The sequence below is a fragment of the Oncorhynchus tshawytscha genome, linkage group LG08 (genome assembly GCF_018296145.1).
Source record: "Oncorhynchus tshawytscha isolate Ot180627B linkage group LG08, Otsh_v2.0, whole genome shotgun sequence".
Lineage (NCBI taxonomy): Eukaryota > Metazoa > Chordata > Actinopteri > Salmoniformes > Salmonidae > Oncorhynchus > Oncorhynchus tshawytscha.
This window is the reverse complement of record NC_056436.1, coordinates 61,968,239-62,040,327: the sequence shown is the minus strand read 5'-3', so window position 1 is coordinate 62,040,327 and position 72,089 is coordinate 61,968,239. Positions and strand designations below refer to the sequence as shown.

General features: G+C 42.0%; 2 protein-coding genes across 5 annotated transcripts; both read left to right on the top strand.

The window, feature by feature from the left end:
* The first annotated feature begins 14,573 nt into the window (after positions 1–14,573).
* LOC112256158 lies at positions 14,574–40,687 on the top strand. Of its 3 annotated transcripts, none has more exons than XM_024429185.2 (6): positions 14,574–14,662; positions 24,654–24,737; positions 24,863–24,971; positions 25,059–25,106; positions 25,224–25,311; positions 33,651–40,687. In XM_024429185.2, the coding sequence occupies exons 2-6, from the start codon at positions 24,662–24,664 to the stop codon at positions 40,287–40,289; spliced, it is 6,960 nt and encodes a 2,319-aa protein (XP_024284953.1). In that variant the 5' UTR covers positions 14,574–14,662; positions 24,654–24,661; the 3' UTR covers positions 40,290–40,687. The 3 variants fall into 3 exon arrangements, with proteins under 3 accessions (XP_024284953.1, XP_024284954.1, XP_024284952.1); XM_024429186.2 differs by lacking the exon at positions 14,574–14,662 and having other exon boundaries at positions 24,432–24,737; positions 33,651–40,306; positions 40,397–40,687; XM_024429184.2 differs by lacking the exon at positions 14,574–14,662 and having other exon boundaries at positions 24,433–24,737.
* Positions 40,688–47,305: 6,618 nt separating this feature from the next.
* LOC112256159 (MID1 interacting protein 1, like) lies at positions 47,306–49,825 on the top strand. 2 transcript variants are annotated; one of them, XM_024429188.2, is made up of 2 exons: positions 47,306–47,463; positions 48,466–49,825. In XM_024429188.2, the coding sequence occupies exon 2, from the start codon at positions 48,559–48,561 to the stop codon at positions 49,051–49,053; it is 495 nt and encodes a 164-aa protein (XP_024284956.1). In that variant the 5' UTR covers positions 47,306–47,463; positions 48,466–48,558; the 3' UTR covers positions 49,054–49,825. The 2 variants fall into 2 exon arrangements, with proteins under 2 accessions (XP_024284956.1, XP_024284955.1); XM_024429187.2 differs by lacking the exon at positions 47,306–47,463 and adding an exon at positions 47,534–48,328.
* Positions 49,826–72,089: the final 22,264 nt, after the last annotated feature.

Sequence of the window (72,089 nt, the reverse complement as noted above, 5' to 3'; positions counted from 1 at the left end):
AGATGGTAGGACGGCCGGGGTGTTAAGCATATCCCAGTTTAGGTCACCTTAACAGTACAAACTCTGAAGATAAATGGGAAGGCAATTAATTCACATATGGTGTCCAGGGCACAGCTGGGGGCTGAGGGGGGTCTGTAACAAGCGGCAACAGGGAGAGACTTATTTCTGGAAAGGTGGATTTTTAAAAGTAGAAGCTTGAACTGTTTGGGCACAGACCTAGATAGTATGACAGAACTCTGCAGGCTGCCTCTGCAGTAGATTGCAACTCCAGCCCCTTTGGCAGTTTTATCTTGGCAGAAAATGTTGTAGTTGGGGATGGAAATTTCAGAATTTTTGGTGGCCTTCCTAAGTCAGGATTCAGACATCATAGGTAGTACATCAGGGTTGGTTGGAGTGTGCTAAAGCAGTGAAAAAAAATAATTTAGGGAGGAGGCTTCTGATGTTAACGTGCATGAAACCAAGGATTTTACTGTTACAGTTGTCAACTGAAGGTTGACTTCAGTTCTAGCACAAAAATTCCTGGCCTCAGCCCCTCCCAATCACGAAAATAAAGGCAAATCGGACTGTATCTTGATCACAAGGCTGGGACTCCATGGCCCTTCTCCACAAAGTCCAAACTACCTTTACCCAGCCACTCTTACCTGGATTTAGTGTAATCTGAAACAACTTTTAAAGCTAGAATCCTTAATTGAAACAAACAATAACTCTGTTTATTATTTAGCTGAGGGATGGGGCTGGAGAAATGTAACCACTCTCAAATTCATAGACAGTTATGGAAGCAAGGACTGGCCATCCATGGTAGCAAAATTATTGTTTTAACCATGTTTTAAAAACAGGAAGAATAAGATTGACAAGCATCAGTTTGGTAAAAGAAAAACATATTTACCCTGTCATGTGTATATTGATTAATTATTACTGGGTGTTTACATTGTCTACAAACTTTGGAGTAAAACATGCTTATATTTTGGGGTTTGATGGGGTACGAAATGTCAAGGCTCAGGAGAAGACCCAGATGCGGACAGTAGTAACAAAAGTTTATTACAAAAACAGGGGCAGGCAAACAACAGTAGTCCAGATCAGAGTCCAAAAGGTACAGAGTGGCAGACAGGTTCAGGGCAGGCAGAGGTCAGTAATCCAGGTTGTGTGACAAGGTACAGAACGACAGGCAGGCTCAGGGTCAGGGCAGGCAGAATGGTCAAAAACCGGGAAAGATAGAAAACAGGAACCTGAGACAAAAAGGAGCATGGGAAAAAATGCTGGTAGGCTTGACGAAACAAAACGAACTGGCAACGGACAAACAGAGAATACAGGTATAAATACACTGGGGATAATGAGGAAGATGGGCGACACCTGGAGGGGGGTGGAGACAAGCACAAAGACAGGTGAAACAGATCAGGGTGTGACACAAGGCATTTATAAGTTATATTGTTTAAAAATAAATGGATGTATATAATTAATTTATATGTTCAAAAATGCACACCGAGTGTACAAAACATTAAGGACAACATCCTAATATTCGCTGTGAAAAAACAAGGAGAAAATGGAACGTGGATGTAAAATTGTAAAGTAGTTACTGTGTTGAATGAAAAATACTATTTACGTCCTGTTTCCCAGAGAGATTGAGGGCTTGTGCTGTGTAAGAGTTATGTTAATAAAGGAAGAAGCAAAGAGGGAGTGTGAAGGTACAGTATATTTGACTGTTTGTGGAAGGTAGCCAGTGCAAGTACTGTTTACACCAAAAATATATAGCAGACATTCTGTTCTTTTTTCATTTGGTTTTGTGTTGGGCATGTAGCCTCATTTGTCTACATTTTTTTTTCAATATATAAAGGTTGATTAATACGCTACTACTGTACATTAATAAGCTACTATGTTTTCATTGTCAATTAACTCAAGACACCCTGGATCTACACTGAACAAAAATCAAAATGCAATATGCAACAACTTCAAAGATTTTACTGAGTTACAGTTCATATCAGGAAAAAAGGAAATTTAGATAAATTAATTCGGCCCTAATCTATGGATTTCACATGACTGGGAATACAGATATACATCTGTTGGTCAAATCAAATCAAATCAAATTTTATTTGTCACATACACATGGTTAGCAGATGTTAATGCGAGTGTAGCGAAATGCTTGTGCTTCTAGTTCCGACAATGCAGTAATAACGAGCAAGTAATCTAACTAACAATTCCAAAAAAAAAAAACTACTGTCATACACAGTGTAAGGGGATAAAGAATATGTACATAAGGATATGTGAATGAGTGATGGTACAGAGCAGCATAGGCAAGATACAGTAGATGATATCGAGTATATCGATATCGATATGATATCGAGTACAGTATATACATATGAGATAAGTATGTAAACCAAGTGGCATAGTTAAAGTGGCTAGTGATACATGTATTACATAAGGATGCAGTCGATGATATAGAGTACAGTATCAACGTATGCATATGAGATGAACAATGTAGGGTAAGTAACATTATATAAGGTAGCATTGTTTAAAGTGGCTAGTGATATATTTACATCATTTCCCATCGATTCCCATGATTAAAGTGGCTGGAGTAGAGTCAGTGTCATTGACAGTGTGTTGGCAGTAGCCACTCAATGTTAGTGGTGGCTGTTTAACAGTCTGATGGCCTTGAGATAGAAGCTGTTTTTCAGTCTCTCGGTCCCAGCTTTGATGCACCTGTACTGACCTCGCCTTCTGGATGGCAGCGGGGTGAACAGGCAGTGGCTCGGGTGGTTGATGTCCTTGATGATCTTTATGGCCTTCCTGTAGCATCGGGTGGTGTAGGTGTCCTGGAGGGCAGGTAGTTTGCCCCCGGTGATGCGTTGTGCAGACCTCACTACCCTCTGGAGAGCCTTACGGTTGAGGGCGGTGCAGTTGCCATACCAGGCGGTGATACAGCCCGCCAGGATGCTCTCGATTGTGCATCTGTAGAAGTTTGTGAGTGCTTTTGGTGACAAGCCAAATTTCTTCAGCCTCCTGAGGTTGAAGAGGCGCTGCTGCGCCTTCCTCACGATGCTGTCTGTGTGAGTGGACCAATTCAGTTTGTCTGTGATGTGTATGCCGAGGAACTTAAAACTTGCTACCCTCTCCACTACTGTTCCATCGATGTGGATAGGGGGGTGTTCCCTCTGCTGTTTCCTGAAGTCCACAATCATCTCCTTAGTTTTGTTGACGTTGAGTGTGAGGTTATTTTCCTGACACCACACTCCGAGGGCCCTCACCTCCTCCCTGTAGGCCGTCTCGTCGTTGTTGGTAATCAAGCCTACCACTGTTGTGTCGTCTGCAAACTTGATGATTGAGTTGGAGGCGTGCATGGCCACGCAGTCGTGGGTGAACAGGGAGTACAGGAGAGGGCTCAGAATGCACCCTTGTGGGGCCCCAGTGTTGAGGATCAGCGGGGAGGAGATGTTGTTGCCTACCCTCACCACCTGGGGCGGCCCGTCAGGAAGTCCAGTACCCAGTTGCACAGGGCGGGGTCGAGACCCAGAGTCTCGAGCTTGATGACGAGCTTGGAGGGTACTATGGTGTTGAATGCCGAGCTGTAGTCGATGAACAGCATTCTCACATAGGTATTCCTCTTGTCCAGATGGGTTAGGGCAGTGTGCAGTGTGGTTGAGATTGCATCGTCTGTGGACCTATTTGGGCGGTAAGCAAATTGGAGTGGGTCAAGGGTGTCAGGTAGGGTGGAGGTGATATGGTCCTTGACTAGTCTCTCAAAGCACTTCATGATGACGGATGTGAGTGCTACGGGGCGGTAGTCGTTTAGCTCAGTTACCTTAGCTTTCTTGGGAACAGGAACAATGGTGGCCCTCTTGAAGCATGTGGGAACAGCAGACTGGTATAGGGATTGATTGAATATGTCCGTAAACACACCGGCCAGCTGGTCTGCGCATGCTCTGAGGGCGCGGCTGGGGATGCCGTCTGGGCCTGCAGCCTTGCGAGGGTTAACACGTTTAAATGTCTTACTCACTTCGGCTGCAGTGAAGGAGAGACCGCATGTTTCCGTTGCAGGCCGTGTCAGTGGCACTGTATTGTCCTCAAAGCGGGCAAAAAGTTATTTAGTCTGCCTGGGAGCAAGACATCCTGGTCCGTGACTGGGCTGGGTTTCTTCCTGTAGTCCGTGATTGACTGTAGACCCTGCCACATACCTCTTGTGTCTGAGCCGTTGAATTGAGATTCTACTTTGTCTCTGTACTGGCGCTTAGCTTGTTTGATAGCCTTGCGGAGGGAATAGCTGCACTGTTTGTATTCAGCCATGTTACCAGACACCTTGCCCTGATTAAAAGCAGTGGTTCGTGCCTTCAGTTTCACACGAATGCTGTCATCAATCCACGGTTTCTGGTTAGGGAATGTTTTAATCGTTGCTATGGGAACGACATCTTCAACGCACGTTCTAATGAACTCGCACACCGTATCAGCGTATTCGTCAATGTTGTTGTCTGACGCAATACGAAACATCTCCCAGTCCACGTGATGGAAGCAGTCTTGGAGTGTGGAGTCAGCTTGGTCGGACCAGCGTTGGACAGACCTCAGCGTGGGAGCTTCTTGTTTTAGTTTCTGTCTGTAGGCAGGGATCAACAAAATGGAGTCGTGGTCAGCTTTTCCGAAAGGGGGCGGGGCAGGGCCTTATATGCGTCGCGGAAGTTAGAGTAACAATGATCCAGGGTCTTTCCACCCCTGGTTGCGCAATCGATATGCTGATAAAATTTAGGGAGTCTTGTTTTCAGATTAGCCTTGTTAAAATCCCCAGCTACAATGAATGCAGCCTCCGGATAAATCGTTTCCAGTTTGCAGAGAGTTAAATAAAGTTCGTTCAGAGCCATCGATGTGTCTGCTTGGGGGGATATATACGGCTGTGATTATAATCGAAGAGAATTCTCTTGGTAGATAATGCGGTCTACATTTGATTGTGAGGAATTCTAAATCAGGTGAACAGAAGGATTTGAGTTCCTGTATGTTTCTTTCATCACACCATGTCACGTTGGCCATAAGACATACGCCCCCGCCCCTCTTCTTACCAGAAAGATGTTTGTTTCTGTCGGCGCGATGCGTGGAGAAACCCGCTGGCTGCACCGCTTCGGATTGCATCTCTCCAGTTAGCCATGTTTCCGTGAAGCAGAGAACGTTACAGTCTCTGATGTCCCTCTGGAATGCTACCCTTGCTCGGATTTCGTCAACCTTGTTGTCAAGAGACTGGACATTGGCAAGAAGAATGCTAGGGAGTGGTGCACGATGTGCCCGTCTCCGGAGTCTGACCAGAAGACCGCTTCGTTTCCCTCTTTTTCTGAGTCGTTTTTTTTTTTTTGGTCGCTGCATGTGATCCACTCGGTTACACTGGTTGTAAGGCAGAACACAGGATCCGCGTCGCGAAAAACATATTCTTGGTCGTACTGATGGTGAGTTGACGCTGATCTTATATTCAGTAGTTCTTGTCGGCTGTATGTAAAGAAACCTAAGATGACCTGGGGTACTAGTGTAAGAAATAACACGTAAAAAAACAAAAAACTGCATAGTTTCCTAGGAACGCGAAGCGAGGCGGCCATCTCTGTCGTCGCCGGAAGATACCTTAAAAAAGAAGTAGGGGCGTGAATCAGAAAACCAGTCAGTATTTGGTGTGACCACCATTTGTCTCATGCAGCTCGACACGTCTCCATCACATAGAGTTGATCAGGCTGTTGATTGTGGCCTGTGGAATGATGTCCCACTCCTCTTCAAAGGCTGTGCGAAGTTGCTGGATATTGGCGGGAACTGGACCAGAGATTCCCAAATGTGCTCAATGGGTGACATCTGGTGAGTATGCAGGCCATGGAAGAACTGGGACATTTTCAGCTTCCAGGAATTGTGTACAGATCCTTGCAACATGGGGCCATTCATTATCATGCTGAAACATGGTGATGATGGCGGCGGATGAATGGCACGACAATGGGCCTCAGGATCTTGTTACGGTATATCTGTACATTGAAATTGCTATTGATAAATTGCAATTGTGTTCGTTGTCCTTAGCTTATGCCTGCCAATACCATATCCCCACCGCCACCATGGGGCACACTATTCACAATGTTGACATCAGCAAACCGCTCTTCCACATGATGCCATACATGTGGTCTGGTTGGACATACTGCCAAATTCTCTAAAAATGATGTTGGATGTGGCTTATGGTAGAGAAATTAACATTCAATTCTCTGGCAACAGCTCTGGTGGACATTCCTGCAGTCAGCTTGCCAATTGCACGCTCCCTCAAAACATTGTTACAAAACTGTAAATTATAGTGGCCTTTTATTGTCCCCAGCACAAGGTGCACCTGTGCAATGATCATGCTGTTTAATCAGCTTCTTGATATGCCACACCTGTCAGGTGGAAGGATTATCTTGGCGAAGGAGAAATGCTCACTAACAGGGATGTAAACAAATTTGTGCACAAAATTTGAGAGAAATAAGCTTTTTGTGCGTATGGAACATTTCTGGGATCTTTTATTTCAGGTCATGAAACATTGCACCAACACTTTACATGTTGCGTTTTTGTTCAGTGTATGTATTGGTATTTCTGTCTCAGCCATGTGAACCCATGTCCTGTTCCCTACCCATCTTCTTTGCACACTTGTGTGTATATGGTGTAGATCTGAAATGGTCAGTAGTAAAAAAAAAAACAGTACACTTAGAATAGAACGTGAAGACATTTTTCTAATGCAAAGGGAACTGAAAGCATGCATAGTTAATGAACAGATTTGTAATCTCTTCGTTGTGAGTCTTTTGTCAGGTTAACTTCTAATTAATATGCAATCAGTTCCCTTAAAGAGGGCTGAATGTGAACGAACACATTGTCTGCTTAGGTTCCCTCTTTCACTTCTGTTTTGATTGTATCCCCCAAGCTACAGTACAGCATAAATACATGGTTTGAGGGAGGCTTATTCAGAGCAACTACAATATCTTGGTGATTTATGTGATGGCTTTGCAGCGCATTTAATCTAATGGGCTCTTCCATATGTATTCAATCCCTTTCTGAACGCATCCCTTTTGATTTGAACAAAACCTTCCATACATGTTTGCCCATAGTAGAAGTGGTCAGAAAGTGACTTTTGGACCTGAATGCAAAAACATTCAGGAGATAGATGTGCTCAAAGTTGACCCATTTTGCATACCCCACCCTACCATGAGACATGTCTTCATCTGTCACGCCCTGACCATAGAGAGCTGTTTATTCTCTATGTTGGTTACGTCGTGGTGTGATTAAGAGTGGGTTATCTAGGGGAATTATATGTCTGTTGGACTGGTATGGTTCCCAATCAGAGGCAGCTGTTTATCGTTGTCTCTGATTGGGGATCATATTTAGGCAGCCATTTCCCCATTGTGCTTTGTGGGATCTTGTCTAGGTATAGTTGCCTGTGAGCACTACTCAGCGGCACGTTTCGTTTGTTCGCGTTTTTGTTAAGTTTCTCTTCCAAATAAAAGGATGGAAACATTCTACGCTGCATCTTGGTCCACTCCTTATAACGATCGTGATAAACAGTTTCAAATGATATCAAACTCTTCAAACAGGGTTGTCAAATGACTTTTTCATTCTTTAAAAAAAAAAATACTAATCATTTAATTTTGACCAGACAGCATCAGATAGATGGGCTACATGTACAGAGAGATATGGGCACCATTTTGCTCGCTTGGATGCATTCTCCATTGAGATACTTCAGTTTAGTTTATTCATTCGACCATTTAAAAAAACAAGCACACATAAAACTTGAAACGCCATACATGCACATTAGTAAAATCATTGAGGATAACACACAATACATTCTGGGACTTATTTCTGTTGTGGTCCTCAGCATTTTGCGAAATGAAGGAAAATTCTGAAACACAGAGATGAAATATTATTATAATAATTTTTGTATTGGTCAAATTTTGGGGGGAATCCTGGCTTCCCTTGGCATCCACAAATACACATCACTGCTACCTCTTAGAAAACCATTCTGGTTGCATAAAGATTTGTGTAATTGTCCTGCTGAAAAATACAACACTATCCCAGGAGTAAGTATTACATTTTTTATCTGGGCTTTGCTCCTTTATTATTTATTTTGATTCTGACAAACTTCCCAGTCCCTGCTGGTGACAAGCATACCAATACCTATTCCTAATATTGCTTGAAAATCAGAGAACAGGTTTGAATATTGCTGTCCATCAATGACTCCCAACCAAATTGAATGAACTTGAGCATTTTTGACAAAAACAATGGATAAATGTTGCCCTAAGAATCTTATTCTAAATGATTCACAGCTGTAATGGCTGCCAAAGGTGTTTCCACCAAGAATGAACTCTGAGGTGTGAAGACACGCAATCAAGACATATTTGATTTAGAAGGCCTCATCTTCCTAAACATCCCCAGGTAGGAAATACACACAAAAACACACAGGGTTAAACTCTACACGCGGCTGAGAGTCAGACACTCATGACGTATGACATTCACTTCAAGATGCATGCTCATGAAGAGGAATGGCCTCACACACGGTCCCCTTACTCACACAAACCTAAAAGTACATAACGATCTGTAACACAGTCAGTACTTAAACCTGCGTGTGTGTGTGTGTTCAGCTGGGGCTCTGGGGCAGACCTGTGGGGATCAGAGGGTGACTCGCGCTACGGGAAACCACGCATTGACGATGGCATGCTGGAGGTGGTGGGGGTGACCGGGGTAGTGCACATGGTGAGTTCATCACCTACTGCCCTTACATACCTGTTCCCTTACTCTGTTGAGTACCATGTACGTCCTGATACCACAGAGAAGAGAGAGATCAGTGCTAAAAATGATCCCAGTGTTTCAGAACCTTTGCTTTTTCTAAATTCAGACATGAATCTGCTTGACAGTCACTTGTGTCAAATACTGGATTAACATGTAAAAATAGTCTAGTACTTGGTTTTACAAAGTGCTAATGTAAACAAACAAATCAAAATGCTTACATGTAGTAGATTAGAGAGAAAAACACTCACTATTTGCCTAAAACCCCACAATGGCCATTCAATAACAATTCTACGAAGGGAATGTGAGACATTGCATGTCATACTATATGTAAATCTTTCATTCAATTGTTTGAGGAGGCTAGATATTCCAAGTGGAGACTTACGACAGTAGCCTCAGAAATATGCACATCTGCACAGACAAACACACTCCCATCTTAATATTCAGTTAGTGCATACTCAAGTCTGTAGCCAAGTTCCTCCTATTGTTTATAATCTGTCTCTGTAGCAGTCACCCTCGCTGCAGAATAAGTACTCACCTCACTTAATGCCTCACAAATGTATTCCAAACATAAGTATCATTGGGTTTGAATGGAATCATGAATGTTGCACTCCATTTGTTGTCCTACATATCTTTGTTGCTGCTCATTTTTTGTAGCTGATGGAATGAATGCAGGGACGAGACCACCAGCCAATCCTAAATATGCATTATAAACTAGAGAGACTTGTGTTGTATTTCTCCAGTCATTTGCTTGGCCTGGAGGTCATGTTTCATTCATAGTAGAGATGGTACGCCTGAGTACCTGTTCTCTTGTTGTCAGCACTTCGTCCGCATTCCTGGTGATGTAGAATTGACAAGAAATGCAGTCATGAAATGACTCCTTCATTTGAAGGAGGATCTCATTTTTTACACTCCAGCTCATGTGATGTCGCCGGAACAGTATTTGATTGATTCTAAGTTTAATCACTTTTGTGACTTGGTGCTAGTGCGTAGCAAAACGTTTGAATCTTTCACTCCACTAGCCGTTTCGGGCCCTATTCAATCAAAACTGGTAAGCAGGTGTTGTGGTTGAGTCAGAATCTGTAGTCCTTTTATGCAGTGTGAAAGCATTTGAATTGACATGCAGTTGATGTTCTTGATTTTGAATACAGTATTTCCAAGGTGGATTGACAGCTAACTGGGCTTGAATGAATAGGGTCATAGACAGTAGGGTCCCCATTAGACACACAAACTGTGGTGATTTCACCTGTGGTTCCTCATTGGCTGTGTTCCAATCCTCGTAATGGCTTCCTTTCCTTCTCTCCTTCCTGACCACTAGGAAATGAAAGGATTGGATAGGTACTCACCATACACCATAGAGACTTATGACAAGGACATTAACCCATTTTAGACTGAGGGGACACAGCTATTGTGTTGTGAAATGCATGTACAGTCAACAGCCTGTGTAAAAGAAAAATGTGAGTAAACATGGTGATGTTTTTAGCTGTTTAGCTGTAATATGAGATTGTTTATTCCATTTAGAAGCATAAAGTGTTTCTGTGTATACAGTATGTGAAGACAAGGATTGGTTTTAGATCAATAAGTATCTTTGGTATCTGTCTTTGGTGTCAATAGTCAGCTCTGGTCTGCAGTGCTCATTGGAATTTTAGAACAATTACTGTGATGCTTTAGTCACGAGAGAATACAGTAGACGGCATGTGTCAAGAAGTGATTGATGAGGTATTTTATGGGTCACGTGTTTATGCCCATATATGTACATCCTGTCCAGAAGTTCTCACGGTATCGAGTGAGTGTTTATGTAACCTGATAGTGCAGCTGTTCCTTTGAAGTAAAGCCTGTGTTTACATTAAAGCTGTCAAGGTGATTGATGGGTAGTGACCTCGTTGAACTGTGGAATGTGTTTGAAGCAATGTTTTTTTCTAATCAATTTAGCAGTAGGGGGCTATATGTACATAAGGAAAGCCATAAACAGTTGTTTTTCCCGAGGATGTCATGACCTCTGTCTATCCCCCTGTGAGGGTGTGTGTGTGTGTGTGTGTGTGTGTGTGTGTGTGTGTGTGTGTGTGTGTGTGTGTGTGTGTGTGTGTGTGTGTGTGTGTGTGTGTGTGTGTGTGTGTGTGTGTGTGTGTGTGTGTGTGTGTGTGTGTCTCTGCAGGGGTGTTTGAAACAATATTTTTTCTAAACAATTCAACAATAGGAGGGCATATATACATAACGATACCCAAACAACAGGTGATTTTTCCTAGGGTGGGGATTTAAAAATAAAAGGTTTATACCCCTTACACCCCAAGGAGAGCTGCTCTCCAAGGGGTGGCTGTCACAGTCAATCATGCCATCCTCTTTTTGAAAGGGTAATTGTACTCTTTAAGTTGGGTTCTTTACTTATGACTTAAACAGATTCATTTTACCCCCTTAATAATTAATGCAGTGGGTTAAGTCAGGTGTTTCTTGGTGGTCTTAAACAAATCTACTGCGAAACAAAAGCGTACACTTTACACACATGGTTATTGACTTTAAAAAAGACACCAGTGACATGTCAGATATAGTTTAAATGTATTCATTTTTGAGTTTGGAACCCAATATGCCACTTTAAATACATCACAGAAGACTAAAATGTAACAAAATGCCTATTGAGCTGTACACTGAGATGCTCAGTTGGTCAATATTCCCCCTTGAGTGATTCCCCAACATCTTGTCAACATGTCCCCCCAAAATGGAAGAGATATCTCATACCAATCCATCTTTATAGACATCTGTCCTTAACAAGGCCTAGGAGGCCCCTATAGTGTCCAGAAATCTCTCCAGAATGTCATATTTTAAGCATCTTTATTTCCATGCATTTAACTTGTCAACAAGTATTTTTATGACCAAATTCACGTTCTTTAGTGTAGACTATTTTTTTTTTATGATTTCATGACTGTTTGGTAGTAGATCCCTGAATGGTCAAAAATCTCTTCAAATAGTATGTTTGTAGCACAAAATATCACTCTCTCATCAGTTACAAGCTGACAGGCTCCCAGAGGCAGGGCCATAGAAATCGGAATCTGTTTAAGTCATAAGTAAAGGGCCCAACTTAAAGAGTACCCTTTCAAAAAGAGGATGGCATGATTGACTGTGACAGCCACCCCTTGGAGAGCAGCTCTCCTTGGGGTGTAAGGGATATAAACCTTTTTTTGTTGATCCCCACCCTAGGAAAAATCACCTGTTGTTTGGGTATCGTTATGTACAGTGGGGAGAACAAGTATTTGATACACTGCCGATTTTGCAGGTTTTCCTACTTACAAAGCATGTAGAGGTTTGTATTTTTTTTTAAATAGGTACACTTCAACTGTGAGAGACGGAATCTAAAACAAAAATCCAGAAAATCACATTGTATGATTTTTAAGTAATTAATTAGCATTTTATTGCATGACATAAGTATTTGATACATCAGAAAAGCAGAACTTAATATTTGGTACAGAAACCTTTGTTTGCAATTACAGAGATCATACGTTTCCTGTAGTTCTTGACCAGGTTTGCACACATTGCAGCAGGGATTTTGGCCCACTCCTCCATACAGGCCTTCTCCAGATCCTTCAGGTTTCGGGGCTGTCGCTGGGCAATACGGACTTTCAGATCCCTCCAAAGATTTTCTATTGGGTTCAGGTCTGGAGACTGGCTAGGCCAGGACCTTGAGATGCTTCTCACGGAGCCACTCCTTAGTTGCCCTGGCTGTGTGTTTCGGGTCGTTGTCATGCTGGAAGACCCAGCCACGACCCATCTTCAATGCTCTTACTGAGGGAAGGAGGTTGTTGGGCAAGATCTCGCGATACCTGGCCCCATCCATCCTCCCATCAAGACGGTGCAGTCGTCCTGTCCCCTTTGCAGAAAAGCATCCCCAAAGAATGATGTTTCCACCTCCATGCTTCATGGTTGGGATGGTGTTCTTGGGGTTGTACTCATCCTTCTTCTTCCTCCAAACACGATGAGTAGAGTTTAGACCAAAAAGCTCTATTTTTGTCTCATCAGACCACATTGCCTTCTCCCCTTCCTCCTCTGGATCATCCAGATGGTCATTGGCAAACTTCAGATGGGCCTGGACATGCGCTGGCTTGAGCAGGGGGACCTTGCGTGCGCTGCAGGATTTTAATCCATGACTGCGTAATGTGTAACTAATGGTTTTCTTTGAGGCTGTGGTCCCAGCTCTCTTCAGATCATTGACCAGGTCCTGCCGTGTTGTTTTGGGTTGATCCCTCACCTTCCTCATGATGCCCCACGAGGTGAGATCTTGCATGGAGCCCCAGACCGAGGATGATTGACAGTCATCTTGAACTTCTTCCATTTTCTAATAATTGCGCCAACAGTTGTTTCCTTCTCACCAAGCTGCTTGCCTATTGTCCTGTAGCCCATCCCAGCCTTGTGCAGGTCTACAATTTTATCCCTGATGTCCTTATACCCTCTCTGGTCTTGGCCATTGTGGAGAGGTTGGAGTCTATTTGATTGAGTGTGTGGACAGGTGTCTTTTATACAGGTAACGAGTTCAAACAGGTGCAGTTAATACAGGTAATGAGTGGAGAACAGGAGGGCTTCTTAAAGAAAAACTAACAGGTTTGTGAGAGACGGAATTCTTACTGGTTGTTAGGTGATCAAATACTTATGTCATGCAATAAAATGCAAATTAATTACTTAAAAATCATACAATGTGATTTTCTGGATATTTGTGGACACACGCACGTACACACACACACACACACATACTTAGGTAGCTTTTTCCCACATGGATTTTGTGGGTAGTTGTTTTCTGTTTTTGTGTCTGCACCAGAGAGAACTGTTTCGGTTTCGTTCGTTCTCTTTGTTGTTTTTGTTATTCAGTGTTCAGTTCAAATAAAAAAGATGAACACGTACCATGCTGCGCTTTGGTCCACACCTTCTTCATACGACAACCGTTACACCATCATTCACCTTGACAGCTTTAATGTAAACACAGGCTTTACTTCAAATGAACAGCTGCACTATCAGGTTACATAAACACTCACTTGATACCTTGAGAACTTTCGGACAGGATGTACATATATGGGCATAAACACGTGACCCATAAAATACCTCATCAATCACTTTTTTGACACATGCCGTCTACTGTATTCTCTCTGTCACACCATAACTCCATCACCAAAAGCAATCCACTCCAAAGATAATACTCCAATAGGAATGCCCCTTTCACCCCTCTCATAAGACAGAAGAATGTCCACACCAAGGGATGATTTGAAAAGACATGGAAGAGGTGATGACTGATTGCTGGCAAATGTTTGGTCTACACCAAACTCAGATTTGTCTGTCGGACTGCCAAATGGTGAAGCAGGATTCATCACTCCAGAGAATGCATTTTTACTGCACCAAAGTCCAATGGCAGCAAGCTTTAAACCACTCCAGCTGCAATACATATGGTGATCTTAGGCTTGTGTGCCGCTGCTCGGCCATGGAAACCTATTTCCCGACTAACAGTTATTGTACTGACTTTGCTTTTGGAACTCGGTAGTGAGTGTTGCAACCGAGGACAGATTACTTTTAGCGCTACGTGCTTCAGCACTCAGCTGTCCTGTTCTGTGAACGTTTGTGGCCTACCACTTTGCAACTGAATTGTTTCCACTTCACAATAACAGCACTTACAGTTGACTGGGGCATCTCTACCAAGACAGATATTGACGAACTGATTTGTTGGAAAGGTGCCACGTTGAAAGTCACTGAGCTCTTTAGTAAGGCAATTGTACTGCCATTGTTTGTCTATGGAGATTGTATCACTGTGTGCTCTATTTTAGGTTTCCACTTTCACTTCTGTTTTGACTGAACAGTATATAGTAAGTGCATGGTTTGCGGGAGGCTTATTCAGAGAAACTGCTGTCAGACAAACTGAATGTATCTTCGAATCCAGGCCAGGATCAAGGTAAGTGACAATATTTTCATATTTTTAAACTTGTTTTATTAACCTAGTGACACATGAAAATCTATACAAGGTGATACGGATTTATGTGATGGTTCTGCAGCATATTTAATCTAATGGGTCTTTTCATATGAATTCAATCCCTTTCTGACCGCATCCCTTTTGATTTGAACAAAACCTTCCATACATTTTCCCATAATAGAAGTGGTCAGAAAGATACCTTTTGGACCTGAATGCAAAAACACTCAGGAGATAAAGGTGCTCAAAGTTGACCCATTTTGCATACCCCACCCTACCATGAGACATGCCTTCATCACTGAAAAAGATAAACAGTTGAGTTTGATATAATTTGAAAGCTTTCAAACAGGGTTGTCAAACTATTTTGGAAATCTAGATAGTTTTTAATGTTGTTGTTTTTTGGACATCAATGATCTTAAAACGTGCAAACTCAGATTTGTGTATTTTTCAGATATGTTGTAGTTTAGACCCTATTTTACATAATCTGAGGTGTTTTTGTTGGGCCCATCATTGGTTGAGACACAGCATTCTATTGAATACAGGTTGGGTGTCATTTCAATAATAGCAATAGAATGGACCTATCCCTTCAGACCATTGCAATTTAGCTGGTATACCACTGACATTTAAATTGAAGTGCAATTTCATCTTCCAATTACCACCAGAAAGATGGCCGCCGGTACACCCACCGTTGAATATCAACTTCAATTGGAATCTCTATGCTATTACAGTGCCTAGAGAAAGTAAGCTGCTTAAAAAAAACAATAAATATTCAATTGTTTTCCTACAGATATACACAACCTACTTCACATTTCCAAAGTGAAAGAAAAATTATAGAAAAATGTCAAAATTAATAAAAATGCAGTCTTGAATGCAACCTATGTGTTGTGATAATTACATTGTTTGCTCTATAACCTGTTAGTTCATATGCCTTGTGACTGTGATATATAGTCCTAAAGGCCAAGTCAATAAGAAGACACAGTGGCAGAATAAATTCACCCACACCTTTGTTTCATCACAAAACTGGAGAGCAACCTCTGTCCATTGAAGTCCACAAAGCATATTACATGTAACAAACAGTTACAGTACATGACCTACAGCATGGTCAACCAAGTTAATGTTTCCAACATTTATTAACTACTAAACAACTATTGATTTACAACCACAGAGACTCTCAAAGAAAACAGGAGCTGCTTCCACTATTCCAGCGTCATTTCAACTTCAACATTTCAACATCAATCTAATCACCTATGCTTCATCTAATACAGTGACAACTAAAAGATACCAAAAACAATTTAGTTCAATCAATGTAAGCTAAATATGATTTGGCTGTCCATGGTTCTGATTTCTGTGTGTGTGTGTGTGTGGGGGGTTCTGATTTCTGTGTGTGTGGGTTCTGATTTCTGTGTGTGTGTGAGGGGGGTTCTGATTTCTGTGTGTGTGGGTTCTGATTTCTGTGTGTGTGTGAGGGGGGTTCTGATATCTGTGTGTGTGTGTTCTGATTTCTGTGTGTGTGGGTTCTGATTTCTGTGTGTGTGGGTTCTGATTTCTGTGTGTGTGGGTTCTGATATCTGTGTGTGTGGGTTCTGATTTCTGTGTGTGTGGGTTCTGATTTCTGTGTGTGTGTGTGAGGGGGGGGGTTCTGATATCTGTGTGTGTGGGTTCTGATATCTGTGTGTGTGCTTTCATGCAAGCAGAAAAAACATGTTGACTCACCCTACTTGTGGAGAAACGCCAATGCCAACCTCCTCTCTTTCAAGTTGAAGAAATGGTCTATGACTGTCATACGGCTTTTAGTTTTGGTTGTCTTTTTTTTGGGTGCGCCAGGACTATTCACAGCTGAGCTCACCCAGTTTAGCTCAACGCTGATTGGCTATTATTTTACACTTTTTTTTTAGCAAGGAGGCCAAATGCTCGCTGGCTTCCCTTGCATTCAATGCTACAGGCAGCAACAATGTCATATTATTTTTGACCAGACAGCATCAGATAGATGGGCTACACGTACAGAGACAGAGGGGCGCGGTTTTGCTTTCTTCGGTGAGATACATTCAGCCTCTTGCAAATTCAAAGAAAATTCTGAAGCACAGATAGACAAAATATTATTTAGAATATACATGTATTGTTACAATTTTTGGGGAAAGCCTGGCTTCTTTTGGCATCCATGAATACATGCAACTGCTGCTTCTTAGAAAGCCATAGATATATAAACATTAGAGATACAGACAATAAAAGGTTTTACTGTTCACTTTTTACATTCTTTTAAAAAGCGCCGGTATATAAAAATGTGTTCTTACCAGATACTCTAATATCCACTGTTTTAAAATAGTCTATCTGCTGTGGTATTATGCTGGTGGACATCTCTGACAAATAAAAAATAGTTGGATAGGTACCTGAGAATTTTGTGGATCAGACCACTTTGAATTAATACTACTCTTTTTTTGACACAGATAACCAGCCTAGCTGCTTAAAATGCTCGACCTCCAGATGAGTATGAGGGAGGAGTTTAAGGACAATTCTTACAAGCTTGTTTTGGCGGGTTTGTCGTTTATTCTTTAGATGTTTGGGGCTGCTGGTGAACCATGATGTGCAGGCATAATCAAAGTGACACTGGACTAGCACACTTGTCAGAGTCTTTACGTTGTCTATAGCTAGGTTTCCATCCAATTGGCAACAGATTATTTTTAGGTGAATATTTTAAAATCTGCATTCAAAAAAGGTGCAATTTCCCATCAGCGTTCTGTTTCTATCTAACTGACTTGTTCAGGATAAAGTATGTGCGTAAATATGTAGTGCACATAAAAATCATCTTTTAGGTTAAATTCCCATTGTAACGAATAAATAATACAAGTTAAATGGGTTTCCATCACACTTTCAACTAGGCCTACTGATTGTTGTCACAACAATGTTGCATTGGTACAGCCCATGTGCCCACTCTGCTACTGGAACGTGTACTTTAGCCAACAGCTTGCAGATACAGTACAGTGCGGGAATAGCCTACTTTATGATGAGATTATTATGCACAAAAGTGCAAGATTGTTTTTATTTGTCAAACGGCGGCCAAGAATCAATCATCACGTCACCAGAATAAGACCCTTGATATTTATTGAAAGGAGCATCAAGCTCATCACTGTGCGTTTTCACCACCCTGTGAAGTTAACTATAATTTATTTCATCTGTAGCCTAATAAACTGCATGCTTTCCTGAGTCGTAGTGGATGGACCATTCCAAGTTTACTTCAATATGATGGCTATTATATCAATAATTGTGCATAAAATAATTTCCACCGCCATTTCACGCATAATTAATTTTACAGAGACAAAAAGATCGCACCTTGTCTAGCGTATTTTGTAATGTCGACAATTTGGTCTACGTTTTTTATCCGACGTACTTTACTCGCATAAAAAGGTTGGATGGAAACCTGGTTAATGTCAAGCCATATTGAGGATGGTTATTACAAAAGCAGCAGCTACTCTTCCTGGGGTCCACACAAAACATGAAACATGACATAATACAGAACATTAATAGATAAGAACAACTCAAGGACAGAACTATATGAATAAAAATATAAATAAAAAAGCCTACATAGCCTATATAGCAATACATGCTCACAAACTATCTAGGTCAAATTGGGGAGAGTTGTGCCATGTGGTGTTGCTTTATCTGTTTTTTGAAACCAGGTTTGCTGAAAATTTGAGCAATATGAGATGGAACGGAGTTCCATGCAGTAAGGGCTCAATATAATACTCTGTGCTTTCTTGAATTTGTTCTGGATTTGGGGACTGTGAAAAGACCCCTGGTGACATGTCTGGTGGGGTAAATGTGTGTGTCAGAGCTGTGTGTAAGTTGACTTTGTAAACAATTTGGGATTTCAACGTATTAATGTTTCTTATAAAAAGAAGAAGTGATGCAGTTAATCTCTCCTCAACTCTTAACCAATAAAGACTGGCATGCATAGTATTTATATCAGCCCACTGATTACAATGAAGATCAAGACGTGTCGCTCTGTTCCGGGCCAGCTGCAGCTTTACTAGGTCTTTCCTTGCAGCACCCGACCACACGACAGGACAATAATCAAGATAAGACAAAACTAGAGCATGCAGGACTTGACTTTTGGAATGTGATGTCAAAAAAGCAGAGCATCTCTTTATTACGGACAGACATCTCCCCATATTTACAACCATTGAATTTATATGTTTTGACCATGACATTTTACAATCTAATAATCAAGTAATTTAGTCACACCATTCATTACCAGATTCAGCTGAAGTTTAGAACTAAGGGAATGATTTGTACCAAATACAATGCTCTTAGTTTTAGAGATGTTCAAGACCAGTTTATTACTGGCCACCCATTCCAAAACAGACTGCAATGTTTGTTAAGGGTTTCAGTGACTTCATAAGCTGTGTTTGCTGATGCGTATATGGTCGAATCATCAGCATACATGGACACCCATGTTTTGTTTAATGCCCGTGGCAGGTCATTGGTAAAAATATAAAAGAGTAGAGGGCCTAGAGAGCTGCCCTGCAGTACAACCCACTTTGCATGTTTGACAGAGAGGTTTCTATTAAATAAAACCCTTTGAGTTCTGTTAGATACAGTTGAAGTCAGAAGTTTACATACACTTAGGTTGGAGCCATTAAAACTTGTTTTTCAACTACTCCACAAATTTCTTGTTAACAAACTATAGTTTTGGCAAGTCGGTTAGGATATCTACCTTGTGCATGACACAAGTAATTTTTCTAACAATTGTTTACATACAGATTATTTCACTTATAATTCACTGTCACAATTCCAGTGGGTCAGAAGTTTACATACACTAAGTTGACTGTGCCTTCAAACAGCTAGGAAAATTCCAGAAAATGGTGTCATGGATTTAGAAGCTTCTGATAGGCTAATTGACATAATTTGAGTCAGAGGTGTACCTGTGGATGTATTTCAAGGCCTACATTCAAACTCAGTGTCTCTTTGCATGACATCATGGGAAAATCAAAAGAAATCAGCCAAGACTGCAGAAAAAAATTGTAGACCTCCACAAGTCTGGTTCATCCTCGGGAGCAATTTCCAAATGCCTGAAGGTACCACGTTCGTCTGTACAAACAATCGTACGCAAGTATAAACACTATGGGACCACGCAGCCGCCATACAGCTGAGGAAGGAGACACTTTCTCCTAGAGATGAATGTACTTTGGTGCGAAAAGTGGAAATCAATCCCAGAACAACAGCAAAATACCTTGTGAAGAAGCTGGAGGAAACAGGTACAACAGTATCTATATCCACAGTAAAACGAGTCCTATATCGACATATCCTGAAAGGCCGCTCAGCAAGGAAGAAGCCACTGCTCCAAAACCACCATAAAAAAGCCAGACTACGGTTTGCATCTGCACATGGGGCAAAGATCGTACTTTTTGGAGATATGTCCTCTGGTCTGATGAAACAAAAGTAGAACTGGTCGGCCATAATGAACATTGTTATGTTTGGAGGAAAAAGGGGGAGGCTTGCAAGCCGAGGAACACCATCCCAACCGTGAAGCATGGGGGTGGCAGCATCATCTTGTGGGGGTGCTTTGCTGCAGGAGGGACTGGTGCACTTCACAAAATAGATGGCATCACATGGAAGGAAAATTATGTGGCTATATTGAAGCAACATCTCAAGACATCAGTCAGGAAGTTAAAGCTTGGTCCCAAATGGGTCTTCCAAAGGGACAATGACCCCAAACATACTTCCAAAGTTGTGACAAACTGGCTTAAGGACAACAAAGTCAATGTATTGGAGTGGCCATCACAAAGCCCTGACCTCAAGCCTACAGAAAATTTGTGGGAGCAAGGAGGCCTACAAACCTGACACAGTTACACCAGCTCTGTCAGGAGGATTGGGCCAAAATTCACCCGACACACCGTGGGAAGCTTGCTACCGAAACGTTTGACCCAAGTTAAACAATTTAAAGGCAATGCTACCAAATACTAATTGCGTGTATGTAAACTTCTGACCCACTGGGAATGTGATGAAAGAAATAAAAGCTTAAATAAATCTATTATTCTGACATTTCACATTCTTAAAATAAGATGGTGATCCTAACTGACCTAAGACAGGGAATTTTTACTAGGATTAAATGTCAGGAATTGTGAAAAACTGAGTCTAAAGGTATTTGGCTAAGGTGTATGTAAACTTCCGATTTAAACTGTAGATAGCTCTGAATCCACAATATGGCAGAGGTTGAAAAGTCAATACACATACGTTTTTTCAACAACTAGTTATGGCCAATAATATCAAAGGCTGCCATGAAAACTGACAGTACAGCTCCCACAATCTTCTTATTATCAATTTCTTTCAAACAATCATCAATCACTTGTGTCAGCGCAGTACATGTTGAGTGCCCTTCTCTATAAGCATGCTGAAAGTCTGTTGTTAATTTGTTTACAGAGAAATAGCATTGTATTTGGTCAAACACAATTTTTTCCAAAAGTTTGCTAAGAGCTGGCAGCAAGCTTATAGTTCAGCTGTTAGAACTAGTAAAGGCCGCTTTACCACTTTTGGGTAGTGGAATTACTTTAGCTTCTCTCAAAGCCTGGGGACAAAGACTTTCCTCTAGGCTCCGATTAAAGATATGACAGATATCTTATAGATGGCTGGCTATAGACAGATAGCTATAGAGTCAGCTACCATCCTCAGTAGCTTTCCATCTAAGTGGTCAGTGCCAGGAGGTTTGTCATTATTGATCGTTAACAACTCTCCCACACTAACGTTACAAAATTCAAACTTGCAATTCTTTTCTTTCATTCTTTTTTTTTAATGCATGAATACGATGGCTCACTGTTCGTTGTTTGCATTTCCTGCCTAAGTTTGCCCACTTTTCCAATTAAGTAATGATTAAAACAATTGGCAACATCAAATGGTTTTGTGATGAATAAGCCACCTGATTCGATGAAAGATGGAGTTGAATTTCTCTTCCTTTTTAATTTTTTCAATATTTTTTAATCCCTTTTTCTCCCCAATTTCGTTGTTTTCAATTGGTAGTTACAGTCTTGTCCCATCGCTGCAACTCCCGTACGGACTCGGGAGAGGCGAAGGTTGAGAGCTGTGTGTCCTCAGAAACACGACCTAGCTAAGCTGCACTGTTTCTTGACACAATGCTTGCTTAACCCGGAAGCCAGCCGCACCAATGTGTCGGAGGAAACACCTTACACCTGGCGACCGTGTCAGCGTGCATGAGCCCGGCCCGCCACAGGAGTCGCTAGAGCGCGATGGGACATGGACATCTCGGCCAGCCAAACCCTCCCCTAACCTGGACGACACTGGGCCAATTGTGCCCCGCCCCATGGGTCTCCCGGTCGCGGCTGGCTGAGACAGACGCTGGACTCGAACCAGGATCTCTAGTGGCACAGTTAGCACATAATAAAGTTTCTGTCACGTTCCGACCTTTATTTCCTTTGTTTTGTCTTTATTTAGTATGGTCAGGGCGTGAGTTGGGGTAGGCAGTCTGTTGGTTTTTCTATGTTTGGTTTCTGTTTCGGCCTAGTATGGTTCTCAATCAGAGGCAGGTGTCGTTAGTTGTCTCTGATTGAGAATCATACTTAGGTAGCCTGGGTTTCACTTTTGGTTTGTTTCCGTGTCTGTGTTTTTCGCCACACGGTACTGTTTCGGTTTGGTTATTTCACGTATTTGTTTATTGTTTTTTGTATTTCATTAGTGTTCAGTGCGTTTCTTATTAAAATCGTTATGAACACTTACCACACCGCATCTTGGTCCGATCCTAACTCCTCTTCAGACGAAAAGGAGGAAATCTGCCATTACAGTTTCTTCTTTTCTGTTGTTGAGTTTAGTCAGCCAGACTTATTAGCCACTCATTTAGCCTCATCTCTTTCAACCATACAGTTTTTCAATTCCTCAATAATCCATGGAGCCTTAACAGTTCTAACAGTCAGTTTCTTAACAGGTGCATGTTTATCAATAATTGGAAGAAGTAATTTCATAAATTCATCAAGTGCAGCATCTGGATGCTCCTTATTAATCACATCAGACACACACGTTTTTTTAACATCATCCACATAAGTCACAGCAAAATATTTTGTATGATCACTTATACACTATTTTAGGCCCAGCTTTTGGAACTTTGGCTTTCCTGGACATAGCCACAATATTGTGATCACTGCATCCAATAGGTACGGATACAGCTTTAGAACAAAGTTCTACAGTATTAGTAAAAATGTGATCCGATACATGTGGACGATCTTGTTCCTATAGTGTTTGTAAACATCCTGGTAGGTTGATTAATAACCTGGTTACAGTGAGAAGCTTTCTCTTGAACGGGCAGCTTGATGAAACCCAGTTAATAGTAAGGTCCCCAAGAAAGTACACCTCTCTGTTTACATACCTACGGAAGTCGTTTTTGGGGGTATCTGCACTTTACTATTTATAATTTTTACAACTTTTACTCTTACTTCACTACAGTCCTAATGAAAATAATGTACTTTTTACTCCATACATTTTTGACACCCAAAGGTACTTGTTACATTTTGAATGCTTAGCAGGACAGGAAAATTGTCAAATTCACACATTCATCAAGAGAACATCCCTGGTCATCCCTACTGCTTCTGATCTGGCGGACTCACTAAACACACATGTTTCATTTGAAAATTATGTCTGGGTGTTGGAATGTGACCCTGGCTATCCATATATTTTAAAAACAAGAAACTGGTGCCTTCTGGTTTGCTTAATATAAGGAATTTGAAATTATTTATACTTTTACTTTTGATACAAAGTATATTTTAGCAATTACATTTACTTTTGATACTAAAGTATATTTAAAACCAAATACTTTTACTTTTACTCAAGTAGTATTTTACTGGGTGACTTTTACTTTTACTTGAGTCATTTTCTATTAAGGTGTCTTTACTTTTACTCAAGTATGACAATTGGGTACTTTTTCCACAACTGTGCATACATTGTAGCTGTATATCACCTAGTCAAAACTGAAAAATAGCTCAACTCTGAACACCACTATAACCTGAATGTTTTGGCATTCAGGTCCAAAAAGTATATTTCTGGCCACTTCAACTATGGGCAAACATGTATGGAAGGTTTCATTCAAAACAAAGGGGTGCAGTAAGAAAAGGATTTAAGCAATATGGTACGACCATATTCCTAAATAACAATTTAGTGACCATATGAGATAAAATTATAATAATAGTGACTGGTTTACTTGACTGATCGTTTACTGAAAATGTAACTGTATATGGTATTTTCTTATACAGTCCATAGGCTGTTGTTGATTGGCATAGGCAGTTTTCCATTTTCTTTCATAGCTTTTTTTGAGTAAAAGCTGAACAAATATAACATTGATATTATGGATAGTATTACTCAATTGTTTTCTTTTCATATTCAAAAATAAGGGTTCTCTTTCGTTTTCGTAACTGGTCGCCAAATGACCTATGGGAACTTCTGATGACTGTAAACATCTTTGATAATTAAAGCATCTCAATCAGGTCACAAGAAGGGGAAGGAGTTCCCATAGGTCGTTCGGCAACTCGTCACTCTACTGAGAGAAACAAGGTTACATCCGTAACCCAAACGTTTTGTTGAACTTTATCATTTGACTGCATCCATAGCTGAAGACAAAGACAGAAAGGTGGTGTATGTGATGGGACTGGACTTGTTTTTCAGATGTTATTCACACTTCAGAGCCAATGTGTTATTTCCTGTTTTGGGGGATTTCCCACATAAACCAAAAGTGAAACCATGTTCTAAGGGATGTCTGTGGGCTCCAGTGAAAATGATTTCTTTCAGATTAACAAATTGTGATCCCACTGCCTTCACTCTGCCTTCACTTTTTGGCTGTCCCCATAGGAAAACACTTTTAAGAGCCCTTTTGGTTCCTGGTAGAACCTAAAAGGGTTCTCCTAAGGTGACAGTGGAAGAACCCTTTTTTGAACCCATTTTTACTAAGAGTGTATTCGACCTTCACTATCAAATGTTTTGGCAGGAGTTGTAATGGAGGGACAAGGATTTCAAGGTGCACTGAGGGTCATGCTCCTTGTGTGTCTCCTTGGACTAACAAAAGAGTTTGGTAAGAAGTGCTGTTTTCACAATACAAATCAAGTTTAAAAGTGGGTTTAATTTAGTGTAGTTGTTTTGTATTCCACATTTTAAAAACTGTGTAAAATATTAACAATAATTAACTTATTTCCGTAGAACTTGAGGACAAAGACTGGGACGAGTTGAGGTCTGATGTGGCTGCGCTGCACAGATTGAAAGGATTACCTGATCAAATGACACGTAGGACCACAGGAGCAGACACCAGGTGGGTTTAATTCAGCCTTGATATCTCTGTCAAACCTCTCTTAGCCATTGTTGATTGAGATGTTCAATATTGTTTATCTCTGTTTAGAGAGATAACAATGCACGGGACCAGGACAAAGAGATTCAGCAATTACAGGTAACATATCCACTCAGAGAAGTGACAAAATGTATTATTGCCCAGTACAGACGATTGAAAGAGGAATCACATAACAGCAAATGATTTAGGTATTACCGATCTATTGTATTTCCTCAGGGCATATGTGGAGAAAAAGCCCATGGCTTTATTTGATGGTCTTAGGGGATGTGACCATTTTACAACATGCGTCATTCAAATGGACCAGGTAAGAAAGTGTCTGTTAAGCTTCATGTATGAACAGTTATTTATGAGCTATAATTGAGCTATAATTGTAATTCTAGTTCAGACATGTACAGTTACAGTAGCATATCTTTATTCATATTTATTCCAGTCATTTAATTTAAATGTGCAAACTGGGATTGGTAGGTTATATCCATTTTTGGACTTTCAAATTAATAATATATAGGCTAGTCAATATAGCAAATCAACGCAAATCATAGCAGCACCAATATAGCAGCACCCCACCAGTAAATCATTAGATCTGATTAATGCAATTCCATCTTTGATTACTGTAACCATAGAAAAAATATGTAATAATATATGCAGCAATGAACGGGGTTCACAGGGTGAAAGAAAGGACTCAAGATCAGAATTCTATCATGCAGGAACTATCTTCCTTTCGGTGCAATCATGAGTGTAAATACAAAATCTGGATATGTCACCATGGAATCAGCGTCAGGTCTTGAGTCAGCAGTTTACAACGCAAAGTCTAAGATTTTTTATAACTAACCCAAGATAGACCAGAGCCTGACGTTTCATAGTGGGCAGAACAAACAAGGACATGGGCAGAGCCAAGCACAAGCTAGTGAGATCCTATTGGCTTGTTCTAGCATTTATTTGCATATTTCCATTAGGGAACACCTACTCTGTGAAGTGCACGTGTGCAATAGCTCAATTCGCCCTTACCCAAAGTCTACAAAATGCAATTCGCCCTTACCCAAAGTCTACAAAAAACTCAATTTGCTACAGATTCTAATTTTGGTAACAGAAAACTGTATGGAGATGAAATGTTTAGTCGTTGAGAAAATTTTCAGAATGTTGGCCAAAATCCATCTCGCTCCATCTTCTTCCACCACCGGCCACTGGGCTTCCTCTCATCACCATATTTGGTAGTGAGTGGAAACACCAATAGGATGTTTCACATTACATCTGGTGAAATATCTGGCTCATTGTTCTATCTGTGACAATATTCTAGAAATGGCTAGTTATAGGAAAATATTTGATTTAATCCATTTTAGAACAAGGCTGCAATGTAACAAAAAGTGGAAATAGCCAAGGGGTCTGAATACTTTACGAATGCACTGTATATACTGAACAAAAATATAAATGCAACATGCAATAATATAATTTATAATAATAATAATATAATAATATAATAATGAAGATTTTACTGAGTTCAAATCAAATGAAATTTTATTTGTCACATGTTCCCGAATACAACAGGTGTAGACCTTACTGTGAAATGCAAGCCCTTAACCCTTACAAGCCCTTAACCAACAATGCAGTTTTAAGAAAAATAAGAGTTAAGAAAATATTTACTAAATAAACAAAAGTTTAAAAAAGTAACAATAAAATAACAATAACGAGGCTATATACAGGGGGTACCAGTACCGAGTCAATGTGTGGGGGTACAGGTTAGTCGAGGGAATTGAGGTAATATGTACATGTACATGTAGGTAGGGGTAAAGTGACTATCCATAGATATTAAAAAGCGAGTAGCAGTAGCGTAAAAAAATGGTGAATGCATATGTGTCCGGGTAGCCATTTGATTAGCTGTTCAGCTGTTGGCTTGGGGGTGGAAGCTGTTAAGGAGCCTTTTGGACATAGACTTGGCACTCCAGCACCGCATCGGTGGCAATTTTTAGGCCCTTCCTCTGATATTGCCTGGTATAGATGTCCTGGATGACAGGAATCTGGGCCCCAGTGATGTATTGATTTGTACTCACTACCCTCCGTAGTGTCTTGCGGTCTGATGCCGGGCAGCTGCCATACCAGGCTGTGATGCAACCAGTCATGATGCTCTTGATGGTACAGTAGTAGAACTTTTGAGCATCTGAGGACCCATGCCAAATCTTTTCAGTCTCTTGAGGGGGAATAGACGTTGTCTTGCCCTCTTCACAACTTTCTTGGTGTGTTTGGACCATCATAGATTGTCGGTGTGTCACGACTTCCTCCGAAGTTGGTCCTTGTCCTTGTTCGGGCGACGTTCGGCGGTCGACGTCACCGGTCTTCTAGCCATTGCCGATCCACCTTTCATTTTCCATTTGTTTTGTCTTGTCTTCCATCACACCTGGTTTCAATCCCATCAATTACATGTTGTGTATTTACCCTCTGTTCCCCACATGTCCTTGTCCGTTATTGTTGATTGTAAGAGTTTGTGCACGTTACGTCTGGCGTGCGAAGGGTTTTGTATTTATTTATTTGCGTTTGTTCTGTGTGATTTTATTATTAAACTGCACCGTTGTAACATAGTCTTTGCTCTCCTGTGCTTGACTTCTCTGCCGCCAGTACGCACACATTACAGAATACCGGACCAAACTTATGGAGTCAGCAGGAGCAGGTACCCCGGGTATAGAGGTGGAGGAGCGCGTCCCGTAGCACGCAACAATGCTCCACCATCTTGGCACCGCCATGACCCGCGTTGTCCAGACAATGGACCGCTAGGAGAGACAGGGAGTTCTCCCAGCACCTCCACCAGCACAAGCGGGGTCTCCACTTCGCCCTGGAGTTTCGGACCCTGGCTGCCGGTGCGGGATGAAGCGACAGGGCCCTGATCGACCATTATCGTTGCAGCCTGCGAGAGGACGTCCGTCGGAGGTTGGCCTGCAGAGACACCACCCTCACGTTTGACCAGCTGGTGGACCTGTCCATCCGGCTGGACAACCTACTGGCTACCCGCGGACGTTCAGATTGGGGTCTGTTAGTTCCATCCCCACGCACCCCCTCTCCGATACCCATGGAGCTGGGAGAGGCGGTGCAGTGCGCAGGGAGACCGGAGGGGGTTCCAGCTCGTGCACCATCTGTGGCTGCAGAGGTCACACTGCCGGTCGGTGCCGGGTTGGTTCCTCTAGGTATCGAGGCAGCAGGCAGGGCACTCTGGCGTCACCCCAGGTGAGCCAATACCATTCTCACCCAGAGCCCTCTGTTGCACATATGTTTGTGTATGTCACTTTCCCTGAGTTTTCTCCGCATTCCCAGCATAAGCGCTCGTCTATTCAGGCACGGCTGAGAATAATGTTGATGGAGCGTTCGCCCATAGTTTAGGGATCCCCATTGTTCCTGTGGCTGTGCCCTTCCCCATTCATGCATTAGATAGTTGACCATTAGGGTCAGGGTTGATTTGGGAGGTCACCGCTCCTCTGGGCATGGTGACGCAAGGGGGTCACAAGGAGAGAATTAGTCTCTTCCTTATTGACTCTCCTGCGTTTCCCATGGTGCTAGGCCTACCCTGGTTAGCTTGTCATAACCCCACTGTTTCTTGGCCACAGAGGGCTCTCACAGGGTGGTCACGAGAGTGCTCAGGGAGGTGTTTAGGGATTTCCGTTGGTGCTACTAGGTGGAGAGTACAGACCAGGTCTCCACCTTGCGCATTCTTCCCGAATATGCCGGATTGGCTCTTGCCTTCTCTAAAAAGGCGACTCAATTACCACCCCATCGACAGGGCGATTGTGCGATAAATCTCCTGGTAGACGCTGCACTTCCCAGGAGTCAGTGTATCCCCTCTCACAGGCGAATCCCTGCGTCAGGGGTACATTCGGTCCTCCACTTCACCCGCCTCCTCAAGTTTCTTTTTTGTGAAGAAGAAGGAGGTCTGCGCCCGTGTATTGACTCTCGGGGTCTGAACCAGATCACTGTGAAGTATAGTTACCTGCTACCGCTCATAGCCACAGTGATTGAGTCAATGCACGGGGCGCGCTTCTTCACCAAACTAGATCACGGCATTCAGTACCACCTCAGGGCACTATGAGTACCTCGTCATGCCGTACAGGTTGATGAATGCGCCATCAGTGTTCCAAGTCTTTGTAGACAAGATTTTCAGGGACCTGCACGGGCAGGGTGTAGTGGTGTATATTGATGACAATTTGATATCCTCCGCTGCACGTGCTGAGCATGTGTCCCTGGTGCGCAGAGTGCTTGGTCGCCTGTTGGAGCATGACCTGTAAGTAGAGGCTGAGAAATGCCTGTTCTTCCAGCAGTCTGTCTCCTTCCTAGGGTATGGCATTTCCACCTCAGGGGTGGAGATGGAGAGTGACCGCATTTCAGCCGTGTGTAATTGGCCGACTCCCACCACGGTGAAGAAAAATAATCCCACTAAAGTGTTCAATGCCACGATTCAGAGAGGGTACAGGACCAGATATGATGGGTCTTTTATTAGTGTTTCAACAGAGCTGCACTTCATAATGCCATTAAAACCCACATGGACTACAATAGAATCGATTTCCATGTCCTGGTGTAGGACATAAACAATGACAACAATGACAAAATACAAGAACATGATAATATAGTGCATTTCGGAAAGTATTCAGACCCCTTGACCATTTCTACATTTTGTTATGTTACAGCTAATTCTAAAATGGATTAAATAAATACAAATCCTCAGCAATCTACACACAATACCCTATAATGACAAAGCAAAAACAGGTTATTATACATTTAAGCAAATTAATAAAATAAAAAAACTGAAATAACGTATTTACATACGTATTCAGACCCTTTGCTATGCGACTTGAAATTGAGCTCAGTTGCATCCTGTTGACACTGATCATCCTTGAGATGTTTCTACAACTTGATTGGAGTCCATCTGTGGTAAACGCAATTGATTGGACATGATTTGAAAAGGCACACACCTGTCTATACAAGGTCCCACAGTTGACAATGCATGTCAGAGCAAAAACCAAGCCATGAGGTCAAAGAAATTGTCCGTAGAGCTCCGAGACAGGATTGTGTAAAGGCAGATCTGGGGAAGGGTACCAAAAAATGTCTGCAGCATTGAAGGTCCCCAAGAACACAGTGGCCTCCATCATTCTTAAATGGAAGATTTTTTTTTTTTTACAGCATGTGCAAATGAGGTAGGATGAGAGAGAAAAAGGCAATAAATAGGCCATAGTGGCAAAGTAATTACAATATAGCAATTCAACACTGGAATGGTAGGGTGTGCAGAAGATGATTGTGCAAGTAGAGATACTGGGGTGCAAAGGAGCAAGATAAATAAATACATACAGTATGGGGATGAGGTAGATTCGATGGGCTATTTACAGATGATCTATGTACAGGTGCAGTGATCTGTGAGCTGCTCTGACAGCTGGTGCTTAAAGCTAGTGAGGGAGGTAAGAGTCTCCAGCTTCAGAGATTTTTGCAGTTCGTTCCAGTCATTGGCAGCAGAGAACTGAAGGAGAGGCGGCCGAAGGAAGAATTGACTTTGGGGGTGACCAGTGAGATATACCTGCTGGAGCGCGTGCTACGGGTGGGTGCTGCTATGGTGGCCAGTGAGCTGCGATAAGGTGGGGCTTTACCTAGCAGAGACTTGTAGATGACCTGGAGCCAGAGGGTTTGGCAGCGAGTATGAAGCGAGGGCCAGCCAACGAGAGCATACAGGTCGCAGTGGTGGGTAGCATGAGAAACCAGATTCTCTGGTCTGATGAAACCAAGACTGAACTCTTTGGCCTGAATGCCAAGCATCACGTCTGGAGGAAACCTGGCACCAGCATCATACTGTGGGGATATTTTTCAGCAACAGGGACTGGGAGACTAGTCAGGATCGAGGCAAAGATGAACGGAGCAAAGTACAGAGAGATATCCTTGATGAAAACCTTCTCCAGAGCGCTCAGGACCTCAGACTGGGGCGAAGGTTCACCTTCCAAAAGGACAATGACCCTAAGCATACAGCTAAGACAACGCAGGAGTGGCTTCGGGTCAAGTCCTTGAGCGGCCCAGCCAGAACCCGAACTTGAACCCGATCAAACATCTCTGGAGAGACCTGAAAATACTTGTGCAGCAACGCTCCCCATCTAACCTCACAGAGCTTGAGAGGATCTGCAGGGAAGAATGGGAGAAACTTCCCAAAAGAAAGGTGTGCCAAGCTTGTAGTGCCATACCAAAGAAGACTCGATGCTGTAATCGCTGCCAAAGATGCTTCAACAAAGTACTAAGTAAAGGGTCTAAAAATGTGATATTTCTATTTTTTATTTGTAATAAATTAGCTAAAATTTCTAAAAACCTGTTTTGCCTTTGTCATTATGGGGTATTGTGTGTAGATTGTTGAAAAAAACAAGAATTTAATCCATTTTAGAATAAGGCTGTCACGTAACAAAATGTTGAAAAAGTCAAGGGGTCTGAATCCTTTCCGGAGGCACTGTAGATAGGAGACAGCAAATTAGATGTGCAAGGATAGATGTTGTTGATGGTGTAGATAGCATGAATCTGTAACGTCAATTATGTATTAGCAGTGAGCTAATGCGACCATTACATTTAGAGCATGCTAGCTAACTCATTTGTTCAGCAATAACATTCAGAAGTACATCACAGAAACCCGCAAATCTAACAGGCAAATACCAACTGAGATGCAAAAATACCATCTGAGACATTCGCAGACCTCAGCATACTCCATCTGCAGCTGGATGCTTCTGAAAAATACAAGACAATTACACAATTGTGGACCAACTTACTTGTAGTCTTTCTTGAACTTCACTGCTGGTTAAGGGCTTGTAAGTAAGCATTTCACGGTAAGGTCAACACCTGATTTGATTTGGCTTAACACACTTAACCCAAAAATGTATCCACGTTTTCATCATCATTGTAAAGCCCTAAATTAGTTTGTAACTTTGGCAAAGTTATTTCTGAAGTTTATTATTTATTTCACGTGATTACTGATTAATTTACGTCTGTCCCTCATTTTAAGGTCAACCCTGATACATGAACAGAGCTCTCCTTTTGATATGGTGAAACTATTCCTATTAAAATATTTTTTTTCAAAAGAAACATTGAACATCCAATCGTCAAATCACAGAGTAAAAGTGGGAGAGATGGTTCTACTCTTTTTGGCACCTACCTTCAGGGGGCCCCCCACCCTAAAAGGTACATGGCCATTTCAGTCAGATTGTTCTTCAAGATGTTCAAATGTTCACAGATGACCAGAAGGGTCAAATAATAACCACAGTGGTTATAGAGGGTGTAACAGTTCAACACCTCAGGAGTGTATGTCAGTTGGTTTGTAAACTATATTTAGTCTGCAAATGTTTACTGAAAACATGATTACATTTGCACAATGATTACTTGAAGTCTCTTAAATACATTGGTACAGTTGTTGATTAGCTAGCTAACACATTCTTGACATATTAGTATAGACATGAAATCAGTCAAACCACCACAAAACAAGACATAGTATCAAGAACAAGATAGAACGAGCTGAAACGAGCCACCTATGACGCCAAAACTATGAAATAACACACGTGGAATCATGTAGTAACCAAAAAAAGTGTTAAACAAATAAAAATACATTTTAGTTCAACTGTCGTAGCCCAACAGAACCCAAAATATAATCTTGTTCAGCCTGGCTATACTCCATTGTTTGTAAACAATGCAATTGTAAACCATAGTGTCCGAAATTAAGCAAAAACTGATCATCCTGATTGAATCATGAACAATGATGAATGAGAAAGTTAGAGGGTTGAAAATCATACCCCCATGACATGCTAACCTCTCACCATGCTAACCTCCTTGTTATAGGTAATGGTGAGAGGTTAGCATGTCATGGGGGTATGATCTTCAACCCTCTGTAACTTTCTCATTCATCATTGTTCATGATTCATTCAGGATGATCCGTAATCATTGTAGCATCCACATGAATGTAGAAGTGTTCAGAAACATATTCACTTCTTATTTACAATGAAAGTGACTCCAAAATGACACTACATTATTTACCATTAATTTCTGTTGGCCAACATAATCTGAAACACAACCAAAACAAACTTCAAGTGCTTCTAACAAGTTTGTAGAGTCACAAGCTTTATGTAGTCATTGCGTGCTAGGAATATGGGACCAAATACTAAACTTTTTACTACTTTATTCATAAAAATCTTTCGGAGTGGCAATCATTTTGATGCCTACCTTTTTGAGAAAAACAAGTATTACTTTTGGGCGTACAATATAGCTCAGTATTTGAGTACAGTCATTATTGCTCATCTTTATACATTTTATATTTTTGTAGACACTCTTACCCACAGCGACCTACAGGAGCAATTAGGGTTAAGTGCCGTGCTCAAGGCACAGATTTTTCACCTACTTGGCTCAGGGATTCAAACCAGCAACCTTTTGGTTACTGGCCCAACACTCTTAACCGCTAGACTACCTATCAATGGTGTCAATCATTTCGGACTCCACTGTAGTTTCAAACAATTGTTAAAACACACATTTTTATTTCATGGAGGGTCAGCCTTCGCATCCATGGATGGTCAGTCCTTGCTCTGTCTATGCATTTTAGAGTGGTTAAATCTTTCGAATCCCAGATTCAATCTGTTTTTTTAATTGTTTTTTTTTTCCCCTCAGGATTTTGAAAGGTTTCTGGAAGAAATTGATAGACAAAAGATCCAAGATTTGCTGCTGTCTGCTTCTGAAATGTCTTACACCTACAGCAACAAACTTCTCCTTATAATGGACAAGGAAGAGTGGACTCGTCAGCGAGTAGAAGAGGAGTACAGCATAGATCCTCATTATTCAGTAATGGTCAGTGATGCTTGTATGTACAATGATTCATGTCTCCCAACCGTTAACAGTGGCACAGTTGTGAAGATATTTGGTACTGCCTCAGAGGATGGACATACTCTGTCCGGTTACTCTGGTTCCTCACTAGCAAATCTAATGTTGACACCATCATTGAGATCAGCATCCGTTTTCTCCCTTGACATCAATACCACTTCTTCATTTCATAATGACTTCATGAGGGTTTTTAAGTATCATGACAATAATGCTGTCTTGGAAACTACCAGCCCGGGAGATCTTCTCATCTTTCAAATCATGGATCACACTGACACTGCAGCTGAGTACCATGCTCCAAAGAGACACATTGATCACACCACACAGTATGATAAACAGCACATCCTAATACTGGAAGATAACCCCATTGTTCGGGAAGCTGCTAAATTTCTATATGAGAAACATCCCACTGTGACCTCTGTGTACATCCTGGAAAACCAACAGCCTAAACTGATCAAAGGTGACCCGGTGCCACTGTCAGAAGAGAGCAGACTGGTCCTTGTAGGCCATGGGAGCAGAGACAGCGAAGGAGAGATGAGGGTTGGAGGGTACAAAGCCGAAGACGTGGCTGACATCATTGGACGTACTGCCAGGACTAGTGACCATATTAAAACCACAAGTGTGGTGGCCTGTGAAGTTGGGTCTGATGAAGCCTTCAAGAACACCCTGTTAAAAGAGCTCCACACCAGGTCTATTGAGACAGAACTACACCTAAGGAGTTCTTTGCTCCAAGTCAGCCACTCTGGGGAGAAGATAACTGTAGAAATAACCCCCACTGGATTGGAAACAAAACATAAGGATGACAGCAAGAAAGTGGTGGCAATGTTAGACAGAGATGGAAATGTCGTCACTAGAGAACAGTTCAGCAACAGGGGGGAAGGGATTTTTTCAAATGAGAGAAACTTTCTAGGGGAAACTTCTGTTCAAGAACGTTTTAAAAAATACAGAGACACATGGCCAGACAATCCAAAGAGATTTGTTGAATCTTATGCACGTAGAAAATATACTAATGAACTTGAAGCTTTAACCTGGGCAATTTTTGAACCAATGAAAAGTGATAAAAATTCAAAAAAGTTACAGACAAATTTGGACAATGAAGAGTTTCGGATCTGCAATATTGAGAGGCAAATGGTAAACAGAAGAAATACAATAAAGGAGAAAACATGGATTGAAGATAACAACGTCATTAAAGGTATTCTTGATAACTGCTATGAAATGAAGTCAGGTGAGGATATCCTAAGTGTGATCCATCACAATGCAAAGCTTGGAGAAGATAAGACCACCTACCTGATGTTACATGACTGGATTTATGAGATAAACCCCCAATCTTTATATGTGTTTCCAGTGGGGAAAAAGCTTGACAACAATGAAAAGGGAAATCAAAACAGAATAGATGAGATAAAACGTTGTGTTGAGGAACAGATTGGCAAAGAACATTATCCAGCCATCCGTGAAAATATAGGAGATGGCAAAGAAAGTTATCCTAATTTTGTGAAAGAAACTCTTCAGGGGGAATACATTAATAAAGGCTCACAAGGTATGATGAAGGAGGCATGGTACAGAACATATTTCATGGCATCAATAATATCAGAGTCCTCCAGAAATTTCCGTACATTTCCTCTTGTCCTGATGGCCTTAGATATGGCCCACAGCACAGACAATAATGTGAAAGACAAAGGTTTGAGTTTCCTCATGGAGAATCATCCAATGGCAGCAGGTGGTTCTTGGGTGGATCCAAGTAGGCGAGGATTTTTCGGTTCGTCCTCAGACATAGATTCTAGCAAATTAAAAAACATATTAAAATATAAACGTAAGATCCCAGAGGAATTACAAAAGGATCTTATGGACCTTACAGAAAAAGAGAATAATGTGTTTGAAGAATGGTGGAAATGGAAAAAAATGGATAACAACAAGGTAGAAGATGAGATCTACAAACTTGCAAATGAGTATGCACTTGTGAATGAGATTTCTAAAAGTTCATTCATAAAGGATTATAGTCATTTCTTAAATGAAATTGGTAAACAATCAACCCTAAATGAGGTCACTGGACTTTTGGGTGGGTCCCATGATGGCTCTGTGACATTGAAAGATCTACATTCTGCTTCAGAAGTAGAGCATTCACTCAAGCTCTCTTCGTATTACGCCAGGTCCTCTGCTATGTTTGCTGAACAGATTCACAATCAGTTGAGGAGAGAATTTGGTGACAGGCTGGACTCGGAGGGACTACATGTCAAAGAAGGCAGTATTAGGCTGGAGGATGGACAATTTCGTTGCCAGCTTACATCGAAGAAGAATCTCCGGGAAACAATTGAATTTAAGGTGGAGTTGCATCCAGGGGGACAACTATACACAGAGAAAATGTGGAAAAACATGGAGACAGTTCATGGCCTGGAGATTCCAGATGGGACCCATTCTCACCAGGTCTCGAAGCACCTAGAGCACACAGGGATGGCAATTGGAGCAGTGGGACTCATGTTGGGGATGCAAGGAGCTGTTCATGCTTTTGAAGAGGGAGACATTGAACATGGTACAATAGCCACGTTACAGACTGTACATGGAGTCACAGGAATGACCTTGGCTGCAGTTGGTAAACAAGTTCCTCAGGTTTTAGAGCGCAAGGCAATGAGAGCCATGGTAACATTAATCAAAAGCCCTGTGGTGAAACGTGCCCTGGTAGTTATGCCAATCATAGGGATTGGTTTTGGAATTTACAATATTGTGGAAGACTTTAAGAGGAAAGATGCACTGGGGTATATTGATGCCACCTTCGATGCTGCAATAGTTGCCTTGGATTTTCTTGAAATCGGTCAACCAGAACTTGCGCCATTAATTGTGCCAATCAACCTGGCACTAAATACCATACGAATGATCTTTGATGATGTATATCTTGATATTCAGACTGAACTCATTCATTTACCACCAAATGCTGGAGTTTTGGCAAAAATAAGAGCATTCTTTGTTGGCTTTGGGAAAGGACTTTTACACTTTATCCTTGATGTGGCAAGCTTTTTTTATACCATTCCTTATCGTGAGATTGAGGAGGGACGAAGGCTTGTTCAACAAATTTCAGACCACCAAAAGTACTATTATTTTGCAGAGGTACAGGATGGGAGAAAGGCCATTGATTTCACAGCTGGTGAGGATTCTTGGAATGGAGGGAGTATCACTTTTTGTCTCTCAGACCAGGGATCATCTGACTTCTGCATGGATTATTTTGTATCCAGTGACGAAAACTCGGGAAAAAGGTGTTGGACTATTGACACACAAGGAACTAAAGACATTGTTCTAGGCATTGGAGAATCACATAGATTAACTTACAAAAACATAGATATAAAAATACTCCTATTCATAAAAGTTGGCTCTATGTCTGTCGTTTCTGGTTATGAGGCTTTGTCAGACACAAGATTTGGAACATATTGGGGAAACAATGAAGCAAATAATTTTTTTGCCGTTCAGAAGGCAGATGACGACCATGGCATTGAAGTCATGTTGAGCTATTACTACAAGCTTTATGGAAAAAATGGTGATGACGTGTTCTATTTGGGACCTCAAAAAAGCTATGTGGAGGGGTGTGGCGGCAAAGACACTTTCATCATTCCTGTCTATGGAGGAAACACGATTATTAATAACTATGATCCTTTCAAATCAACAGATGTCCTACTCCTTGGCGTTAACTACAGTCAGATTTCTGTCAGTAAGTCAGGAAATGATATTGTTTTAAGATATCTTGGTAACCATAACATTAGGATTATGAACTGGTTTTTGGGGGACGAATATCGCCACATGAACATGATGTCAGAGGACGGAGTCCTGTTCGACATCTCCACCACAGTGATTTCCTCTGTCCAACTGATTGCCAGAGGTATCAATAGAATGTCTAAAACTCATGGCCAGACAGTGAACGCTTCCGAACCACTTCTCCTTAGCGTTACTAATATCATGGGGTCTCCTTACAATGACATACTAATAGGAAATAGACAGAAGAACCTGATTGATGGTGGAGGGGGTCAGGACCACCTGAGGGGAGGAGAAGGAGAGGACATATATATGGTTTATGAGAAAAAACTGACAAAGATATTCATTGAAAATCACTCCTATGACAATGAAACAGACATACTGGTGATAGAGGCAAACCTTCATGAATTCAAAGTTAAAGTGGATGGAAACCATCTCAAACTGATGCCTTTTGCTGATCAAAGTTTTGATGTGACCTTAATGAACTGGTTCCGTTCAGAAGCGGACAGGCACTTGCTTGTTATCACAAAGGATCTGGTCACCTTCAGCATCTCTGAGAACAAGGCAGCCTGTGAGCAGATTGACTCATTTAAGAGCAAATGCCTCATAAGTCAGAATCTAGATTACAGAAAGTCCACAGCTGCTCTACATGTGGATCTGCAGGAGGATGAGGCTTTCCAAAGTGTAACAGAGGTGCGAGGCTCAGCCTTCAATGACATCATCAAAGGGAACGTACAACGCAACACAATTGTGCCAGGGCGAGGAACAGACTTTCTTCAGGGGCGAGGAGGGGAGGACTGGTATGTTGTAACTCCAGGACAAGGCTTGAAAACCATTGAGAACCACTCACCCGATCTGGCTACTGATGTACTTTTCCTGAGAGAAAAATATGATTTCATCAATTGTAAATGTAATGGACCAGACATTTATCTCTCCATAAATGGCTCAGAGGAAGTCCTATTGAAGGGCTGGTTTCACTCAAGGAACTCTCAACACCTCCACATCCAATCAGCTGATGGAATAACATTTCAACTGGAGTCCAATGCCAGCAGTTGCGATGGCTCCTTAAAGCTGCCTCAGTCTGTGGATTTCCGAAATAGGGTGACTGGAGAAATCATGAAGATGAATAACAGCGACTTTGCCTCAGTGGTGGAAATGTATGGCTCATCTGGTTTCGACAGCATGGAAGGAAATGACAAAAATAACATGCTGGATCCTTTTACTGGAGGTGGTAGCATGGTGGGAGGAGATGGGAAGGATACCTATGTAGTGAACACTGGATATGGAACCAATATCATGATTGAAAACTTTGCAGAGGATGAAAGAATGGATACTGTGTTGTTTGAGATGGATTTCCTTGGTGGTGGTCAACTCACAGTTCAGTCTGACAAGCATGATGTACTTGTGAGCACAGGTACACAGGGGCATAAAATTCAGGTCAGAGTGCTCAACTATAATTCAGGGCAACAACACCAACATCTTAGCTTCCAGAGCTCTGATGGAGTGCATTTTTGGGTTAGATCTCCAGTTGGAAACAAAACGCGTAGCTTTCAAAAGCCTTGGATTGAAGCTTACAAAGTGACAATGAAAGGAAAACTGGGAGACTGCCAAATAGATCTGAGTTCTCAATCAAATTTATCATTGGTTCACACTGTGCAGGGCTGTCCCCATGACTCCAATTACATTACAGGTAATGAGCAGGAGAACGTACTCTTCGGTGGCATCAAGATTGATGTACTGGATGGAGGGGCCGGCCATGACACCTTGCTGGGGGGTCAGGGCAATGACATCCTGATTGGGAACATAGGAGATGACACTCTTTATGGAGAGGAAGGGAGTGACACCATGATGGGTGGCTCAGGCTCTGACACCTTCGTTCCCGGACCAGGGGCTGATCTAGTGGACGGGGGCCCAGGGAGAGACACTGTGCTGTACCAGGGGGATCATGAGAGGGGTGAGGGCGTTTACGTCAACCTGCTGAGCGGAGAATGCCGTCAGGCAGATGCTGAGGGAGACGTGTTGAAGGATGTTGAGAATGTGATTGGCACTATCTACTCAGATATCTTGGTGTCTGGCTACGAACCTGCCCTACTAAAAGGCTCTGACGGCAACGACATTCTAGTGTCCCTTGTGGGAGGAGATTACTTGATTGGAGGAGAGGGAAGTGACATTTACATGATGGTTTCCCACCATGGCTCAGTGATCATAGACAACTGTGCCACAGATAATGCCACGGACATTGTGTACCTGCGCTCTCTGTCTGAGAAGTCTGTTGACTGTTCATATCTACTTGACGGAGTGTTTCTGACATTTTATGGACTCGGCGACACTACTGTTGACATAGAGCTGCGAAACTGGGTCAACTTCAGTCATGAGTGTGGCCATCTTATGCTGGTCCTCAATGAGGGTGAAATATCTGTAGATGAACTCATGCAGGAGTGTGAGTTGAGATATCACATGCAAAGAGTCGTGGCAACTGTTACATTAATCCTTCTACTTTGTGTTTTACCTGGCATTATTTTGGTAATAGCTTTGGTCCATAGAAAGAGGAAGAGGGGACAAGGAGGGAAAGACAGCAGTGATAGAGCTACTGAAATGGGGAAAGACACAATAGAAGTGCGAGAAGAGGACGCACCTCTCCAGGGCTTAACTTCTCAACCTAAAGTAGAGGAAGAAGAAGGAAGAGAAGGAAACTGAATGAGAACGATAGACATTCAGTAACTCAGGACAGGACCTCAGAGGATGTAGAGGGGACAAGTGAGTGAACGACACCCTCATAAATAGTTTGGAGAACGAAAACAGGGGGGCAAAAGATATAACCACATGGCATAAAGTACTAACCAACTCCCTCCACTTAATATCAAGCAAATGTAACCTGACCAATGGTTTTATGTTCATCTCTTACTAAACACAGCTATGAATACCTAACTACAGTATCAGAACTAATCACTGTTCATAAATAATCACTTCTTGTTATTATATCCTTATATTATACAAAAATGGCTACTCTGTCTGGAAATTTAAAAATGGACAAATATCATGTTTAAATCAATGAAATGTTAATAAAATGCAAAGCTCAATCTTTTTAAAACTTATTTCTACCCTATTATACATCTATGCTTGAATTGACCAGTTTCCTTGCAGCTTGGATGTGGCATGTGTTGAACTGAACAGCAGATGACAGTATTGGAAAGCCTAGCACTAGTGGTTTGTAAAAAGATGTGACTCACACAGAGCCTTTAGAAAATAGAACCTAATCATCCGAGGCATCCAGTTGTCGCCAAGGTAACTTTTCAAGTCAGTCCACCACACTACAGCATGTCATTAATTATTTAGGAAAATGAATATAAAACTTGTATAAACTGCATTTTTAATTATATGACAATATTTTATGTTTTATCTCCAATAGAGGTCACCCGATTAATCGGGAATGACCGATTAATTATGGCCGGTTTCAAGTTTTCATAACAATGGGTAATTGTATTTTTGGACCGATTTGCCGATTATTCTTTTTTTACACCTTTTTATAAGAAATTCATGTTAGCAGGCACTATTAACTAAGTATGTAGGTTTAAAAATATATACTTCTGTGTTGATTTTAAAGAAAGGCATTGATGTTTATGGTTAGGTACATTGGTGCAATGACAGTGCTTTTTTCCAAATGCGCTTGTTAAATCATCACCGTTTGTCGAAGTAGGCGCATCGATTATATGCAACGCAGGACACCCTAGATAAACTAGTAATATCATCAACCATGTGTAGTTAACTAGTGATTATGTTAAGATTGATTGTTTTTTATAAGATAAGTTTAATACTAGCTAGCAACTTACCTTGGCTTCTTGCTGCCCTCACGTAACAGGTAGTCCCTCGTGGAGTGCAATGTAAGGCAGGTGGTTAGAGCGTTGGACTAGTAACCGGAAGATTGCAAAAACAAATCCCAGAGCTGACAAGGTAAAAATCTGTCATTCTGCCCCTGAACATGGCAGTTAACCCACCTTTCCTAGGCCGTCATTGAAAATAAGAATGTGTTCTTAACTGACTTGCCTAGTTATAATTAGGGAAATTGTGTCACTTCTCTTGCGTTCTGTGCAAGCAGTCAGGGTATATGCAGCAGTTTGGGCCACCTGGCTCATTGCAAACTGTGTAAAGTCCATTTATTCCTAACAAAGGCCATAATTAATTTTCCAGAATTGTCCATAATTATGACATAACATTGTAGGTTGTACAATGTAACAGCAATAATTAAACTTAGGGATGCCATCCGTTAGATAAAATACGGAACGGTTCCGTATTTCACTGAAAGAATAAACGTTTTGTTTTCTGAATGATAGTTTGCGGATTCGACCATTTTAATGACCAAAGACTCGTATTTCTGCGTGTTATTATGTTATAATTAAGTCTATGATTTGATAGAGCAGTCTGACTGAGCGATGGTAGGCAGCAGCAGGCTCGTAAGCATTCATTCAAACAGTACTTTCCTGCGTTTGCCAGCAGCTATTGTGCTGTTTATGACTTCAAGCCTATCAACTCCCGAGATTAGGCTGGTGTAACCGATGTGAAATGGCCAGCTAACGCTAATAGCGTTTCAAACGTCACTCGCTCTGAGACTTGGAGTAGTTGTTCAAACGCTGCTTCGAGGGTGACTGTTTTCGATGTGTTCCTGATTCGAGCCCAGGTAGGAGCGAGGAGAGGGACAGAAGCTATACTGTTACACTGGCAATACTAAAGTGCCTATAAGAACATCCAATTGTCAAAGGTATATGAAATACAAATGGTATAGAGAGAAATAGTCCTGTAATTCCTATAATAACTATAACCTAAAACTTCTTACCTGGGAATTTTGAAGACTCATGTTAAAGGAACCACCAGCTTTCATATGTTCTCATGTTCTGAGCAAGGAACTTAAATGTCAGCTTTATTACATGGCACATATTGCACTTTTACTTTCTTCTCCAACACTTTGTTTTTGCATTATTTAAACCAAATTGAACATGTTTCATTATTTATGAGGCTAAATTGATTTTATTGATGTATTATATTAAGTTAAAATAAGTGTTCATTCAGTATTGTTGTAATTGTCATTATTACAAATACATTTTAAAAATTGGCCGATTAATCGGTATCAAGGTTTTTTGGTCCTCCAATAATCGGTATCGGCGTTGAAAATTCATATTCGGTCGACCTCTAATCTCCAAGGCATTCCTAGTCGATCACCAAACATTTCTGTAAAAAACAACGATAAAGCCTTGCGTTCCTATTTTTTTAAATTAATTTCACGCTGTTGGTGGTAGGTGCAGCCCTAGTGTCGGAAAGACAAAGTGTTCCCATTTTTAACCATTTCATGTGTCTGAAGGAATAACTCCACCTACCCAGCAGGCCCAGAGAACAAATCAATTGCACCTATAGGCCTACCTTGAACGCACAGCAAAGTTGATACTGTGAGATTTCAAAACTTTTAAAACCATGACGAGGAAGACTCCACGGATACAGCAAAGAGCTGCTGTTTTATGTGTAAGTTCATGTTTAAGTTGTTATTCAGCACTGTAAACACTTTGTTCAACACCTTTTTAAGCCATAAAATGTGAGTTCTCCCTACTTCCACACGCTACAACCAGCACTGTATATATCAATGTCACTCTTGCTGCTGGTGTCACGTTCTGACCTTAGTTCCTTTGTTATGTCTTTGTGAGTTGGGATGGGTAGTCTATGTTCTTTTTTCTATGTTGTGGTTTTGTGTTTGGCCTAGTATGGTTCTCAATCAGAGGCAGGTGTCGTTCATTGTCTCTGATTGAAAATCATACTTAAGTAGCCTTTTCCCACCTGTGTTTTGTGGGTGATTATTTCCTGTTTAGTGTTTTTTCCATTCACCTTACGGGACTGTTCGTTTGTCGTTTATTGTTTTGTCCAGTGTTCAGTTATTTTACTAAAAATATGAAAACTTACCACGCTGCGCTTTAGTCCTCACTTTCTTCCACCACAGACGATCGTTACAGCTGGTGATTCTCTGATCCACCTCTACGCAGACAACACCATTCTGTATACATCTGGCCCTTCTTTGGACACTGTGCTAAGAAACCTCCAAACGAGCTTCAACGCCATACAACACTCCTTCCGTGGCCTACAACTGCTTTTAATTAAATGCTAGTAGAACTAAGTGCATGCTCTTCAACCGATTGCTGCCCGCACCTGCCTGCCAGACTAGCATCACTACTCTGGACGGTTCTGACCTAGAATATGTGGACAACTACAAATACCTAGGTGTCTGGTTAGACTGTAAACTCTCCTTCCAGACTCACATTAAGCATCTCCAATCCAAAATTAAATCTAGAATCGGCTTCCTATTTTGCAACAAAGCCTCCTTCACTCATGCTGCCAAACATACCCTCGTAAAACTGATTATCCTATCCTCGACTTTGGCGATGTAATTGACAAAATAGCCCCCAACACTCTACTCCGCAAACTGGATGTAGTCTATCACAGTGCCATCCGTTTTGTCACCAAAGCCCCATATACTACCCACCAATGTGACCTGTATGCTCTCGTTGGTGGGCCCTCACTACATATCCGTCGCCAAACCCACTGGCTCCAGGTCATCTATAAGTCTTTGCTAGGTAAAGCCCTGCCTTATCTCAGCTCACTGGTCACCATAGCAACACCCACCCGTAGCATGCGCTCCAGCAGGTATATTGCACTGGTCATCCCCAAAGCCAACACTTCCTCTGGCCACCTTTCCTTCCAGTTCTCTGCTGCCAATGACTGGAATGAATTGCAAAAATCTCTGAAGCTGGAGTCTTATATCTCCCTCTCTAACTTTAAGCATCAGCTGCTTACCAAACAATGTACACAGTCAATCTGCAAATAGCACATCGAACTACCTCATCCCCATATTATTACTTACCCTCTCGATCTTTTGCACCCCAGTATCTCTAATTGCACATCATCTTCTGCACATATCTATCACTCCAGTATTAATGTTAAATTGTAATTATTTTGCCTCTATGGCCTATTTATTGCCTGTGTTGTTGTTTTTGTCGCACTGCTTTGCTTAATCTTGGCCAGGTCGCAGTTGTAAATGAGAACTTGTTCTCAACTGGCCTACCTGGTAAAATCAAGGTGAAACAAAAATAAATAATAAATAAACGCAAGCTGCAATGAATGAGTATAGCAAAGTATTAGTGACTTGTCTTTTTTAATTTCAAGGAATATTTCACTTTCTCTGGTCATAGGAGTAACATCATGAATTGGTGCATGAAACAGAAATAATGCAGTGCAACTTGAGTTTCGCCATCAATTGGAAGACTGTGTCCCCTTTTTTTAGCGCAGGGAAGGAGGATGGAGGGACACTGAGGCGGGTGAGAGGCAGGCAATTGGAAGACTGTGTCCCCTTTTTTTAGCGCAGGGAAGGAGGATGGATGGACACTGAGGCGGGTGAGAGGCAGGCTCACCACTGCTCCCTCCCCTCAGACTGTCCATCAGATGCAGGCCTGTAAAAAGAAAAGAAGCAAATGATTATGCTCACTTAGCTGTGCCTCACAAGTAATACAACAAATTATATATTACAGTGTGATCATATAACTACTAAATATCATTTCAAAATGTTCTGAGTCATTTAAAAAAAATCTGAGCGGTAGATTTAGTCTTGCATTTTGACTCAGAATGTGATCTTGACTCAAAAGGTTGGTGACCACTGTATTATACAATTTCTGATATACATGCCTTCTATTTTCTTGCATAAGTAAAATCAGGATTATGCCTCTACTGCCATTCATTCCAATTAGACTGGTTTGGATTCCTCCCTGACCAATGTGGCTGCCATTTTGACCCCATTTCAAAACGTTAAGTGTTCATGCCATATCCCCTATAATAATTTTATAGAAAAAAATAATAAGAATTAATTGAAAAAACAATGGATCTAACATATTTGTATAGGATGTCTGGTATTTTTAACTTTTTAAAATTGTATATATATTTTTTATTATTGGAGAAAAATCAGTATACGTAAGAAGTATACAAACAGACAATGATAACATATGCTAGGGGGTACAACAAATGACAGATTATACAAAGACCTTAAAAGATGCACACATATTGATTGTTTTAACAGCTTTCTTATTAGAAGAATGTATAATGGTCTTAATGTACTGCTCGAATTCCTTATCGAAAACACAGAAGCGTGGTTTTTTATTAGTCAATTTACATTTATGAATATGAAATTTTGCCATTAGCATAGTTAGATTTATAAGGTAAAATTGTTTTTCTTTATCTTTATTATGGTTAAGGAAACCGAGCAGCACATTCGACCAATAAAAAACAAAAGTCATCAAGAATATTAACAATTATAAAACTGTGAATATCTCTCCATAATTATTTTACATGTAGACAATGCCAAAATAAATGTGAAACTGTTTATGGATGCTCAACACAAAAAGTACAACCAAAGTTAATGTATTTTTAAAGTTTCTTCAGGTAATGATTCACAGGGTAATACTTATGGATCATTTTGAAAGAGACCTCTTTGACCTTCTTAACAAGCAAGTATTTGTGTGGTAATAACCAGACTTTTTTCCAACAGATATTAGTGACCAATGTATTCCAGTAATTTGTGACTTAAGGAATGGATACAATATCCCTTTGAAATAAAGCACATATAGACCTGTTGTTCTGAGGGAGCAAGGAGAAACACAGTTTCCCTATTGGAGAGTCAACTGGATTAAGTGAGGGTAGGTCAAGAAGGTGAGGTCTGGCTACACCTCTAAATAACATGACAGTTCCAGATGGAATAGCATCAGACTATGGCGAACTCTCTAGGTGTGACAGGGATATTGTAAAGATAAAAATTCCTCATAATTGAGTAACAATCCTTCTGCAGTAAAAGGTTGACCAGTTCTTAAAAAATAAAGACTTGTTTCTATATCAAATGTCCTTATTGTTCCAAATGAAATACCTACGCGGGGGAAAGTTATGTTTATATATTAACGACCACGCTAAGTATACTAGTCTATGAAGAGCAGATAATTTTGCAGGAATCTTATCAATGTTATACTTACAAAGTAACATAAAATTGAGGCCACCAAAACGGGAGAAGATATAAGGAGGGATGAAATTCCAAATTGAAGTAGGATTCTTTAAAAAAATGTTTAGCCCAATTTATCTTAAAAGTATTATTCAAAGTAGGAAAATCAAAAAAAAAAAGTTTTTTAAATAGAGTCCACCATATTCATATGAGTTCATAACGACAGATTTCCTAATATAATGTGTACGATTTTTCCAGATGAAGTTGAAAAGCACCTGGTCAACCACTTTACCTATTTTGTTGTTAAGATATAGGGACTGGGCTGCATAAGTAAGTCTGGAGATGCCTTCAGCTTTAGAAAGCAATACGCGACCTTTCAAGGATAAATCCCTCTGCAACCAATGGTTCAACTTCTTTTCGTTTTTTTCAATAATAGGTATAAAATTTAAAGAGCATCTTTCCTGTTGATCCTTAGATAAAGTAATCCCAAGGTAGGATGTCTATGGTAACAACATTACTGGGCGTCTGTTGCTGACGACAGTTGCAGTTTACTTTACGCCTGCTACGTTAGGTTAGTTGCAAACATGCTCACGTTAGGTTAGTTGCAAACATGATTGGTTTTTTTCACAGCCAATCACCTAAAGTTAACGCCCCATTTCCTCAATACTATCCTATTGCACCATTGATGTGAAGGGGAAAATATCGGGTTTTTTTCTAGCCGGCGCCCCACACTATAAAGGCCCTAGTCTGTCAGCGCTACAACCGAGGAAGTTTATACCTTTCTTCCAGGCTGGTGGAGCCTGAGCAAGTACTGGAATTGTCAATTTCCAACGCACCATCAAGAAAACATTTGCTCAGGTCCGTATTTTGGTTTTAGACAGACTGTTTGTTTCATTTTGCAAAATGGATGCTAGACAAGCGTTTACAGGAAGTGCTATATGATGCTTTGCTGGTTAGTTACATTGCAGGAACAAAGTGCTTTCGATAGCGTAGGCCGCCTTGCTTCGTTTTAGTGCTGACCAGAGCCATATCTAAATATGTATCTAGTGCAGACATTATGTTCTGTATCTTTAGCAGCCTACGCCATAGCCTACTCTGGGATGCGGTAGTAAGATTAAAGCTATTTATGAAGTGTCTCTTCATTCTGTTCATTCCGCCGTTAGCCCATGTCGTCTAGTTATCTCCTGTTCGACCAGCTGAAATTACCCTGCGCCGTGCATTTAAGTGCGTTCTCGGTAGGCGGATGCCTGCCTGTTTTAATCGTCTGTTTTCTGCCCAAAGGCCTTTTTGTTTTAGCTCTAGGACGCAATTTGACAAGACACCGATACATCTGGATTAATGCCGCAAATGTGTTTGGAAAATCCTCTCGGAAACTCTAAGAGCCAGAATGTCGAATAAAATGTAATAACTCTTTACCGGTTGGTCCTTTTGCATGGAGTAATGTGAGACTGTATCCACAGGAAAGTAAAATTGGGCTACATCAACTTTACAAAGCGCTGGTAGTGCGTTCAGACTTATCACCTAAAGCCTGTGCAGTACTGTAGCACACGCTCTGCAAGTATGCATTCTTCTCGTGCATATATTCCATCTTGTGCGTATTCTTCAGGTGACAAATCTGTACGCACTACGCTTAATGGTGCTTTGAGAAGTCGACGTAATTCTACTTTCTTGTGGCCATCGTCACATTCCTACCCTTCAAAAGGACCGACCACACGGACAACCGGTAAAGTAAAAATATTTATTTGGCCTTCGTGAGTAAACTTTACTGATCAAAAACTCATTTCTGCAATTTAACGTCAGGTTTTCATGCTAGGATGCAACTTTCTTTCTACCTTTTTCTCATGGTTTCTATTCCCATAGTGGCATTTGGCTCCTCAGTCGGCCTTAACATCAAGAAACACTGCCTTACTCCACCTGTTAACTGCAAACCCAAGTCTACCCTAAACCTCTGCAATGATGCAAATTAGCAGTGACCCAGCCAGCAACAAGAACTCCCTCATCAATGTGATGCACCGCTTCATTGCCGCAACCAACAACATGGATCAAACTATCATGGTGCCCAGCCTGTTGAGGGATGTGCCCCTGGAGGAACAGGAGAGCCAGCAGGTTGAGGTGGTGGAGAACAACAATGAGCCATCCTACCCTAACAAGCAGAGGGACATGTATGAGCACTACCTCCTCCTCAAGTCCATAAAGAATGACATGGAGTGGGGCCTGCTGAAGAGGGAGATGAGCGGCGGGGCCAGCTTCCTGGAAATGGCAGTCAAGCAAGAGGAGCAGCAGTCGATAACCAGGGGGCTCCCTGTTGACGAGAGCTCAGATCTGGAGGGCCAGTTCCACTACCACCTCAGGGGACTGTTTGGCGTCCTGTCAAAACTCACAGTGCAAGCAGACCACCTCACCAACCGCTACAAGAGGGAAATTGGAGGTGCTAACTTCATGAGATAGGGTCACATCTGCCTGAACCTGGTCTGCGTGACTCAAACCGTGGTGTCATGGAAGACCTCTTGCCCCTAGTGCAACAGGGTGGTGGACTGACCAGAGCAACTACCTTATGATTTCTTTGACGCCTGTCTTGAGTAGTAACAATCCACCCCCACTCTGTCACTTGCTTCCCAAACCTCCACTAATCATAAATGTATACCAATCTGACACTTGCATATCTTCCTGACTGTGTAAGGTCATATTTGATTCTGTATACAGTTGACTGTAAGTTCATCAGGTTGACATTTTACGATTATTGGTTGTTAAAGTTTTCTGATATTGTATTTGGAGTCTAGTTGACACATGGCTCTGGTAGATGTACAAACTTCCCATAGTCTTCATTTCAAATCCAAACATTAATTTGGACTCTCATGTGTGTCTTTAACTGTCTCGCAAGGTTTGACTAGGAGTATTTGGAATGCTGGTTGTTCTGGCCCTCCTTAAAATTTAAAGGACACTTGTCTGTGCTTGTTTTAGCGCCTTTATTTAAAATATGAAAACGTTTATTCATCGTATTGCTCATGATGAAACGTGGCGTGCCTTGAATTTTTTAACTCAAAGTCCTGCTCAGATGCCCCCTACTGTTTGGTACACATTGTTTGAATGGCAACCTACTTTTCTTTGTCAAACTTCTGTAACACCACTTAATTGTTATGTATTGTCCTTGGATATTTCAATTTTTATATTGGGCAGAAATGCAGTACAACTAAAAATAAATAAACTTCACCTGTTCAAATTTGTGTCGCAATGGCTTTAAACCTCGGTGTCTTGATTAATTGCCAAGGGTCTGTGTATACCATTTTCATATCAGCCAAGGTTTATATTATCTATATAGGTTTTAATGCGTGATCTGACTTGAACTTCCTGTTGCATATTCCTGGTAGGAATGTGAGGGTGACATGCTCCAACATAACATGAGCACTGATTTGTCAGCGCAGTACAATTGCATGATGCACTTTAAATCCACTACAGGCTCCTTGTGCGTGTAAAGTAGGATTGTGCAACTATTGGATTTGACTTAACAGCATGAAAGTGGTAAGAGCCCTGGCACTTGCCCTAGAAAATAGCTTGGGTAAAAAAATACAACTTTACAGAGTCGGCATAAAGTGTCAATCTTCTAGTAATATTTAGCTGGGGAAACTTTATAATTTCTTGCTTTGCGTTTGTAGTTTAATCCCTTAGTGATTTCTGGTGCAACATTTCTGCTGAAGTGGACAAATTTAAGGACATTGAGCTTTATAATGGATTTAGTGCTTTTGTATGCCATTGAGTCAAAGGTACGACCGCTTTAATGAGTTCATTAACTTTGGTATACACTAAAAGACCGACAGTATGTGGACACCTGCTTGTTGAACATCATTCCAAAATCATGGGCATTAATATAGAGTTTTGCTATAACAGCTGCTACTTCTGGGAAGGCTTTCCACTAGATGTAGGAACATTTCTGCAGGGAGTTGCTTCCATTTAGCCACAAGCGCAGTAGTGAGGTCGGCACTGATGTTGGGCGATTAGACCTAGCTTGAAATCAGCGTTCCAAATGTGTTTGATGGGGTTGAGGTCAGGGCTCTGCATGCCAGTCAAGTTCTTCCACACCGATCTCAAACCTTTTCTGTATGGCCCTCGCTTTGTGCACAGGGCTGTGTCATGCTGAAACAGAAGGACCTTCCCCAAACTGTTGCCGCAAAGTTGGAAGCACATTGTCTAGAATGTCATTGTAGTGTTAAGATTTTCCTTCACTGGAACTAAAGGGCCTAGCCCGAACCATTAATCCTCCACCAAACCGTTGCTCCTAGATGTTTCCACTTCTTAGTAACAGCACTTACAGTTGACTAGGTAAGAAATTGGACGGTGCCACGTTGAAGATAACTGACCTCTTCAGTAAGGCCAGTCTACTGCCAATGTTTGTCTATGGAGATTGGATGGCTGTGTGCTCGATTTTATACACCTATCAGCAACAGGTGTGGCTGAAAAAGCAGAATCCACTCATTTGACAGGGTGTTCACACACTTTTTAAAAATATATAGTGTATGTTTTTCTTGTTCCACAGTTAAATAGCTGAATGTTTAACAAGTAGGCTACCTCAGAAGCCACTATTCAGCAATTGTTCAACCTGCACATCACATTGTGGGCATCTAGGTTGTTTGAGCAGAGAGATCTGAATAATAAGTAGCTTGCAGCTATAAAGAAATAAATTAGCATGGAATTGACCATAAATCCACGATAACCTTTTTGACTCTGTTTTAACATTCAGGACACCATTCTCCAAGCTCTAAATCAATAGCAATTACTTTCAGAATTTTCTTAAGAAAATATGGGTCAGTAAAGTAATTAACACTAAGCCATTAATTGCAATTATTTATAAAATCAACAGATAAGATCTGAATCTATGCATGACATGCATATCAAACACAAATTATAGCGTCCTCAAATGGCCATCTCCCATTCCCACCAGTCATCACTCTCTCAACCCCTCCCCTTAGCAACAGCTCCACCAACAGCAGCCAATAGGCTAACAAAGCTTTTTTTCTCTCTTTCAAAGGCACAGCAGGGATTAAAACATGGCAGAGTGGAGGACTGAGAGGGACAGGAGGGGTGAAAGAGCACTGCTCCAAGGGCAGCTCTGACCCAACACCAAGCACTTGGGGATGCCTACGAGAGCACAGTTGTATAAGGCTGGGTCCCTGAGTCGTCTTTGTAGATGCTCTCAATGTAAACCGATAAATATCCAAACAACAAAATCGCTGTAGCAAAATTGGTCAATCTTTCAGCCCACTCAAGTAAACTGGGTTAACCACTAATTGTGGGACAGCTGGTCAGACTCTTGATATGAATGGAAATTGGATTTCTACACATTACGCCCCACAACTGTTGGCTATCAGAGAGGATACGTTGTCTGTGGGCGGGAGACAAAGTTAAGCACCATTTATTTATATAATCAATGGACTGATCACTCATGTAGAGATTATTTTGACCTTTATCTGTGGAGCGTGACTGGATTAATCCATTGACCTTTATCTGTGGAGCGTGACTGGATTAATCCATTGACCTTTATCTGTGGAGCTTGACTGGATTAATCCATTGACCTTTATCTGTGGCGCGTGACTGGATTAATCAAAATGGGGTTAGTTTCTTATTCAGTCAATTCAGGAAGAGAACTGAAATTCAATGAATGAATTGAAAATGATTTTTAATAGCATAAATATGTGAATACATTTTCCTAAATGGAATGATAGTCACGTTGTTACGCACTGATCGTTTGGACCACCTACAATGGCTTGCGAAAGTATTCACCCCCTTGGCATTTTCCCTATTTAGTTGCCTTCAAACCTGGAATTAGATAGGATTTTTGGGGGGGTTTGTATCATTTGATTTACACAACATTCTTAGCACTTTGAACATGCAAAATATTCTTCATTGTGAAACAGACAAGAAACAAAACTGAAAACTTGAGCGTGCAGAACTATTCACCCCCCCAAAGTCAATACTTTGTAGAGGCACCTTTTAGTATCTTGTGGTATGTCTCTATAAGCTTGGCACATCTAGCCACTGGGATTTTTGCCCATTCTTCCAGAGAAAACTGCTCCAGCTCCTTCAAGTTGGATGGGATCCGCTGGTGTACAGCAATCTTTAAGTCATACCACAGATTCTCAATTGGATTGAGGTCTGGGCTTTGACTAGGCCGTTCCAAGACATTTAAATGTTTCCTCTTAAACCACTCAAGGGTTGCTTTTGCAGTATGCTTAGTGTCATTGTCCTGCTGGAAGGTGAACCTCCGCACCAGTCTTAAATCTCTGGAAGACTGGAAGAGGTTTCCCTCAAGAATTTCCCTGTATTTAACACCATCCATCATTCCTTCAATTATGACCCGTTTCCCAGTCCCTGCTGATGGTATTCTCGAGTTTGCCCAGACATAGCGTTTTCCTTGATGGCCAAAAAGCTACATTTTAGTCTCGTCTGACCAGAGTAACTTCTTCCATATGTTTGGGGATTCTCCCACATGCCTTTTGATGAACACCAAATGTGTTTGCTTATTTTGTTCTTAAAGCAGTGGCTTTTTTCTGGCCACTCTTCCGTAAAGCCCAGCTCTGTGGAGTGGTCCTATGGACAGATACTCCAATCTCCGCTGTGGAGCTACGCAGCTCCTTCAGGGTTATCTTTGGTCTCTTTTTGCCTCTCTGATTAATGCCCTCCTTGCCTGGTCTGTGAGTTTTGGTGGGAGGCCCTTTCTTGGCAGGTTTGTTGTGGTGCCATATTCTTTCCATTCTCTAATAAGGGATTTAATGGCGCTCAGTGGCATGTTCAAAGTTTCGGATATTTTTTTATAACCCAACCCTGATCTGTACTTCTCCACAACTTTGTCCCTGACCTGTTTGGAGAGCTCCTTGGTCTTCATGGTGCCGCTTGCTTAGCGGTGTTGCAGACTCTGTGGCCTTTCAGAACAGGTGTATATATACTGAGATCATGTGACACTTAGATTGCACACAGGTGGACTTTTATTTAACAAATTATGTGACTTTTGAAGGTAGTTGGTTGCACCAGATCGTATTTCGGGGCTTCATAGCAAAGGGGGTGAATATATATGCACGCACCACTTTTTTTTTTTTTCATTTCACTTCACCAATTTGGACTATTTTGTGTATGTCCATTACATGAAATCCAAATAAAAATCTGTTTAAATTACAGGTTGTAATGCAACAAAATAGGAAAAATGCCAAAGGGGGTGAATTCTTTTGCAAGACACTGTAAATGTCTTCAGAAACTATACAGTGAAGGGGTGCAATCACACTCATTACCTCTGAGATTTGTGTAGGCTTCCCATGGACTGGTTATGATACATTTCACCATGGTCTGTCAGCAATTTGCGGTAAACGATTATGAACCCGAGAGTCGAGTTAAAAAAATCTGCAATATTTCTATATTTGGCCAGTGAGTGTCCAATAAATGCAGTGACTGTTGAATCCAGTGACTGTCCAAATCCAATCAGGAGATTCATCATGATAGTGTCAGCTACGAGTTAGGTATTTTTAGTAACAAAGCCATCTATCTATAAGTAACCCCAAGAAAATTGGCTATATGTCCTTGATACTCTACCCTTGATACTGGTGTCGAGGTTATGGAGATGAGTGATTCTCAAACTCTTTCTCTCTCTGTAAAGGGGAATGGACACAGTGCAATATGACCAAGGGGGAATTGGATGGGGGTGCGACTTCGGCGGACACGTGATAGTGTCAGAGTGTCTGTGTTGCAAGACCCCCTGAATCTCTATGACTGGTGAATCTGCTGCCCATGCCGTGGGCCAGCGTGCGACAGCGTGATCACTGAGACGAGACTTGGCAGGGAGCGGTTCAGTTGACTGGCCCATCTCAGCCAGCTTCCCCGGCCGTGCCTCCTTTGCCCTTCTGGCAGTCGCTGACGACGGTTGCTCAACTGTTTCAGCTGGCACGGGCTAGACATTTAAAAGCAAGGTAGCACTTATTTCTTAATGCCAGAAATGCATATACAGTGCCTTTGGAAAGTGTTCAGACCCCTTGACTTTTTCCACATTTTGTTATGTTACAGCTTTTTTCCAAAAATGTATTAAATCGTTTTTCCCCTCATCAATCTACACACAATACCCCATAATGACAAAGCAAGAACAGGTTTTTAGAAATGTTTGATCATTTATAAAAAATATAAAAAATAAATGAAATATTATATTTACATAAGTATTCAGACCCTTTACTCAGTACTTTGTTGAAGCACCTTTGGCAGAGACTACATCCTCGAGTCTACTTGGGTATGACGCTACAAGCTTTGTACACCTGTATTTGGGGAGTTTCTCCCATTATTTTCTGCAGATCCTCTCAAGCTCTGTCAGGTTGGATGGGGAGCGTTGCTGCACAGCTATTTTCAGGTCTCTCCAGAGATGTTCAATCAGGTTTAAGTCCGGGCTCTGGCTGGGCCACTCAAGGACATTCAGAGCCTTGTCCCGAAGCCACACCTGCGTTGTCTTGGCTGTGTCCTTAGGGTCGTTGTCCTGTTGGAGGTGAACCATCGCCACAGTCTGAGGTCCCTGTAACGGTTTTCTTCATCTGAAGGAGAGGCGGACCAAAATGCAGCGTGGTGGTTATTCATGTTTTTAATAAAGACAACTATACATGAAATAACTAACAAAAACAAGAAATGTGAAAACTCAAAACAGCCCTATCTGGTGCAAACACAGAGACAGGAACAATCACCCACAAACCCACAGTGAAACCCAGGCTACCTAAATATGGTTCCCAATCAGAGACAATGACTAACACCTGCCTCTGATTGAGAACCATATCAGCCAAGACATAGAAATAGACAAACAAGACATCCAACATAGAATGCCCACTCAGATCACACCCTGACCAACCAAAACATGGAAACATACAAAGCAAACTATGGTCAGGGTGTGACAGTCCCGAGAGCTCTGGATCAAGTTTTCATCAAGGATCTCTCTGTACTTTGCTCCGTACATATTTTCCTCGATCCTGACTAGTCTCCCATTTCCTACCACTGACAAACATCCCCACAGCATGATTCTGCTACCACCATGCTTCACTGTAGGAATGGTGCCAGGTTTCCTCCAGATGTGACGCTTGGTCTTTAGTTTGTCTGGAAGCAAGACGTCGGTGTCCCTGACGTGGCAGATTTTCTTTAGACTCTGCCACATATGTGTTGTGTCTGAGCCGTTGAATTGTGACTCCACTTTGTCTCTATACTAACATTTTGCTTGTTTGATTGCCTTGTGGAGGGAATAACAACACTGTTTGTATTCGGCCATATTCCCAGTCAACTTTCCATGTTTAAATGCGGTGGGTCGCGCTTTCAGTTTTGCGCGAATGCCGCCATCTATACATGGTTTCTGGTTAGGTTAAGTTTTAATAGTCACGGTGGGTACAACATCTCCTATGCACTTCCTTATAAATTCACTCACTGAACCAGCGTATAAATCAATATTATTCTCTAAGGCTACCCGGAACATGTCCCAGTCCGCGTGACCAAAACAATCTTGAAGAGTGGATTCTGATTGGTCAGACCAGCATTGAATAGTCCTTGTAACGGGAACATCCTGTTTGAGTTTCTGCCTATAGGAAGGGAGGTGCAAAATGGAGTCGTGGTCAGATTTGTCGAACGGAGGGGGCGGACTTCTACTTCGGCGTCATCTTGTACCACCCCAATAGGTCCACAGACGATGCAATCACCATCACACTGCACACTGCCCTATCGCACTTGGACAAGAGTAATACCTATGTAAGAATGCTGACTACAGCTCAGCATTCAACACCATAGTACCCTCCAAGCTCATCATTAAGCTTGAGGGCCTGGGTCTCAACCCCGTCCTGTGCAATTGGGTCCTGGACTTCCTGATTGGCTGCCCCCAGGTGGTGAAGGTAGGAAACAACATCTCCACTTCGCTGATCCTCAACACTGGGTCCCCACAAGGGTGCGTGCTCAACCGCCTCCTGTGCTCCCTTTTCACCCATGACTGCGTGGCCATGTACACTTCCAACTCAATCAGCAAGTTTGCAGACGACACAACAGTAGTAGGCTTGATTACCAACAATGACAAGACAGCCAATAGGGAGGAGGTGAGAGCACTCGGAGTGTGGTGTCAGGAAAACAACCTCTCACTCAACGTCAACAAAACAAAGGAGATGATCCTGGACTTCAGGAAACAGCAGAGGGATCACCCCCTGTTCACATCGGCGGGACAGCAGTGGAGAAGGTGGAAAGTTTTAAGTTCCTCTGCGTACACATCACTGACAGACTGAAATGGTCCACCCACACAGACAGTGTGGTGAAGAAAGGGCAAGAGCGCCTCTTCAACCTCAGGATGCTGAAGAAATTTGGCTTGCCACATAAAACCCTCACAAACTTTTACATATGCACAATTGAGAGCATCCTGTCCGGCTGCATCACCACCAGGTACGGCAACTGCCCCGCCCATAACCGCAGGGCTCTCCAGAGGGTGCTGCGGTCTGCACAACGCATCACCGGGGGCAAACTACCTGCCCTCCACGACACCTACAGCACCCGATGTCACAGGACGGCCAAAAAGATCATCAAGGACAACGACCACCCGAGCCACTGCCTGTTCACCCCGCTACCATCCAGAAATCGAGGTCAGTACAGGTGCATCAAAGCTGGGACCGAGAGACTGAAACATAGCTTCCATCTCAAGGACATTTATGATTTGATTTACACAACATGCCTACCATCCCTAACTATAAAACATTCCCGACAAGATAGAACTGCCAAAGGGGGTGGAGTTGCAATCTACGGCAGAGATAGCCTGCAGAGTTTTGTTTTACTATCCAGGTCTGTACCCAAACAATTTGAGCTTCTACTTTTAAAAATCCACCTTTCCAGGTACAAGTCTCTCACCGTTGTCGCTTGCTATAGACCACCTCAGCCCCCAGCTGTGCCCTGGACACCATATTTTAATTGATTGCCCCCCATCTATCTTCAGAGCTCATGCTGCTAGGTGACCTTAAACTGGGACATGGTTAACACCCCAGCCATCCTACAATCTAAGCCTGATGCCCTCAATCTCACACAAATTATCAATGAACCTACCAGGTACAACCCCAAATCCCTAAACTCGGGCACCCTCATAGATATCATCCTAACCAACTTGCCCTCCAAATACACCTCTGCTGTTTTCAACCAATATCTCAGCGATCACTGCCTCATTGCCTGCATCCGTAATGGGTCTGCAGTCAAACAACCACCCCTCATCACTGTCAAATCAAATCAAATTTATTTATATAGCCCTTCGTACATCAGCTGATATCTCAAAGTGCTGTACAGAAACCCAGCCTAAAACCCCAAACAGCAAGCAATGCAGGTGTAGAAGCACGGTGGCTAGGAAAAACTCCCTAGAAAGGCCAAAACCTAGGAAGAAACCTAGAGAGGAACCAGGCTATGTGGGGTGGCCAGTCCTCTTCTGGCTGTGCCGGGTGGAGATTATAACAGAACATGGCCAAGATGTTCAAATGTTCATAATGACCAGCATGGTTGAATAATAATAAGGCAGAACAGTTGAAACTGGAGCAGCAGCACAGTCAGGTGGAAGTTGAAACTGGAGCAGCAGCATGGCCAGGTGGACTGGGGACAGCAAGGAGTCATCATGTCAGGTAGTCCTGGGGCATGGTCAAATGCTCCCTAAAACACTTCAGCGAGCAGGCCTTTCTAATCAACCTGGCCCGGGTATCCTGGAAGGACATTGACCTCATCCCGTCAGTAGAGGATGTCTGGTTATTCTTTAAAAGTGCCTTCCTCACCATCTTAAATATGGATGCCCCATTCAAAAAAAATTGAACCAGGAACAGATATTGCCCTTGGTTCACTCCAGACCTGACTGCCCTTGACCAGCACAAAAACATCCTGTGGCGTACTGCATTAGCATCGAATAGCCCCCGTGATATGCAACTTTTCAGGGAAGTTAGGAACCAATATACACAGGCCGTTAGGAAAGCTAAGGCTAGCTTTTTCAAACAGAAACTTACATCCTGTAGCACAAACTCAAAAAAGGTCTGGGACACTAAAGTCCATGGAGAATAAGAGCACCTCCTCCCAGCTGCCCACTGCACTGAGGTTAGGAAACATTGTCACCACCGATTAAATCCACTGTAATTGAGCATTTCAATAAGCATTTTTCTACGGCTGGCCATGCTTTCCACCTGGCTACCCCTACCCCAGTCAACTGCCCTGCACCCCCCACAGCAACTCGCCCAAGCCTCCACCATTTCTCCTTCACCCGAATCCAGATAGCTGATGTTCTGAAAGAGCTGCAAAATCTGGACCCCTACATATCAGCCGGGCTAGACAATCTGGACCCTCACTTTCTAAAATTATCTGCCGAAATTGTTGCAACCCCTATTACTAGCCTGTTCAACCTCTCTTTCGTATCGTTTGAGATTCCCAAAGATTGGAAAGCTGCCACGATCACCCCCCTCTTCAAAGGGGGAGACACTCTAGACCCAAACTGCTACAGACCTATATCTATCATACCCTGCCTTTCTAAGGTCTTTGAAAACCAAGTTAACAAACAGATTACCGACCATTACGAATCCCACCGTACCTTCTCCGCTATGAAATCTGGTTTCAGAGCTGGTCATGGGTGCACCTCAGTCACTCTCAAGGTCCTAAACAATATCATAACCGCCATCACTGTGCAGCCATATTCATCGACCCTGTCAATCACCACAGACTCAACAGCCTTGGTTTCTCAAATGACTGCCTCACCAACTACTTCTCAGACAGAGTTCAGTGTGTCAAATCGGAGGGCCTGTTGTCCGCAAATTGAGCATTTCAATAAGTATTTTTCTACGGCTGGCCATGCTTTCCACCTCAATGATGTCACTCTTGCTGCTGGTGATTCTCTGATCCACCTCTACGCAGACGACACCATTCTGTATACATATGACCCTTCTTTGGACACTGTGTTAACTAACCTCCAGATGAGCTTAAATGCCATACAACTCTCCTTCCGTGGCCTCCAACTCAAATCAAATCAAATCAAATTTTATTTGTCACATACACATGGTTAGCAGATGTTAATGCGAGTGTAGCGAAATGCTTGTGCTTCTAGTTGCGACAATGCAGTAATAACGAGCAAGTAATCTAACTAACAATTCCCAAAAAAACTACTGTCTTATACACAGTGTAAGGGGATAAAAAATATGTACATAAGGATATATGAATGAGTGATGGTACAGAGCAGCATAGGCAAGATACAGTAGATGATATCGAGTACAGTATATACATATGAGATAAGTATGTAAACCAAGTGGCATAGTTAAAGTGGCTAGTGATACATGTATTACATAAGGATGCAGTCGATGATATAGAGTACAGTATCAACGTATGCATATGAGATGAACAATGTAGGGTAAGTAACATTATATAAGGTAGCATTGTTTAAAGTGGCTAGTGATATATTTACATCATTTCCCATCAATTCCCATGATTAAAGTGGCTGGAGTAGAGTCAGTGTCATTGACAGTGTGTTGGCAGTAGCCACTCAATGTTAGTGGTGGCTGTTTAACAGTCTGATGGCCTTGAGATAGAAGCTGTTTTTCAGTCTCTCGGTCCCAGCTTTGATGCACCTGTACTGACCTCGCCTTCTGGATGACAGCGGGGTGAACAGGCAGTGGCTCGGGTGGTTGATGTCCTTGATGATCTTTATGGCCTTCCTGTAACATCGGGTGGTGTAGGTGTCCTGGAGGGCAGGTAGTTTGCCCCCGGTGATGCGTTGTGCAGACCTCACTACCCTCTGGAGAGCCTTACGGTTGAGGGCGGTGCAGTTGCCATACCAGGCGGTGATACAGCCCGCCAGGATGCTCTCGATTGTGCATCTGTAGAAGTTTGTGAGTGCTTTTGGTGACAAGCCGAATTTCTTCAGCCTCCTGAGGTTGAAGAGGCGCTGCTGCGCCCTCCTCACGATGCTGTCTGTGTGAGTGGACCAATTCAGTTTGTCTGTGATGTGTATGCCGAGGAACTTAAAACTTGCTACCCTCTCCACTACTGTTCCATCGATGTGGATGGGGGGGTGTTCCCTCTGCTGTTTCCTGAAGTCCACAATCATCTCCTTAGTTTTGTTGACGTTGAGTGTGAGGTTATTTTCCTGACACCACACTCCGAGGGCCCTCACCTCCTCCCTGTAGGCCGTCTCGTCGTTGTTGGTAATCAAGCCTACCACTGTTGTGTCGTCCGCAAACTTGATGATTGAGTTGGAGGCGTGCATGGCCACGCAGTCGTGGGTGAACAGGGAGTACAGGAGAGGGCTCAGAACGCACCCTTGTGGGGCCCCAGTGTTGAGGATCAGTGGGGAGGAGATGTTGTTGCCTACCCTCACCACCTGGGGGCGGCCCGTCAGGAAGTCCAGTACCCAGTTGCACAGGGCGGGGTCGAGACCCAGGGTCTCGAGCTTGATGACGAGCTTGGCGGGTACTATGGCGTTGAATGCCGAGCTGTAGTCGATGAACAGCATTCTCACATAGGTATTCCTCTTGTCCAGATTGGTTAGGGCAGTGTGCAGTGTGGTTGAGATTGCATCGTCTGTGGACCTATTTGGGCGGTAAGCAAATTGGAGTGGGTCAAGGGTGTCAGGTAGGGTGGAGGTGATATGGTCCTTGACTAGTCTCTCAAAGCACTTCATGATGACGGATGTGAGTGCTACGGGGCGGTAGTCGTTTAGCTCAGTTACCTTAGCTTTCTTGGGAACAGGAACAATGGTGGTCCTCTTGAAGCATGTGGGAACAGCAGACTGGTATAGGGATTGATTGAATATGTCCGTAAACACACCGGCCAGCTGGTCTGCGCATTCTCTGAGGGCGCGGCTGGGGATGCCGTCTGGGCCTGCAGCCTTGCGAGGGTTAACACGTTTAAATGTCTTACTCACTTCGGCTGCAGTGAAGGAGAGACCGCATGTTTCCGTTGCAGGCCGTGTCAGTGGCACTGTATTGTCCTCAAAGCGGGCAAAAAGTTATTTAGTCTGCCTGGGAGCAAGACATCCTGGTCCGTGACTGGGCTGGGTTTCTTCCTGTAGTCCGTGATTGACTGTAGACCCTGCCACATACCTCTTGTGTCTGAGCCGTTGAATTGAGATTCTACTTTGTCTCTGTACTGGCGCTTAGCTTGTTTGATAGCCTTGCGGAGGGAATAGCTGCACTGTTTGTATTCAGTCATGTTACCAGACACCTTGCCCTGATTAAAAGCAGTGGTTCGTGCCTTCAGTTTCACACGAATGCTGCCATCAATCCACGGTTTCTGGTTAGGGAATGTTTTAATCGTTGCTATGGGAACGACATCTTCAACGCACGTTCTAATGAACTCGCACACCGTATCAGCGTATTCGTCAATGTTGTTGTCTGACGCAATACGAAACATCTCCCAGTCCACGTGATGGAAGCAGTCTTGGAGTGTGGAGTCAGCTTGGTCGGACCAGCGTTGGACAGACCTCAGCGTGGGAGCTTCTTGTTTTAGTTTCTGTCTGTAGGCAGGGATCAACAAAATGGAGTCGTGGTCAGCTTTTCCGAAAGGGGGCGGGGCAGGGCCTTATATGCGTCGCGGAAGTTAGAGTAACAATGATCCAGGGTCTTTCCACCCCTGGTTGCGCAATCGATATGCTGATAAAATTTAGGGAGTCTTGTTTTCAGATTAGCCTTGTTAAAATCCCCAGCTACAATGAATGCAGCCTCCGGATAAATCGTTTCCAGTTTGCAGAGAGTTAAATAAAGTTCGTTCAGAGCCATCGATGTGTCTGCTTGGGGGATATATACAGCTGTGATTATAATCGAAGAGAATTCTCTTGGTAGATAATGCGGTCTACATTTGATTGTGAGGAATTCTAAATCAGGTGAACAGAAGGATTTGAGTTCCTGTATGTTTCTTTCATCACACCATGTCACGTTGGCCATAAGGCATACGCCCCCGCCCCTCTTCTTACCAGAAAGATGTTTGTTTCTGTCGGCGCGATGCGTGGAGAAACCAGCTGGCTGCACCGCTTCGGATTGCGTCTCTCCAGTTAGCCATGTTTCCGTGAAGCAGAGAACGTTACAGTCTCTGATGTCCCTCTGGAATGCTACCCTTGCTCGGATTTCATCAACCTTGTTGTCAAGAGACTGGACATTGGCAAGAAGAATGCTAGGGAGTGGTGCACGATGTGCCCGTCTCCGGAGTCTGACCAGAAGACCGCTTCGTTTCCCTCTTTTCCTGAGTCGTTTTTTTTTTTGGTCGCTGCATGTGATCCACTCCGTTACACTGGTTGTAAGGCAGAACACAGGATCCGCATCGCGAAAAACATATTCTTGGTCGTACTGATGGTGAGTTGACGCTGATCTTATATTCAGTAGTTCTTCTCGGCTGTATGTAAAGAAACCTAAGATGACCTGGGGTACTAGTGTAAGAAATAACACGTAAAAAAACAAAAAACTGCATAGTTTCCTAGGAACGCGAAGCGAGGCGGCCATCTCTGTCGGCGCCGGAAGTGTAAACTGCACTGAAATGCAAGTAAAACTAAATGCATGCTCTTCAACCGAATGCTGCACGCACCTAGACTGTAAACTCTCCTTCCAGACTCACATTAAGCATCTCCAATCCAAAATTAAATCTAGAACCGGCTTCCTATTTCGCAACAAAGCATCCTTCACTCATGCTGCCAAACATACCCTCGTAAAACTGACCATCCTACCGATCCTCGACTTCAGCGATGTCATCTACAAAATAGCCTCCAACACTCTACTCAACAAACTGGATGCAGTCAATCACAGTGCCACCCGTTTTGTCACCAAAGCCCCATATACTACCCACCACTGCGACCTGTACACTCTCGTTGGCTGGCCCTCGCTTCATACTCGTCGCCAAACCCACTGGCTCCAGGTCATCTATAAGTCTCTGCTAGGTAATGCCCCGCCTTATCTCAGCTCGCTGGTCACCAAAGCAGCACCCACCCGTAGCACGCACTCCAGAAGGTATATCTCACTGGTCACCCCCAAAGCCAATTCCTCCTTTGGCCGCCTTTCCTTCCAGTTCTCTACTGTCAATGACAGGAACGAACTGCAAAAATCACTGAAGCTGGAGACTCATATCTCCCTCACTAGCTTTAAGCACCAGCTGTCAGAGCAGCTCATAGATCACTGCAATGGTACATAGCCCATCTGTAAATAGCCCATCCAACTACCTCATCCCCATACCGTATTTATTTATTTATCTTGCTCCTTTGCACCCCAGTATCTCTACTTGCACATTCATCTTCTGCACATCTATCACTCCAGTGCTTAATTGGTATATTGTAATTACTTTGCCACCATGGCCTATTTATTGCCTTACCTCCCTTATCTTAGCTCATTTGCACACACTGTATATAGACTTTTTCTACTGTATTGTTGACTGTATGTTTGTTCCATGTGTAACTCTGTGTTGTTGTATGTGTCGAACTGCTTTGCTTTATCTTGGCAAGGTCGCAGTTGTAAATGAGATCTTGTTCTCAACTAGCCTACCTAGTTAAATAAAGGTGGAATAAAATGAATAAACTTAGCAAAATATTTTTATTGTGGAACAAACAAGAAAAAAGACAAGCAAACTGAACTTGAGTGTGCATAACTATTCACCCCCCCCAAGTCAATACAATACAGCAATTACAGCTGCAAGTCTCTTGGGGTGTGTCTCTATAAGCTTGGCACATCTAGCTACTGGGATTTTTGCCCATTCTTCAAGGCAAATCTTCTCTAACTCCTTCAATTTGGATGGGTTCCGCTGGTGTACAGCAATCTTTAAGTCATACTACAGATTCTCAATTGGATTCAGGTCTGGGCTTTGACTAGGCCATTCCAAGACATTTAAATGTTTCCCGTTAAACCACTCAAGTGTTGCTTTTGCAGTATGCTTAAGGGTCAGTGTCCTGCTGGAAGGTGAACCTCCGTCCAAGTTTCAAATCTCTGGAAGACTGAAACAGGTTTCCCTCAAGAATTTCCCTGTATTTAGCGCCATCCATCATTCCTTCAATTATGAGCAGTTTCCCAGTCCCTGCCGATGAAAAACATCCCCACAGCATGATGCTGCCACCACCATGCTTCACTGTGGGGATGTTGTTCTCGGGGTGATGAGAGTTATTGGGTTTGCTTCAGACATAGCATTTTCCTTGATGGCCAAAAAGCTCAATTCTAGTCTCATCTGACCTGAGTACTTTCTTCCATATGTTTGGGGATACTCCCACATGCCGTTTGGCGAACACCAAATGTGTTTGCTTATTTTTTTCTTTAAGCAATGGCTTTTTTCTGGACTCTCTTCCATAAAGCCCAGCTCTGTGGAGTGAACGGATTAAAGTGGTCCTATGGACAGATACTCCAATCTCCGCTGTGGAGCTTTGCAGCTCCTTCAGGGTTATCTTTGGTCTCTTGTTGCCTCTCTAATTAATGCCCACCTTGCCCGGTCTGTGAGTTTTGGTGGGTGGCCCTTTCTTGGCAGGTTTGTTGTGGTGACATGTTCTTTACATTTTTTAGTAATGGATTTAATGGTGCTCCGTGGGATGTTCAAAGTTTCTGATATTTTTTTATAACCCAACCCTGATCTGTACTTCTCCACAACTTTGTCCCTGGCCTGTTTGGAGAGCTCCTTGGTTTTCATGGTGCCGCTTGCTTGGTGGTGCCCTTTGCTTAGTGGTGTTGCAGACTCTGGGGCCTGTCAGAACAGGTAAATAAATACTGAGATCATGTGACCGATCATGTGACACTTAGATTGCACACAGGTGAACTTTATTTAACTAATTATGTGACTCCTGAAGGTAATTGGTTGCACCAGATCTTATTTCGGGGCTTCATAGCAAACGGGGTGAATACATATGCATGAATCACTTTTCCCTTTTTATTTTGTTTTTGAAACAAGTCATTTTTTTTCATTTAATTTCACCAATTTGGACTATTTTGTGTATATCCATTACTTGAAATCCAAATAAAATCAATTTAAATTACAGGTTGTAATTCAACAAAATAGGAAAAATGCCAAGGGGGATGAATTATTTTGCAAGGCACTCTATGGGCTTAAAATAAGAAGACACCTGCACCATTCCAGATATATTCAGTTTTGAGTTTGCATACCAATATTACACTTTATATACATCACAGAAGACTGAAAAAAACATTTGGCATACAGTAGAAACACATGATCATGTTTATTAATAATGAAATTATGAAAAATATTAACAATGTTCCACCCATGAGGCCCCTAGTTCATTTGACTGAAGGAAAGGGCTACACACTATTATTGCACACAGAGTCCATGAGAGTTAGTATGTGACTTGTTAAGCAAATGTTTACTCCTAAACATATTTAGGCTTGCCATAACAAAGGGATTGAATACTTATTGAATGAAGACATGATTTGATTTGAAAGCTTTTCATTTTTAATTAATAAAACAAAATGTCTAAAAACATAATTCCACTTTGACATTATGGTTTATTGTGTGTAGAAGATTGACAACAAAAATCTCAATGTAAGACATTTTAAATTCAGGCTGTAGCACAACAAAATGTGGAAAAAGCCAAGGGGTGTGAATACTTTCTGAAGGCACTGTATATATCTGTTGGGGTCCATTATCTTCTTCCTGGACTTTAACCACACGGCCACACAGACAGGTCTCTCCGATAACTATCTTTACGAGGTAGAATAGATGAATGCATGGCCAAATCAAATGGATGACCTGACCTGGATTGGTTTTGAAGGTCAGATTTTACACCTAGAGGCCGTTACTGAGTTGCAAAGCAGTCATGTCTATCTTTAACTGATTGGCATGGACACCACACCTCTGGCCTGTTTCTCGTTTTATCAGCTGCTTGCTCAGGTAGGTCCCCACCTTGCTATGGCAACAGTGCTGCTCCAAGAGTACACACCTGCATACTGAAAGTGTTTGCCTGAAACGTACAGGCACGTCTTAATGGAACTTTGAAGTTCACAGGGAGCAAAGAAACAAATCAGGTCTTTGGAGTACATTGGTCAACCAGCAAGTAAACAGGTCATTCTACTTGTAAGTCATGTTTAGTGTTCCTGTGTACTGTAATGTATACAGGCAGACTGTCTACTCTTAGTGTTGCTGGTTATAGAGTCAGTGACACAACAGCCCTGGCTTAGCCTTACAATACTCTGTCTTGTACTGCACAGTCTTATGAGAACCAGCATGCTCTATCAAGTCATTACTAACATTCCTGGCAGTGGGAACATCTCGTAAAGGAAAATTCCACCCAAAAACTATATTTTGGTATTTGTTACATTAGTCCATTGTTGACATCGTCCCAAATGTAAATGTCAAAATGTATAATACTGGGATGATTTCTGTATATTGAAAGTTGCATATATTGATTGCTGACAAGCAAAACATTTTGTGACTATGTCAACAATGGACTAATGAAACAAATACCAAAATAAAGTTTTTGAGTGGACTTTTCCTTTAAATGGTGAATAGAGGAACAAGTTAGCATAAAATATAGCCAGGACGATTGCAGGGCGTTTCCCTCCCTTACAAGAGTGGATCGTTTTTCAGAAAGTCCATTCTACAAGTTATTCATCTGGATGATATCTTTATCTGTAAAAAGAGCCTTTCGTTGAGCAATGCACAATGGAGAACAATAACCATAAAATGACTTTTTCCTGTTAATGCATTTCAAGCCTTCATGCTCGAAATTGACTGGTAATTGTATTGAGTATCAGCTTATGTTCATCAATTTAGCTAACTATGCATGTTGGTTGGTGATACAAAATAAATTCTGTATAATAATGTTAACTCATGAATTGCTCAGAGATCTCATCTACTGTTATGCGTTCCTCAGTGAGCAATATTGTTGTGTGGCATATTTATTTTTTAAAGCAACCCAGCTAAGGTGTGCTTCCTGATTTGATTTATTTCATTCATGCTTGCCGTCGACAAGACTGGGTTACATTTAGACAAAACACAAGATACTACATTCAAATACTTCCTTCAGCAAGTCAAGCAGCAGAAAACTGTCTCCTTCGTCAGTAAAAAGGTGGAGAAGGCCGTATTTGCTCATTTGACTCAGATTGGTTCTAAATCTTTTGTTCTGGCAGCTTGGGAGGCAGCTGTGGAGTCGGGAAAACTATGTTCTCCATTTGGGCAGATGCTTTCACACTGAGCTCCTTTAGCGCCCAGACATGCCCTCAAATCCCCTCCCTACTCTCCCTCTGCCTTGATAGGAGCTGGGCTGGGCTGTTGTTTTATTTATTTTAGCAAAAAAACTGTGTTGGTTAAGGGCTTGTAAGTAAGCATTTCACGGGAAGGTCTACACCTGTTGTATTTGATTTGAGTAGGTGAGTAGGAGCTTGGCCTCTCCCCTGCCTTGGACAGACAGCATGATCAGTATGCCTGCTCCGTGCAGAACGTATCAGCGTGGAGTGTTGGAGATTATATAACAGACGAGTGGGCGTGGAGCCCAGCTGGCTATGCTAGCGGCCAGTGTCTGACACAGAGTGTCTCTCACAGCACACTGGCAGCCCACTCAGCCCTGCGCACACTGACGGCCCACTCAGCCCTGCACACACTGACGGCCCACTCAGCCCTACTGCTCTACCAGCTTCATCTAATTAGATCATTAAAATATCCATGTTCTCACTGGTATTGTGTACCTACGTTCATCCTATGTCAATTCTGTACTGCATGTGAGGTAAATATACCAGACTACAGTAGATACACATGGAACGTATTCTGTTGTTTAAACTCAGTATTTATTGGAATTTCCCAGGGTTATCTTTGCCCATCACATATATCATTAGCACAAATGTCTTTGTTTTCTACTAGGAATGTCACGATCGTCGTAAGGAACGGACCAAAATGCAGCGTGGTATGTGTTCATGATGAAGTTTTTAATTAAAGAAAGCACTGAACACTGAATACAAACTATACAAAACAATAAACGAATGTGAAGCTATAATGAGACCTGTGCTGACACAAGCAACTAACATAGACAATCACCCACAAACAAACAGTGAAACCCAGGCTACCTAAGTATGATTCTCAATCAGAGACAACTAATGACACCTGCCTCTGATTGAGAACCATACTAGGCCGAAACATAGAAATCCCCAAAATCATAGAAAAACAAACATAGACTGCCCACCCCAACTCACGCCCTGACCATACTAAATAACGATAAAAAACAAAGGAAATAAAGGTCAGAACGTGACAAGGAATCAGCTTACAGTACTTGTCAGGTAAGTGTTAAGCATCAGTTTCTCTGGCCTCTCAACCCCCATGTAGAGGAGGCTTGTTCTCAGTGACAGAACCCGGGGGGTGCACAGACAGATTCATTGGCTGAGTTCTCCACAGGTCAGTGCTTGCATCCATCCCTGGCGAAGCAAATTTCATTTAATCTGATCTGCAAAACAAGGACAACACAATAGCAATGTGTGTGCTCTGTGCAAGTCAGTGACTCCACCAGCCTCACATTTCCCCTTGTAAGATAATCCAAATAGGTCATCAAGGGAAGAGTTGTATTCTAGTCCTTATAGGAAACACAATCAAGTCATTTTAAAGATTTAAACCACCATGAATAGGCTAGCTATTAGAGAATAGAATGCTATAAGTAGCAGGTGAGATTTTAAACAAATGCGGGCATTTGCTCCATCAATACGTGAATGAAATACAGTTCTAAAGTTCAACAGTGTATCTGTGATCCACGACCTGCTGGTGGTGTGTTGTAAAAATGTCTAGACTATAGACAGCCGACTGTGCACGTGGCAATTGACTGAATGCAATAGTCTGTCCAAGGCCGGTCAATTACAGTATGAAATCTGATGTGGAAATATATGTGACAGGCCGTTACTCTCCCTCCTGAGTCTCCTGATATATTTAGCCCTCCGGAGCTTAGAGTATGTGTAACTAGCTAGCATTGGAGGTCAGAGTATTAATACCTGCAATGATGAGCAACAGTGTCACCTGTGCATTGCTCAGCATAACTGTGTAGTACAGATGTAGGATCTTAATTTGATTACTCTTTTGTTGCTGAGAATTTCCCTGCAAAACAGGAAATGCAAACTTGTAGCGTATTTGAGGTTTAAAAAGGCTTCTAAAGACTTTGCCCTAACTAAAAATGTCCCAACCCTTACAAAAAAAGTCCATAAATTAAAATCCACATAATAATTACAAATTCCAGTTGCTGTAGGATTATTTCTCTGCTGTAGCAAACTGGCTCAAATTCAAGATCCTATATCTGTAGTGGATACTCTGTAATATTAAATATTTCTGAAACAATGAGGGTGATGGAGAAGATGCTTTTTTATGCTTCCATATGGCCTATACCTGTATGGAAGTTCAAAACAACCCCTTCATACAAACTCTTAGATGAAATGGCAAAAGATTAAAGTGATGTTACAGAGGTTTTGTATAATTTTTGCCAGGGGTTTTGAAAGTAGCCCTCACAAGCCAAAACAGGTCCCTCAAATTGTTCACAATTGTGTACAACGTCATCCATTTCATATGATATGTTACATCCTGCAAAATGGTTATGTAACAAATTTGTAAGTGCTTAATGAGATAGTTCACCAAAATTACACCTTGGCTTCCTGATTTCTAATGCAATTGCATATTGCTGTCTTATTCTCATGTATTACATGATGAATTATTCCAATTAAAAATATACTTAAAGAGATTGAACAGGATCTTAAATGGGTAGTTCACCTAAATTGCAAAATGACATATGATTACCTTTGAAGCAGTCTATCTATGTGCAAGGTATGACAGCAATCCATGCTTTGGTTTTATTTCCCTGCCACTGTTTCCAAATGCTAATGTTTTATCATTTGTGGCACAAATCCCATTCAAATTATGGGACAGATATTAGCATTTCTTAAGCATCCTGTCTAAATCATCCGAAAGTATATAAAGTTGTTTGTGAAACTAAACCTAAGCATGGATTGCTGTCATACGTTGTCCATAGACTGCTTAAAAGGTAATAATATGTAATTTTGCAATTTAGGTGAACTACCCATTTAAGATCCTGTTCAATCTCTTTAAGTATATTTTTAATTGGAATAATTCATCATGTAATACATAAGAATATGACAGCAATACGCAATTGCATTAGAAATCATGAGTCAAGGAATCATTTTGAGGATAAATAGAACTTTCACTCATGTTCTCGTTTGCTAGTTTTTAACTTTCACATTCATGTTCTCAATTGCAGACTGGTGGAGTAAAATGAATGTCTGAAAACCAAAGAGAACTGTACAGTATCTTAATTAAAGTGTCTGCTCTGGCATATTTAAGATTCTGGGCAACATGGAGTGGTTCTCAGCAGAGTGATATGGTAAGTCGTTTTGAATAGGAAACGGTGAAAAGGGAGTATCTAGGCTGAGTTCTGGAGACAAGCCAAGTGAACGGGACTTCCCCTTTGTGGCTTTCAAAGAAGACTGTTGCATAACCCAATGCTTGGTGAAAAAAACTAAAGACAACCTCCTTGAACCTTGAGAAAGGAGGCGAAAGGGAGGGGTGGTTTGGGTAGAGGGACATTTGGGGAAAAAATATTTTCTTCTAGTGTGAAAAACCATGCAAATGTTTCTGAAGGAATGGACAACAGGGCGCAGTTGTAGAGAAAGACTCCTAACATTATAATATTGTTCGCAGAGGTAACTAGAGTGATTGTGTATGTTTTAAATGTAGTTCATACATAACTAATTTGTTGATCGCCACAACAATTGGAAAAAGAACATGGGACCAGAGCCCTAACTTTCCTACCAGCAATGACTTTGCTGATAACTTCTTTATTGAGGAAAAATATACTTACTATGACTGTGATGTGTGGTTGTCTCACCTTGCTATTTTAAGATGAATGCTCCAACTGTAAGTCGCTCTGGATGAGAATGTCTGCTAAGTGACTAAACTGTCAAATGTAATGTAAGGTGTTATTTTGATGAATTTGTGATATTGTCAACTTTTTTCTTAGTTGGAATCTCAGTTTAATTCTGAGTTTGAATAAAAGTAGAAATTAAACCATTGCATTGATGTAACAGTCCGTTGTCTGCTTCCCCCTAAAGCTTGACTAATGTATCCCATCATCTTCTGTAGAAAAGCTATTTATTCTGCATGTCCTTTTGGGTCAACAAGGTCCGCATAGAGGAACAATGCAGAAACACTGTGCCCTCTGCACTCTCAGCTCTTCCTCTTTACATTGTTACTCAGTCAGTTGGTCTTTGAGAGACTTGCCCTTTTTTTAAACCAATCAAAATCCACAGCCTTAAAACAGCTGGCCAATGAATGCAGCAGCATCCCAGGGGCTCGGTGAATGGGTGGTTCTCAAATCTGAATTCATGTATGTGTATGTCATGAGGCTCAATTTACAGGACTGTAAGCAGCTGAGCCTTCCAACCTTGTCAAAACATTCAAATGAATGTGTTTTTTGACATCCAAATGACATATTTTTTATTATAATTTCCACAGTATGGATTGTGTAAATATTTACAGTATGATTGTACAGAAAACCCCCT

What these genes read in the sequence shown, in the direction of transcription:
- LOC112256158 (XM_024429185.2), top strand. Translation starts at nt 24,662, where the DNA reads ATGGAGGGACAAGGATTTCAAGGTGCACTGAGGGTCATGCTCCTTGTG. An exon ending in ACCACAGGAGCAGACACCAG is followed by an intron (nt 24,972 to 25,058) that starts GTGGGTTTAATT and finishes ATCTCTGTTTAG; the next exon opens with AGAGATAACAATGCACGGGA. An exon ending in AAGAGATTCAGCAATTACAG is followed by an intron (nt 25,107 to 25,223) that starts GTAACATATCCA and finishes GTATTTCCTCAG; the next exon opens with GGCATATGTGGAGAAAAAGC.
- LOC112256159 (XM_024429188.2), top strand. Translation starts at nt 48,559, where the DNA reads ATGATGCAAATTAGCAGTGACCCAGCCAGCAACAAGAACTCCCTCATC.